This window comes from Solanum verrucosum, unplaced genomic scaffold (genome assembly GCF_900185275.1).
Source record: "Solanum verrucosum unplaced genomic scaffold, falcon-dt-bn FXZP01000838.1, whole genome shotgun sequence".
Lineage (NCBI taxonomy): Eukaryota > Viridiplantae > Streptophyta > Magnoliopsida > Solanales > Solanaceae > Solanum > Solanum verrucosum.
Window position 1 is genome coordinate 1 of NW_026020034.1, and position 60373 is coordinate 60373.

Below are 60373 nucleotides of genomic sequence, written 5' to 3' on the forward strand. Positions count from 1 at the left end.
TATTTTGTTATCTGTTTTGCAGGAAAGGTGTTCAGGCGCGGAAGTTTGAGACATGAAGGAATGCAGAAAAGGCATCACGGAGGTGATCTACGGACGTAGTCCATTCACGGTCCGTAGGTTAAACCGTAGATCCAGGCATGTATTGAGGACAATCAGGGAAGTCTGATAAGTGTGGAACACGGTGCCATTCGGTCCGTAGATTGATCTACGGACCGTACTGTTGATTAGTGATACTGCGAGGGTTCCAGTACCTGATTTTTGAAGATTCTAAGTATGGAGCTACGGAGGGATTGACGGACCGTAGGTCGATCTACGGTCCGTACTGCTGGTCCGTCGTTTGCTTCAGAGAAGCTGATTTTTGGAAGCTGAAATATTTTCTAAGTCCCGAGTGACGGAAGGGACTTACGGACCGTAGATCCATCGACGGTCCGTAAGTCGGTCTCGTGGATTGAAGACGCGTACCTGAACAAAACTTTCCTTAATTTGTTTCCTTTTTTATTTAGGATTTGTTTTCTATAAATAGGACATGTAAACCTCGTTTTTGGGGGTTAGACACTATTATTCTATTTTTGCTTTGTAGTTTGGAGATTATTTGCAACTCTAGCAATTATTGATTTCCCAAGTTCGTTTTGAAGATTTTGGCTTTGCAATTCAGTAAAATTTTGGGTTTATTATTCTCTCTACGTAAGTTCATAATTTCTTCATCTACCAATTATGAATTGTGTTCTTGCCAATATGAGTAACTAAATCCACAACTAGGGTTGTGGGAACCATGATCGATTAACAGAATATGAATAGTAAATAAGCAATTCTTGAATAGTGTGTTGCATGTATTCATAATTCTTTCGTTTAGAAGTCTTTTTACGGCGGCCAACGTTAGAACTCGCCTTGTTGCTACTTGCCGGACCAAGGAGGTAATTAACAAGAAAAGAATTATCAACATAGATTTAGTGTGATACTATCTAATAGGCTAGTGTCGATTGGTGCAAAGTAATAACTAAGCCAACCATCGATTATGATGTCTAATATGAGGTAAAGGTAAGGGTTATTAAATTGTACACACGTAGCCGGACCAAGGTGCGGGGTGAAATTTTCTAGATGCCGGACCAAGGATTTAGAGATACCTAACTTATCACTTTGCATGTAATACACTAGAAAAAGATTGCTATTACTAGGATTACTGCGTTATGAGATTGTGGGGAACACGTATACCCTAGTTATTTCTCTTATCTTGATAACAACCAAAGTTGAGTTTGATTATTGATTACTTATTAAGTTCTTACTATTTGTTTCATACAAGCACAACCCCCCTTTTATTACCTGTTTCTGGAAATAATTTGACTAATTGAATATAATTGTTAGTTAAAGTAAAGTCTAAATCATTTTCCTCGTGGGATCGATCCAACCTACAAGTTGGGTTCTTTACTTGATAACGATCGCTTATGCTTCTGTAAGGAGGTGTATTTGAGCGTATCAATAAGCAGTACTCTTCTGTAACTGAACCCTAGTATTGTAAACAATTCTTGCTAGAATTTACTAAGGAACACGGGATCTCTATCACTTGTCAATGTAGCTGGCATGCCATGAAGTTTAATAACATTGTCTAAAAGCATTGTGCTACGGACTGAGCAGTATAAGGATGTTGTAGGCTTATGAAATGGCCCTATTTGCTCAACCTATCAACCACCACCAAGATAACATTCTTAGCATTAGACTTAGGTAAGCCCTCAATGAAGTCTAAACACACATCAGTCCATACTCCATCTGGAATAGGCAAAGGCTGCAGTAAGCCTGGATAGACGGAAACATCATATTTGTGCCTTTGACAAACATCACATTTGTTGATGAAGTCCCTCACATCTTGACTTAGAGACTTCCAATAAAATAGAGATTGTATCCTCTTAATGGTAGCATCTATGCCAGAATGTCCACTTTGTGTAGTAGAATGCCACAATGAAATAATTGTCTTTCTCAAGTGGGAATTGGCTCCAACTACCAATCTACCCTTCCACCTAAGCTGAGCATTACACCAAGTAAAAGACTTGAAAGGCTGAACCTGTAGTTTAGTAATCAAAGTCTGCAAAGATGCATCAGTTAACCAAGTTCCCTTGATCTGCTCATATAGAGAATCATTAAGTGTCAATAAGGAGATAGCTAATAACTTAGCATCAGGCTTCCTAGATAAGGCATCATCAACTTTATTGTCTATACCCTTCTAATATTCAATTGAAAAGTCGAAAGCCATTAGTTTGGAAATACCAGCCACCTGAAAGTCAGTGTGGAAGTTTTGTTCCAACAAATGCTTTAAAAGCTTTTTGATCAGTCTTGACAATGAAGGGCCTTTCTATCAAATAGTGGGACCATTTAGTGACAGCAAATATAAAATCCATTAGTTCCTTATCATAGACAGACATGGCTTGGTGTCTAGGAGCCAGTGATTTGCTAATATAGGCTATAGGGTGTCCTTGCTGCATTAGCACAACACCAATTCTCTTCCCACTTGCATCAGTTTCCACCACAAAAGGTTTAGAGTAATCAGGCATAACTAATACTGGGGCAGAAATCAAGGCTTGCTTCAGTTCCTCAAATGTTGTTGTAGCATGCTCAGTCCAAGTATATCCATCTTTCTTGAGTAACTCATGTAATGGGCTTACAAATGGATCCAAATCCTTGTATAAACCTTCCGTAATATCCATCAAGTCCCAAGAACCCCCTCAACTGCTTGATATTGCCAGGAATAGGCCATAGTGCTACTGCTACAATCTTTTTGGGGTCTGTAGACACCCCCTCACCACTAATGAAGTGGCCTAGATATTCCACTTGAGGCACTCCAAAAGAACATTTAGACATTTTTGCATATAGTTGGAATCGCTGCATTAGTTCAAAGACTGCCCTCACATGTTCAATATGATCGACCATACTTTTACTGTAAATAAGTATGTTAGCAAAAAAAACTAAAACAGTTTTTCTCAATAGTGGCTTAAAAACTGAATTCATAAGACTTTGGAAGGATGCTGGAGCATTCATTAAGCCAAAAGGCATTACCAAAAATTCATAGTGTCCTTTATGAGTCTTAAAGACAGTTTTTTGAATGTCATTTTCATACATTCTCAGTTGGTGATATCCAACTCTGAGGTCAATCTTTGAAAATACCATGGAACCTCCTAACTTGTCCAAGAGGTCCTTTATAATGGGTATGGGAAACTTGTCTTTAATGGTCAAGTTATTCAATTCCCTGTAATTTACACAAAGCCTCCAACTACCATCCTTTTTGCCAACCAACACAACTGGTGAAGCATAAGGACTAGTACTATGTTGTATGACCCTTGATCTATCATTTCCTGTACAAGTTTCTCTATAATATCCTTTTTGACCCCCGGGTACCTGTAAGGTCTTTTGTTCACTGGGTTGGCCGACTCAATCAGTGGTATGCGATGATCAAAAGATCGTCTATGAGGTGGTAGTGTAGTAGAAATCTCAAATATGTTGGCATATTGGTCAATTAACAAGGATAATGCTGGATGAACTAAGTTACCTTGGTCAGCATGAATGTTGTAGCACTGCAACCTATCCTCTGAACCAAATAATAATGACATCATGAAGAATTGAGTCTCATCAACCTCAACCTTATTTATTGATTTGGTCCTTACTGACTTCAGTTGACTACTAGCTCAACTCAAGACATGTTTTTTTACCTTGATACCTGAATTCAATGGTTCTATTCTGAAAATCAAACAAGATTCTACCCAAGGTATTCAACCATTGTACCCCCAGGACAATGTCCACATTACCCAATGATAGCAACAATAAATCAGATGTAAATGTAGTACCCTGCAAAAGCCATGTTAGATTTTTGCACACTGAACCTGTTTGCACCTTCCTCCATAAGCAACACTAATTGATTGGGCCATAATAGTGATGGACTGACATCCTAACCTCTTGGCTACTTCTTGATCAATGAAATTATGTGTGCTCCCAGTATCAATTAAAACCTGCAAGGGTTTCTTTTCATGATAGCCAGTCACTCTAATAGTCTGATAACCAATCACTCCTGTGAAAGCTTGTAAGGATATGGTCATGAATTCATCAACTTTCTCGTTGTCTTCCTGTATTTGGTCCTGCACTACCTCTTCTTGAACCAACTCCTCATCTTCTCTTTCCACTAGAAAAAATTGTTTATTGGACCTACACTTGTGACCAACCACATTTTTATCATCACAGAAAAAACAAAGGCCTTTAGCCCTTTTCTCATCCATCTCAGCAGCAGTCAGCCTCCTTCCCAACCCATTATCTGTGAATCTGTTAGGTTTAGCAACCTGTTAATCAACTGGTATCCTATATGTGGAATTTGGTGTAAATGGTTTTTGAGAGATATTAGTTGGTTTAACATGAGTAGAAGTAGGTAGAATTGGTCTTTGTACTGGTCTGACCATAGGTTTCAAACCCCATGTCTTCGCTTGTGCATCGAAAACATCCTCCTGTAATCTAGCAAGTTTATAGGTCTGTAGTAATGTTCTTGGTGACTGCATCCTGATAGATTTGTTTAGTTCTGGCTTTAGCCCACCTAAAAAACAGCTGATAGTATTCTCATTTGATAGATTCACTCATGTTAATAATCTATCAAACTCAGCTTGGTATTCCTTCACACTGCCTGTTTGAGTCAGATTCTTCAAAGCCTCCATAGAATTCTCAAACTCTTCCCAAAATCTTTCATTCAAAGCCAAGACATACTCTGTCCATGAAGGATCAACTATACAACTTCTAGACCTCATATACGACCTATGCCAAGCAATTGCCTCCCCTTTTAGGTGAATTAAAGCTACTCGTACCCTCTGGTAGAATGCAACCTCATCCATAGCAAAAAATTGGTCTACCTTATACAACCACGTTCTTAAATCTTGACCAGAAAATCTAGGGAATTCTAATCTAGAAAATCGAGTGAAGAGATTACCAGAATTGCTGTGATTTTTCTTGTGTTTGATTTCATGCTGTGTTTCAACTGAACAGGCCCTATCCGTTGAAGATTCTGCTCTTCCCAGTTCCTTTTCTTTGCCCTTAATTCCCAATCAGCCAATGTTTTTCTTGATTTCATACAATTCCTTTTCTGTTTGTGAATTCCTATCGTTCATGCTAGTCATCCCCTCTATCAGTTTCATCAACTGATCTTGGATCTGGGCTAATCGATCATCCATTTCTTCCACTGATTTATCTTGATTCTTACTTCTGGTCACCGTCATGGCAAAGATCGCTAGCTCTGATACCAATTGATACACAATGGCAGTCAATTAAGCATCAACTATGAAGAACAATTCTAGGAGCTTTGAACTCGAAGAAATGAGATACTAATTCAGAGCTTGCAACTGAGATATTAGAAAGAGAGTTTAAGAAGAAAGAGATACTAATATGATATTATTTTCTCAATTTTAATCATGTATAAATAATGTAATTTTTCGTCGATGAATTTGCTTCGCTAGCTCTATCTAGCTCCACCTGACAATTACCATAGTCAGTTGGCATCACTGCTGGTGAACATTAACAACCATCACCACTGCCATAACAATCATCAATAATTACTATACTTGGTCAACCACATTCATCGTTCATTTTCATCATTAGCTATATCCATATTATCCACCACAATTATTAACAGCGACTATCATTTATCACTAGTCCATTACTATATTATATACTCAGGGGCGAACATATGTGGGTGCTAGGGGTTTACCCAAATTTCCTTGACAAAAATTTATAATGTATATATAAGATAGATTTTCAATATTTTCTTGTATATATACTAACTTTGAACCACCTTAATCAAAGAAGAGTAATGGCCTAGTGGAACTGGCCTGTGCAACTTGGGCCGCGAAGGTTATCCCTAGTTTGCATGTTCGATTCCTATTGAATGCAAGCTGCCTAATTTTTTTTACATTTAATTCTGTGAGGCTTACACTTTAAGCGGTCGACTGTATGTGTTTAACACGTCTAATTTCCAAGGGCTAGCCCTTCTAACATATCTTATATACTTAAATTATGACTCAAATTATTTAGTGTTCACCCTTGTAATTCTTTTATAAGTGATTGAGACGTAATAGCTTTTTCATCTATAGAAATAAGAAGATTGAAAGTAATTCAAATAAGAAGTCATTAATGCTTTTTTCATGTTTTAAATTATTATATTTATTATTTTGCTATTTGAAAATAATTTTCTTTTTGTTTATGATGGAGTGATATTTCTTTTATATAATAATAATAAAGTTTGTTGATTATTTTAGAGAAAATACATAATTGTCCCATTAAAGTAAGACCTCTTTTTTAAAAAGACATTTGAACTTTGCGGAGGTCCTATTACCCCCTTATTCTTATTTAGAATGAATTTATTGTCCCATTACGTGCCTACGTGGCATGTAAAGTGTAGTTCACTCTCTAATAGCAAGTGAGCTGAGCCAAAAGTAAATAAATATTTATTTAAGTATTTATTTAATTAGAAATGTTTTTTTTCTTTTCTTTTATTTATTTTATTGTACTTTTTCAATTCTTTATTTTTTGCTATCTTCTTCACCAAACTCAAAAAAACAAACTACATCTTCTCCATCTTCTTCAACTTAGATCTGCTTGCTTTTCTTGGTTCCCTTTCCTTCTTTTATCCCTTATTTTTTCAAAAAATAATACTCCCTCCGTCCCAATTTATGTGGCACTTTTCATATTTCGAGAGTCAAACAGTTTAAGTTTGATCGGGAATTTGCGCATGAAATCTTCAATTTTTTTGAAATGAAATTTATATATTTGTAAACTATGTAAAAAGTAATATAAGTCACAACAATTGATAATTCAAAATGTCTAAAAGATCTATGAAAAATTTATGGTCAAAGTTAGATTTGTTTGAATCTCTAAATCCAAAAAGTGCCACATAAAATGGGATGGATGAAGTAATAATTGTGAACCTCCTTCGATACTATTGTTCTCTTTTAAAAAAATAAATAAAGTATTATGTAGTTCTTTAGCATGTAAAAGAAAGAAATTTCTTCATTTGAGAGTATTATAGAATTTCATTACCTTCATCATAATGGAGTTTCGCTGCATAATTGTTGTAATATTGGAAAGAAGATGGTAGGTTGGAGGTGATTATTAATTTTTAATTTGTTAGTAATTTTATTTTTTTATTTAACAATGATTTGATGATATTAATGGTGGAGATAAAATTATAATAGTGACGTGATAGAGACTAATAAAATTATAATTAGTGCGCGATTGCATTTTCTTTCTTGCAATTGAGGGTGACTAAAAAATGGGGTATTTATAACACTTTAAAATTATTTAAGACGGTACTAGAACTTCCGTAAAGTTCAAGTGTCTTTTTAAAAAATAGGTCTTACTTTAATGAGGTAATGATGTATTTTCTCATTATTTTATGAGAAAATAGACAAATACCTCCCTAACCTATTATTAGATTCTCAACTCTACACTTATACTTTGCGGGTCCTATTCCCCTCCTGAATTTTTTTAAAATGAAATTTATACCACCCTAAAACTAGCCCCTTTTTCATTAATTACAAAAAATCTTTATTTTTTTAATTCCGCTTTCTTCTTCTTCTTCTTTTCTCTTTTGTTTTTCATTCCCTTCTTCCAAATCATGTCACCCACGGAAAAAAGTTGAAGCTATTTTTATTATCATTTTTTCATCACTTTATAGCATTCTTCAGGCACCTTGATGAGCTTGATTACTCATCTCTTCTCTTTTTTGAATCTTTTTATTATGTTATTTCTTTGTCTCCATGGCATCAAATTTGTGATATTTTATTTACAGATTGTCGATGGTTAAATTCTTAGGTCTTCACCAAACAACAATAGAGATTGAAAATAAGATTCGATGATTGATGTATGTTACTGACCCAAAATCAGTGAGAAGGTAGATTAATGGTGTTGATATTTTGAACTAATTTGAGATTGATAAAAATGAAAAAAAGATGGATGATGACCCAGATCATATACCCAAAACTCATGTTTAGTTTACTTTATGAAATTCATGATCGAAAAAAATTATTTTACAGTCATAATTGTTTTAATTGATTGGATTTCTCCGATAATTTAAAAAAAATCAGTAATAGAATAATTTTTTATGATGGAAGGTGTTTAATAATTCTATTCTTTTTTTGGTTTTGTTCCAATCTTTTTTCTTCTGCTTTTTTTTTTTTGGTCTTTACTCTATAATTTATTTATTTTTAGAATAGTGAGATTAAGGAAAATCTGATTTTTCCGAAAATATGAGTAATAATTTTAATGATTATTTGATGATTTGCAGCGTTGTAGAAAATAGCGAAACAAATTATAAAGAAAATATTAAAAGATGTGGTTCAGTATAGTGATGGTGGTTCAAGGTGGAGGAAATGGTGATGGGGTGAATGTTGAATAACGAGAAAGAGAGGAGAAAAAGAAAAAGAAACAAAAAAAAACTTAAAGAGAAAAGTAAAAAAAAAAAATTAAGAAAAAGTCAAATTGAAAATATTTTTAAAATATTTTTTATCAATTCTTTTGACTTCCACGTGCCTCCAAGAGAGTGTCTCTCTGTGCCATGTCAACATCTAAGGGTGTAATTATTATGTTTTAAAATAGTCTAAGGGAGTAATAGGACTCCCGTGAAGCGTAAGTGTGTAGTTGGAAATTCGATAATAGGTTGAGGAGGCATTTGACTATTTTCTCATTATTTTATTTTAGGAAGATAAGTTGTATAGTATGATAAATAATGTATTTTAAGAGATTGTGGCCCTTTGGTTATTTGAAAGTTAATTAAGATGTTAGAGTTGATCTGCATCTCATAATAACTTTTATATCATTACATTATTTATATTTGTAAATTATATTAGAAGTTTTACTTTCTATAAGTTTAATTAATCATGTTTTTAATTGTTTTAAACTAGCTATTATTGTATTGTTATGGTTTTTGTTAAAGTATTATTTTACTACACCACCAATTAAAATTTTGAAGAATCAAAACTAATAAATTTGGACAAAAGAAAAAAAGTCAAATAAAACACTAGGCACTAATGTCTTTTGATTTTTTATTCACGGTTAGATATTTATTTTAAAATTTGATTAATTTAAGTTTGTGCTCAAAAATTATATTATGTGCATATCTTTCTATTCCTTAGTTTATTTATTGCTTTTAGAAGTGGGCTGTTAGATCATGCAAAGTAACTGACCAGATCATATTACAATTAAAGTTAATTATTCATGTTATATGAATTTTAGTTGGGCATAAACTTTAGATCAAAATCCATCATTTAAATCATTGCCGCAGTGTGAAAAATTACATGTTTAATCACTTCGAAATTAACTTCAAACACAATGAGTGTTTGATGTTAGGCTTAGCAATCTCAAACTTCGTAACTTCTATTAAAGTTTGGCTTGACAATCTCAAATTTCGGACATTTTTATTTGAACTTTAACTTGATAATCTTAAATTTTAAACAATTTTTATCTTCATTTCATGCATAACATAAACTCTTAGGACCACAATTGTGATTTAATTAGTTGATAGTATTTTTTTTTGAGTGACTTGATCGATTTTTGCACGCATACTTAATTCAGGATAATTTTAGATATATATAACTAAAGTTCAGATATATATATATATATATATGATTGAAGTTAGTTATTAGTTATTTTTAAATGAACTTCGGTTAGATGGATATGAATTTTAAACCAAAAATGATTGAAGTCCAACCATAACGAGGTTTTACTGTACAAGAAAAGAAAGAATCAAATGCATTTGATGATTAAGATATGAATTATTAAGATTCAAGCCTTAAAAAAACACGCTTAATAAATTACACCTTAATAATTAAGATTTAAACTTTTATTAACTGCAATCAAATGAGGCTTAAGACTACAAAAACTTAAAGTGTGCAACTAATAATCCATGCCAAGTTTAGAGGAGGGCAAGTGCATAAATAGCCAAATTTTGAGATCATCATTTAAGTCATAACCGCAGTGTGTGAAAATTTACATGTTTAGTCACTTAAAATCAACTTCAAACACAACGAGTGTCTGATATTAGGCTTAGCAGTCCCAAACTTCATAATTTTCTTTAAAAAATTTTGGCTTGACAATCTCAGACTTCAGAAATTTTTATTTGAACTTTGACTTGCCAATCCTAAACTTTAGACATTTTTATCTTCACTTCATCTATCAAACCTCAATTTAACAATACAAATAAACAAAACATATATTAAAGTTTTTTGTTAATCAATATCGAGTAAAGTTTTTGAAGGATGAGGCTACTAAAAAAATTGAAAGTAACTATAAATTTTGTCACTATTTCGCTCGTAGCTAACAAAAATCTATCGCTCATTCATTGTTAAATAAAATTAACGATGAATTTTACTATTTAATTAGAAATTTATTTGTCGTTAGATCCAAAAAAAAATTAGTAGTGGAGGAGAAACGGAGGACCAAGTTTGTCTTAATTATTTGTGCACAAACTTTAAACAATGGCTACTAAATAAATGACAATGTCTAAATAGGCCAAATCATAAAATTTTACATTTAGAGATTTTGTTTAGGTATTCCATATCCATAAACTATAGTTGAGAAAATAATATTATATAATGTATGAGATAATTGTACATTTGTATGTACTATAAAAATAAATGGAGGGAATAATATTATATGATGTAGGAGATAGTTGTATTAAATAAATTTGATGAAAATGCACACAAAATTAAGTGAGAATTTATTCGTATTTAATATTTATATCAGAACAATAAAAGGGTAAAATAAGGTTATAGATAACCCTCTTTAACATGTAATCATAATTACTTTAATATATATTATCATCTCATTAAGTCACTTAATTATAATAAACCTATATAATCTATTATAAACATTCGACACAAATAAGATATTTCTTTTTGTTTTTTATTCGATATCCGCTACTCATATTGGTAGGGGTGGAATCACATTAAAGGTTCCGAGTGCTCGAGCACTCATACCTGCCACCTCCCACTAATAACAAGTACCAGCTAATTATGTCCACCAAGACTAGGACAAATGAAAAGAATCCCCTAGTTATTTGTGGTTTCTTGACCTATATGTGCATGAATTAAAGGAACTCTGAGTTTTGGAATTGTTAAATAATAGCTGTACTTTCATAAGATACTAATTAACAGGTGTTTATACATTGATTGATACATTTGTCTGAGGCAAATAAATAAATCCCATGATCTGTTTTATTCCATTGCTTGTTGAATATAACTGATGAAGTGCTAATGCCTCGTTTCTTTATTGATGATGTTTAGTCTCCTTTGGAATCAGGCGTAATGAGAAGATAGCTTGCTATGTCACCGTGAGAGGAGAGAAAACTATGCAGCTCCTTGAGAGTGGATTGAAAGTCAAGGAGTATGAGTTGCTGAGAAGAAACTGTTGGGCTATTGCCCATGTTCCTGCCAAAGGCTCATGGCCTAATTCTACTTGAAAAAGGATTGAAATTATTCTCTTTATTTGGTTTCCAATTCTCTTAGGAAAAGGATTGGAATTGTAATCCTATTTGTAGTGGGGTTTGGCTTTGTATGGAAAAGCACAACTCTATAAATAGAGGATGGTCTTGAGAGAATAATTCAATTGCTCATTAGTATTGTCTTTGAAAGATATTAGGACATAAAAGAGATTTTTGAGAGAGCTTTCAACAAGAGAGAAGAGAGAGAGAAAAGGGTTCTTTTGGTGCAGTATTTTAATCTGATCAGCAACCTTCAGATCGTGTTTCCCGATTAACTAACCATTGGATCGGGCTGAAATTTGGACTGAGTGTTCCTGACATCTTGTCGGTTGATTTGAATGGTGGAGATGGATTTGGAAGTCAGGAAGATCCTGTTTTAGGTCCCGAACAACAGTTGGGTTTGGGTGGTGTTTCTTTCTATTTATCTTTTGTTGGTGTAGCTATTGTTTGTTCTCTTTTGACACTTGTTGTGTAGCCATTAGAAGAATATTTGTAACTCTCTTATTGTTATAGTGAAGCAATTCGGATCTTGTCGATCCCGTGGTGGTTACCTTCGTTTTGAAGGATTTTTCCATGTTAAACTTGGTGTTCTTTATTTTAGATTTTCGTTTTCATCTTTTCGTCACAACAAGTGGAAACTCCCCCTCCAGCCAAGGGGCCAAATGTACTTCAAGTGGAGGAACTCTTAACAGGCTTCGTGCCTGCCGCACTTCTACAAAACTCATACTTGTCTACAATCACCACTTTTGTAAGCATATCTGAAGGATTGTCATCAATGTGTATCTTCTCAACCTTAAATAATTTCTCTTCCAGGGCCATTCTAATCCAATGATATTTTCTACTAATATGCTTGGACTTAGAATGAAAGGTAGAGTGCTTGGTGAGATAGATAGCAATTTGATTATCGCAAAATAAGACAAACCTTGATTGTTCAAGATCGAGATCTTTGATAAACTCCTTCATCCAAAGCAATTCTTTGGAACCTTTAGTGATGGCAATATATTCAGCTTCTGTGGTAGATAGAGTTATGTACTTCTGAAGTCTTGATTGCCAAGAAATAGCCCCCCCTCCAAAAGTGATCAAATAACCAGAAGTGAATTTTGAGTTATCAAGATTTCCTCCCAAATCAGAGTCTGTGTAGCATACAAGTTCAGACTTGCCACTACCCAAAGCACAACTCCATATCTAAAGTACCCTTCAAATATCTTAGTATCCATTTCACTGCAGCCCAATGTTCTTTTCCAGGATTGGAAAGAAATCTGCTAATGGTACCAACAACATGTGCAATATCTGATCTAGCGCAAATCATATCATACATCAAACTACTAACTGCGGAAGAGTATGGAATACGTGACATATCATTCTTCTCTTCATTAGTAGATGGACTTTGGGTTGTACTCAACTTAAAGTGTTTAGCAAAAGGTGTACTAACCACTTTTGTCTCTGTCATGTTGAACCTCTTGAGTACTTTCTCAATATACTCCTTCTAGGATAGTTATAACTCCTTCTTGTGTCTATCTCGATGAATTTGTATGCCTAAGACCTTCTTTGCTGGCCCTAAGTCCTTTATCGCAAACGATATGCTTAACTCTTTCTTAAGGACTACAATTCTAGATTTATTTTTGCTAACGGTTAGCATATCATCCACATAAAGTAGTAAGATAATAAAATCATCATCAGAGAACTTCTGAAAAAATACACAATGATCTGAAGAAGTTTTCTTGTATCCCTGATTTTCAATGACAGATTCAAACTTCAAGTACCACTGCCTTGAAGCTTGTTTCAAGCCATACAAGCTCTTTCTCAATATGCAAACATGTTTTTCTTTTCCTTTAACTATGAAGCCTTCAGGCTGCTTCATGTAGATCTCCTCTTCTAAATCACCATGAAGAAAGACAGTCTTGACATACATTCTGCGAGGCCATTTAATTGAGGAGTCTTTGGAGGATTCTTCTGATGACGAATTCCTTGCGATTTGCAGTAGTTATCAAAGGGACCAATATACTCACCACTATTATCAGTGCGAATACATTTTAATTTCTTTCCCGTTTGTCTCTCAGATAAGGCTTGAAACTCCTTAAACACATAAAATACTAGATCTTTGGATTTTAAAGGATATACCCAAATATAGCGAGAATGATCATCAATGAAAGTTGCAAAATAAAGTGCACCACCTTTTGACTCCACTTTAAAAGGATCACACAAATCAGAGTGTACTAGCTCCAATAGCTCAGACTTTCTAGAAAGAGGATGATTGTGAAAAAAAACTTTTTTTTGTTTCCCAGCTAAGCAATGGACACATCTTTTTACCTTTGCTTGTTTCACACCAGCAAGCAAATTCTTCTTAGCCAAACAGGTGATCCCCCTCTCGCTCATATGACTAAGCCTCGTGTGCCACAATTCTGATAAAATCTCGCTTTCCACCAAATTTATAGAGTCTCCAAGAATCGATCTTTGTGTCACATATAAATTTGAATGCTTTCTTCCTCGAGCTACAATTAATGAACCTTTGGTGAGCTTCCATTGGCCATTGAACAAGTCATTATGATAGGCATCATCATCTAGTTGTCCTATAGAGATCAAATTCAAGGGAATGTCTGGAGCATGCTTGACATTCTAAAGGACTAACGTTGAACCAATATTGGTTTTCAAACAAACAGTGCCAACACCAAACACCTTAACCTCACCAGCATTACCCATCTTTAACACCTCAGAGTTAACAGAAGTATAAGATGCAAATAAGTCTTTTCTTGGTGTGACATGTGATGTAGCTCCAGAATCTGCTATCCAACTTGTATCTTGAGATACAAAATTGATGACGTCTTTATCACAAGCAAAAGAAGGTCATCTCGAACAACAACAATAACATTGTTTCCATTATTTTCTTCCTTCTTTAAGATCTTGCTTCAATTGTTTGCAAAATCTTCAAATATGTCCTTTCTTTCCACAATGATGGCATATAATATTTGGATTCCTGAATCTTGACTTGCTTCTACTTGTACCTCTACTCTTCGGATCTTTTGTCTTATATCTCCTTCGATCTTCTGTGTACAAAACATCTGAATGTGAGGATGTGCCTTGGGATTTTCTTCTAACTTCTTCATTCAACACACCACTTTTTGCATATCCCATAGTCACCTTACCACGAGGAGCAGAATTTGTTAAAGAGACACGAAAAGTTTCCCAAGAATCCGATAGAGTATTAAGAAGCCAAAGTCCTTGTATTTCATCATCAAAATTAACACCCATTCCTGATAGCTGATCAAGAACACCTTGAAAATCATTTATGTGATCAAGAATAGGACTGCCCTCCTTGTATTTAAAGGTCATCAATTGCTTTAGCAAGAACAACTTGGTATTGCCAGTTTTTGAAGTGTAAAGCATCTCCAACTTTTCCCACAATGTTCTATAGTATGTGTCTCATTCACAATATGGTTGCAAACATTATCTTCAACCCATTGTCTTATATATCCACATACTTGTTGGTGCTCGAAATCCCAATTTTCATCAGTCACAGTCTCAGGTTTATGAGCAGCAAAAACGGGAAGATGCATCTTCTTCACGAACAGTAGATCTTTCATCTTGTTTTTCCATATGTTGTAGTTTCTTCCATCTAGACATACCGTCTTGCTCATATTCCCCACCATATTGAGAACCTCGCTCTGATACCACTTGTTGTGATCGAAATAATTAGGTTTGCTTTGCTAGCTTCCACATTACACCTAATTATTTCGATCATAACAGAAACTTCAGTGAAACTGGCTGCTTTGGTTTTGGTATCCAGGAGCACATCGATCTTGGAATTAAGTAAGCAGATTTGTATGGATTTCTATGTTGTGCTAGAGTGCCCAGGATACCGTGTTGCTCGTCGTGGTAGATGCAAGTCTCGAGTTGGAATTCAACACAGGGTCACAAAAGAGGACTCAATGAAGTGGTTCCAGGTCAAATATGAAGGTGTCATCCTTAACAAATCTTCAAACATTCAGTAAGTTGGAATTCCCAGTGTTGGATCAATTTGTTTCCCCTGCAAGTGTTATGTTTTTTATCCATTTTGTAGACCAACAATTACTATTACTCTTTGAGGAGTTGAAAAGTTTTGGTGAGTTAATGTTATTTAGCATATCTGGATATGTTAGTTTGTTTTCATTTTTGGCTATGTTTTTTGAATGTTTTGCCATGCTTTCTATAATATTTTATTACGACTTCTTTACTTGCGCTAATCTTTTTAGTTGTGTTGAGAGTCTATCAGAAACAACCTCTCTACCTCTCTTTGTTTTATCATTTTGATCCAAAATCGTTTATAGAACCGAGTTTCTTTTTTAATCAAGTTGGAAATAGTTGTCCAATAATTTTGTTTGCTAATAGAAAAAAAAGCCATCTAGAAAAACATAATGAAAATAAACCAAATTTTTATATTGGAATAATTAATTTTAGCTACGTACCAATTTTGTTCTTATCATTTTATTGAGTAACTTTTACAAAAAAAAAAATTGGCAATTGGCTAAAAAATCTTGCTATTTCAATTTTCCAAGATGTGTTTTTTTTTTTTAAAAAAAACTCTCTGTGTAATGGTTGATACTAATCGTAGTTTTTTCAATAAACTTTTACTAGGTGATTTGTAGCTACTCTAGGTAAGCAAGCACTTGCGAGCTTAAAATTATAGATTTGCCACTATTTTACATATTTTACTTATGAGATTATACAGAGTTAGCATTTAGAAGATCTATCTTTATCGGTTTAATCGACAATCACATCATTAAGGATCACTATTTGTTGATTCAATTATTGATTAAGTATATTTATAAACTGATAAATCAAACTAACAACCAAAAAAAAAATTAAAAGGAAGAAAAAAAAAGTACAAGTATTCAAGCATGATATTCCACCTTTGATCTTTTATACCGATAGTATAAAAGAATATTATACACTTAAGTCACTTGAACTACTAATTAAAGTAATATAAAGGACTAATATGATTTCCATAATTTATAACTATAAATGTTGATAGAAAGTGGATTAGTAACTTCAAAATAAGATATACTATTAGGCATATTCCATCACTTTCCTTCTTCCTTGAATGCACCTCATATTTAAAGCCTTGAAAGTTCTTGAAATTGAAGAACATAGCTACCAAAAATAGTTGTAACAAAGAAGATTTAATTTCAACACAACCTAGCTTTAGCTTATTAATTTTTGGTCATGGAAGGTGTGAAGCTACAAAAAGATCCATATTTTCATAAGCAAGAAGAGTCATTTCAAAGGCATTCGATAAAATTAAAACGATACAGAGAAGATTCTATAGCAGAAAATTCAGCTGAGGGATCTTTATCTGGCGATAATGAAATAACTGAAGTTAACATGTCATTACCAAGAAAATTAAGGTAATTTGTATATGAATTCTTGATTCTTTTTTCCTCTTCTTTTAGTGAGGGAACATTTTAGACGGTTTTTTTTATGTCAAAAAACCCTTATCACGAGCTATATTCAAATGAAACGTCCATCAGAAATTAATGTTTTTTCTAGCCATTGGGGGTAATTGATGAGTGGTGATATATTGAGAAAATAATATGTTATAGTTTTTGAATTATTGTAGTAAAAAGGGAGCAAAGAAGAGAGTAATTTCAGTGCCAATTAAAGATTGTGATATATCAAGAAGTAATTATAAAGGGGATGTTTATCCTCCATCTGATTCTTGTACTTGGAGGAAGTATGGCCAAAAACCAATTAAAGGATCACCTTATCCCAGGTATATTAATAATTAATATTGTTTTTATTTATTTTTCCCAATTTAATATATTCCTTTTGCATTTCATAAAAATATAGTAATTAATATTCTCTAATAATATTATAATAATTATCACTTGGAAAAGATTTTTTTTCCTTCTAAAATTCTTGTTTTAGTTAGAAGTTCAATTTCCCTATGTGTTTTATTGAATATGGATCGTCGATGACTACTAAGAACCTGATGGAACCTTTTCCGTTTAAAACGGAGGTAAAAAGGAAGAGATGATTCGGATGTCTTTGAGCTAATTGTAAATTCAAAAATGATTTATAACGATGAGTTATTTAAATTTGAATTAATGAAGTTTACTTGTGAATATACCTATATATGATATTTCAAGTTCGTGGTACGCTTAGAAGCTAAATAGAACAACAAAAATAATTTAAATTATTTTTCTTATATTATATAATCTTTTGACATTATGGTAAAGAAAGTCATTATTCATATTTAAATTTTTGAATCCGTAGCTAACATAATTTTCTAATAATTCATCACTCTTTACACACCTCTTGAAAAATATATCTAATAGCTTTAGTAATTATAAAAATATTTATCTAAACTATCATTTATCTTTCTCTAAATAACTCAAGTAATTTACAAAATATATTTAGTTTTCTATTCGGTAATCATATTAGGATTTGGTAAAATTTGAATTCGCGCATTATAAGATAATGCTCTAATAATTTATTTATTTTACACTTACAGATTCAAACTCGAAATCTCTGATTAAAAATAAAAGAGATCACATTCATTTCACTACGACTCAATGAATTCCTTGAACTTGCTTTTGTAAGAAGAATATTATATTATAAAAGAATTAATACTTTGTCTCTTTGCTGTAATGGTTCTAGTTTATAATTAAGTGGGGGCTCATGATTCATAATAATTAAATAATAATTTAGATTAATTCTACAACATTAATGCGGATGTCCACAAAAAATGGATCCATTATTGACATAGTTCTATTATTAACCATTATTATTAAACTATCATTGCATGTCGTTTCTTTTTATAGCTAGTATGCCCACTTGTTACATTATGACACCAACCCTAAAAGTGACCAAGGTAAGTATCGTGAACGTAGTCCTATTCGTTAAAAAATAATATCGTATAAATTCGAAGAAAAAATCAAAGTTGAGAATAATTGGCGTACTATAGGGTATACCAACAATACTCCTTCCAAACCATTTTTTCTTTTGTGATCTTATCTAGGTCAAATGTATATATGTAAGTGCAAAGAAGGTAATCTAGCTAGGGCACCAAACGAAAGGGCCTCGGTGAAAAAAAGAAAGGAAAATTAATTATTAAAATTATTATTTATGTATATATAGTATATATTGAATTGTTTAAACTTTTTCATATATTTGCTGTATTTAATTTTTTTTAATGAAAATTCTAACTTCATTGGAATAAAAAATAACTTTCTAATCCACTCTTTCACATGTGTAGTATGTCTATATGGGATCAAGTTCCACTAATATTTGGTTTATTTACTAATTTGTGAAAAAAAAAAGAACAAGTCATAGTGCTTTCTTTAATTTTATTCCACTAATAAAAAGAAGGTTCCAAACAAGTTTTGAGATTGCACACTTTTGGTGATTTTGCTTTATTTGAATATCTTGCTATTGTGTTTTCATTAAGATTGTTACTAATAATAGTGATGTTTTCGATTAATTTGTACGTACTTAGAATATTTTATTAAGTTCTTATTTTTTTTATTAGTATAAATACTAGATACTCAATCATTTTACTAGTATAAGTATTAGATAATTCGGATCATCAAAATAATTTAGATATATGAGAAAAATTATCTAAATATTTTTTTATACTGATGAAGATTTAAATTTTGTCCTCTCGTGATAGATATATATTAATTCTAATTCATTATGAATTTATATACATAGATTATAAACAAGTTCACCATTAATGAAATTTAACTTGTTATAATATGTCAATTACTCTTTTTTTTTTTTTAAATCAATGCTAATCCTAAAGGGTTACAAATTAAAAGTCGCATTTCATATTTTTCAAATTAAATTACTAGAATAAGGGTTTTATCTGTCGCGTCGGTGAATAATTTATGTTATAAAACGTGATTCTTTTACTCATTTTTTATTAAGTCAATTCACTAGAAAAATACATGATAGTAAACAGATTTTCACTGAAATAGTGAAAATTTCCTAATTTTTCCTAAATGAAAACTTTACTATTTTTTCTTTTCTCATCGATTCAATTAAAATATCTGTAGAAATAATCATGGTACAATTTTTTAGTGAAAAAATAGTGATTTTTTAGTAATGTCAATTATAGTTTTTGTTTGCAACTTTAGTTCATAAAAAATATAAATTCATATACAACATTTATGAATATAATTTTGTTTCATAATTTTAATACCATTTGTGTAAAAATAAATTAAAAATAATAATTATTATTGCATGTAATCTCATGCAGGGGTTATTATCGATGTAGTAGTTCAAAAGGTTGTCCAGCAAAAAAACAAGTAGAGCGTTGCCACCATGACCCCAATGTACTCATTATCACCTACTCCTCCCACCACAACCACCCTCTTACGGCGGCCGCCACCAAACACCGCCACCTGACCACCACTTCTACCACCACAAACACCGATCAATCGGCCGTCTTCACCTACCAACCCGAAAACGACTTCATCATGGCCGAGGTCTGTGCCGGAGAGTTATTAGGTTGTTTCTCCTATGTGGGGCCCACATTGTTAGAATATTGTACTTCGCCGACGATGGTGGGGTCCACTTGGGTTGATGATGATGTGGCATTCATGTTGCCGATCGGCGAGGAGGACCAATCATTGTTCGGTGATCTCGGTGAGTTACCGGAATGTTCGATGGTTTTTCGACGTTATAATCGTAGTGTCGATAGTATATGAGAATTGAGTTCATCTATTATTAAAAAAAACAAGTCTATTTTGGATATTATTTGAAGGGCTGTACATATATACATTTCGATCCACAAAGATCAGATACAAAGTTCTTTTTTTCTATTTCTTTTTCTTCTATGACAATTTATTAAATCTTTTATGTAAAGATAATTGTAAATTAGAAAATAAAAGAAGAAGATTTTGTTTTTTAAATTTTATATTCAACTGTATTTGTGAATCGAATTCATTTTGGTAAAGTTTTTCACCTCTTAAATTAACAAATAAATCTTTGCCACAACTATATATGCTTTACATAGTGGAGAGATATTTACTTTTTTTTAAAACTAATATTAGTATAGATTAGTGCTAATATGCCTTAATAAAAAAATATCTTTCCTTTTTAAAAGTGGAACAAATCCATCGTGTTATACTCTTATTAATAAAAAACGACCTACTCAATCTGAATTTACCCAACAAAGTCCCATATTTGAGGTAAGACACTTTGTAACAAAAGCAATTCTATATCCTTCAAAGGTTGAACCAGAAACATCTGACTAAGGATTAAGAAATACTTATCACTTTATAACCATCTTTGTTGATGACCTAGCTAATAATATCACTTCATAAGGGCTTAAAGAAAAATTATTTACAATATTAAACTATAATGTATAAATAATAATAATAATAAAAATCTATATGTGAGATTATTTATAAGTGTATTGAGGCTATTGGGTTGGGCTATTTCGTAGGCCTAACATATTGAATTTTTTTTAAAAAAAAGAAGAAATGGTAAAAATTTCACGGGCCTTTCAATTTTAATCATATCATTTAAGTAAGAGATAATTAAGCAAAATGATCCTTCGATCATAAATTTTTATTCAAAATAATTTAATTATCAATTTTATAAAAAACTAGTATACGTGCCCGCGCGATGCGCGGATAATATTAAAAAAATAATAATGTTATATTTATGCTTGAATATATAGTATACACTTGTATACATGAAAAAAATCATTTAAATTAGTGTATCAACTATTAACACGTAAATCAACTTTTATATATAAATATGTATAACATAGTTTGATCCCATTAATGACAATAGATTTCATGTCGATAAAATTTTTGCTTGTTTTTAGAGTTTTTTTAGTTGCTTCACGTGTTGCTCTTCAACATTTTTCTTTGTTTTAAAATTTTATTTATTTATGCTCTTTCATTCTATAAATTAAATTCTTTCATAATTTGAATTTGTTAATAATAATTTTAGCATTTTTTTTAATATGCATAAAATAATAGTGTATATAATAGATGAAAATACGCGTAGAACTTTTTAAATGTAATATTCAATTATGATAAAATCCACTTAAGTACAACATAAGTTAATATAATACAAATTAATCTCACTTTACATATAATACAAACTAATCTAATAAAGTATATGTTTTACAATTTATAGTTATTTTTTTATAATATTACCCATTAACTCTACTTTATCAAAAGAAGTACTCGAATGGGTATCTATTGAATATCACAACTTTTAGAGAATCTTATGAAAATGTAAAACTTGACTCAAATAATTTTATTCGTAAATAATTTCCTTCTTTATTGCATTTAAAATATGATTGATACTCCTTTGTTCTAAGAAGTCCACCTATAGGTTATTAGATTTTATTGCAAGTCATCAATCAATTACAAACAATATCAAAATAACACATGAGTTAGAATCACTCTACTCTGTTAATTTGAACAAAAGTATAATTCAAGTCATTTAATATGAATTAGTTTGTTTAAAGAAGATTAGTTTGTTGTTATATTTTACCCTTGAATTTTCTTAAATACAATGCATTATTTTTCTTATAATTTATATATGTTTGAGTTGAGAGAAAAATAATAAATGAAGAAGATCAATACAAAAAAAATTGTAATTAACAATAATTAATAAAAGAGGATCAATTTGTTATTCTTATCCTTATCCTTTCTATTTTACCCTTTACCTACATTTCGTCCCTTTTATTCGTTTCATCTTCTTTTCCTTGTTTCTTTCTTTAATTCTCTTTTATTTGTTTGTTAAATTGAAAAAAAAAACTATTTTTTAATAAATGTTAGTAAGGATAAATAAATAAATTGCGAGCAGATATAGGTCAATTTCCATTTATATTACATAGAGAGATAGTATTATTATCTTCCTTTATATGTAAATTCAATGTAGTTAAATATATTTATAACATCTGAAAAGATAAATTTGTGAAATAGTAAGAGTTTATTTAGAATTCCATAATCATGAGTTTCTAGTTTTAATTAAGTTAATAATTTAAAAATATAATATCTTCAAATTTAAATACTTCTAATCTTTTAATTCAAAATTTCCATCATAGTTTCATCATTCATTTGCAAATTAAAAAAATAAGATTAAAAAATTATAAATATGAAAGATGCAGTAAACAAAGAATCATAAATTATATGTAAATACATTCAACACAGTTTGATTTTGAAACAAAACATAAGATTAAAACAATAAAAATATATTATATGTTTGACATAGTTATTGGATATAGTCTTAAAAGTGTTTCTCCTTCTTCAACTACATATATTCATCACAGAAATGGCTTGATCCTAACTTCATCAACTAATCATCTTCAACATCTAGAACTTCCAAAATAAAGTACAATTATTGATAATGTATACCACATAAAACAGAAGAATAAGAGAGGAAATATGATAAAAAAAAATTACCTTTTCATGAATGGTAAGCATTATTATTGCCTTGAATTTTCTTTATTGAAATGCATTTTTTCCCCTGGAAAAACTAAAGAAAAGACTGTCCTATTTAAATTTATTAAATTAATACGGTTGAGTTTTTTTTGGGGTAGGAAGTTAAGAAGTCAAGTGGGTGAGGAATTTTAGGGATAATTATTTGTAGTTGAAGTTTCTTTTTATTTTTTTAAAAACAAAATATGTTTTAAAAAAAGAATAAATAATTAGATAGCGTTAAAAATTGTGTAGCAATAGATGTGTATTGGACAGTTTTGATATAATAATTTTTTATATTTTTCTGTTTATATAATAATATTTTCATTACTATTATTTATATTGCTTAAATATGCTTTAAAATTATTTAAACGTTAAGTTTCAAAATGTTTTTTTTTTTAAAAATGTTTTATATTGTTATTATTTTTAAAACTGAATTTAAACATTAAGTTCCAAAACTACTTTTTTAAAAGCTGTTTTATATTGTTATTTGTTTTCAAAATTGAATTTAAACGTTATGTTTCAAAACTGCTTTTCTTCTAAAACTGTTTTATATTGTTGCTTGTTTTTAAAATTGAATTTATTATTTAAATTAACTAAGTATATCATTTTTAAAACTAAAAATTCAAGAATAATTGTGGTACTGACATGTGGCGTTTTTTCCTCTCTTATTATATATAGATAGATAGATAATCATTCAACAATACTTGTCAATGGTAAGTGAAGTGCAGTTTGTGGTTTTTTATTTGTCTTTCTTCTTTTAAGCTATTAATGACTTCTTCTTCTTCTTCAAAAGAGATTTGAAAGAAAAAGGTCTATAATGTTTACTTTATTATATAAACAACATATATGCATTGTGTACTTTAGTACATCAATAATGTATATATATATGTTACCCATTGCACTGCTATTTTGTTTACATATTTATACAAAAATAGCAGAATAGAGGATGATGTAACACTGTACGTAGTTGATAAAATCTTAGCAAGCGATAGAGATTTCTTTTTCCCCACACTGAAGATAACTTTTTAAGAAATGAAAAAAATTGTTAGCCCTTCTCCTAGAAGTTCTGTTGCGCAAAGTTATTCAACCAACTCTAAGAACTACTAGATTTTAATGCAAGTCGATAGGTCCTTCAATCATCGAGCACACTATTCACTTCCAAGACTACTAATGATGATTAGTACGACAGAGAGATTGATACTATGAATGAACCTTTTTATGAACCCTTCGGGGTGGCCCAGTGGTTTGGGCTTGGGACTTCTATGTTGGAGGTCTCAAGTTCGAGACCCCTTGCCAGCGAAAGCAAGGGGTTTGCTTCTGGGCCGAGCTCGTTGCACTGGGCTTGCCTAGTGCGGGTTACCTCTCCTATGTGGTTTGCGAGCTATTGCATAGGAGCGGGGGTTTAACCCTGTGCGCACCCAATGTTGTTGTGTCGTGTCAAAAATAATAAAAAATTGCATGAGATGTGATTTTGTGTGAATGATAAGCCTGCTTGTTTTGGCTTAAAAGAGTTTGCATTGATTACAAGGCTGAATTGCTCAACATACTCCGGTGATGCAAAAATGAAAAAAATGCTTCAGAAAGGTGAGAAATTCTACTATAAAGTGACCAGGAATAAGAATATCAGTGGTTCAAAGTTGTTGAGTTTGATTAAGGGTACCATATTGAATAAGGAACAGAAGTTGAAGTGCTCTTTAGTTTGGTTCGTCCACTCAATGTTGCTTGCCCACGATCGATCTAAGATTGTGGATTCAAACCACATTAAGATGGCAGATGATTTAGATTTTTTCAAGAGTTATCCGTGGGGCAAAAAGTGTTTTGATTTAACACTGAAGTATTCGAAGAACAAAATTAATTTGAAGAAACAAAGTGAAGTGTACAAGGAAAGAGGGAATGCATCGTATCCTTTGTATGACTTCCCCTGGGCATTTCTGATAATTTTTATCAATTATGGACTTGATTGATATGAAACTCTTATATATTTATATAGTATTTCACAGTCTCTGTTTATTTATTTGTTATTTTATTAATTTCAGGTTTGGATATATGAGGTTTTTCCTCATCTTGGTAATTATGCAAAGAAGTCCTTGAATTTTCCTCTGCCAATTCCCCGTTTACTTAGATGGCACACGGCAAAGAGCGATAATATTGTTGAAGGTGATCCATTTAAGTACAAAGGGAGAAGTACAAAGGTATAAACTTATTTATTATTATCTAGCAATACTTGTAAATTAGTGAAGGTCTTGTACTATTTATGTTTTTTCTTTGTAGGTTGTGCATCCATACATCATACCTACTATTCGTGAGACCAAACAAAATTATATGACAACATTAAAGCCATATACGGACGAAGTGAAGGACACAATCATTGATGCCTTAAATGCCAGTTTGAAAGGTGTCACTGTTCTCACTTCTGCAGTAGGTAATGTGGAGGATGAGTATTCAAATGATCACAATCCTAATCAACCTTGTGAGACTTCTGTACCAAGTACTTCTAAAGATGAAAGTCTGTGTGAGCGTGTCCTCAAGCAATCAAAGCTGGAAATTGTTGCTTGTGTACGAGAGGGAGAAATTGAGAAGAAATGAAAAGAAAAAGAAAAAGAAAAAGAAAAAGAAAGGTAGATAAATTTATATATTAATTATGTAAAATAATGTATTTGTATTAATGCTTAGCCACTGATCTTGCAGTAGATGATGACAACTTTTCATCACCAACAGTTGATGACAACATCCTTCCTTTAGCTGTAGTCGATGATGATCTTGCTGCAGGTGATGCATACTTTGCTGAAGAAGTTGATGAAGAGATGAAGGAAGAGGAGATGAAAGAAGAAGAGAAACAACAAGATGAGGAGAAGATGACAGAAAAAGAAGAAGAGAACAATGAAGAAAAAGAAGAGGAGAAACTAGAAGAAAAGAAAGAAGAAGAAAGTGAAGAAGAGAATCTGAAAGAGAAGAAAAATGAAGAAAATGAAGCAAGTGGAGAAGAAGAGAAAAAACAACAAGAGGAGAAGATAACAGAGAATGAAGAAGAGGAAAAGTTGGAAGAAGGAGGCTTGACCACTTATGTGGAAAAAGTGGAAAAAGAAATAGACATGATGGGCATTGTGGTGGAGCTTAATGGTGAGGTTGGTGATGAGGAGTAAGGGCAATTGTGGTTTTTGTGATGGTTATTCCCTGGTGTTTTAAGACAATTTTTAAAGTTGGTCGTTTTTTATGACAATTGGTTTTAGTGATAGTTGGGTTTTCCCTGGTTTGAAGACAATTGGTTTTTTGATATGGTTTTTTAAGACAATAGGTTTTTGATAAGTTGATTTTTAAGAATATGGTTAAAGTGGTTTGTTGTTTTGCTGTTTTTGACGACAAAAATGTACATTGGACAGTACATATTTTATTATGAAGGGTTTGTAGATTTCTTATTAATCTATGTCTTAATAAACTTACAAGTCTAATACTATAAATTGTTATCACTGTTGATCTATAACATTATCTATAAAAAATAAAAGATATAACAGTGCAATAAATAGAGAGAAATACTTTTTTTATTCAGCACTACATTCCTGTTACACACTTGTTACACATTTCCAAAAAGCAAACACCAAAAATAAACCTCACAATATAGGTTTTAGGCGTTTTTTCTTTTTCTTCTGCCAAAATTAACCTTTCTTTTAGTTGATCTCTATCTATTTCAACATCTTTTAGCAACACTTTCAAGTGATTCTTCTGCTCTTCGACCTCTTTTAAGAAAGTCATTAGCAGATCTCTATTTTCTTCGAATTCCCGTAGCTTTGTCAATAATTCAAATTTGGCAACGCCTTGAAAATTTGATGGGCTACTCGTTGATGATTCATTTTCAAGCCACCTAAAAAATGAGCATATGCCAACTGCACAATTAAAGAATTGTCGACTTGGATTTATATCGGTGTGTGACGTCTTCAACGTAGCTGGATTACCACAATGACAATTGTAAGACTTTTTTGCTTTGGATTTGAGATGTTTGAGACATTGTAAAAATGGAGGTTTTTGAGTTGTTTATGAGGAATTTCCTTCCTTTTGTACTAAAAAATAAGCAGATGTTACCGTTGAAAAAGTGGAATTTGAACTTTTGTTACCGTTGTAAAATCTGTATATGTAAATATGTACTGGTTGTCAAAATATATAGACCTCTCAAACAATCGATGCATATCTATGTGTGTGGTGTGTGTATGATCATTGAGATTTACACTCTGACATTAGTAAGGTATATTCGGGTTTATGTCTATGTTAAAGCATTGTCGATACTGCAGGTACTAGAATATGACACTTATATATAGACCAAAACTAGTAGGATTTAAAAAAGACAACAATTAATTAATAATAAATAATATTTTTGAAATTTATCCAATTAAATAAGTTTAAAAAAGTCATATGATCATTTAAGAGTCCACATAAATTGGGTGTGGTGATTAGAGATGTATGATGAAGAGTTGTAGTTATACAATCAATATCCTTACATCATACTTATTGTAATGACCCGGAAAGTCATATTTGAAGTTTTTATAAAATTACCATTTTACCCCTCCCGATAGTTGCCGCAAGTCATTCATGATCAGTCGGTGAAGTTGATTTTAAGAATTTTGAATTATTCGATAAATATGATTATTTAATTGATGAATATTTATTAAATAATTGATTTATTTAGTTATTGGGTAATGGGTCAAGTCCATAATTCATTTAGTGACCCATGTAAAATAAATTAAACCTAAACTGTGAGAGAGAACCGTACAGTTGGTGCGGCATCAAGTCACAAAGTAAAAAGAGGACTTGAGCAGTGAATCCTCTTCCTTCAGGTAAGAAATCTAACTAAGCTTTTATGATGATTTATATATATATATATATATATATATATATATATATATGTGTGTGTGTGTGTGTGTGTGTTTGCAAGTGAAAGAGTTAAAAACCAAATAGTCCAATTGGTTAACAAACTTTTTCCACTAATAATCATGTATGTGGCGTTAATTCTGATGGGAGGAAAATAATTGAATATTTAAATTATGTATTCCATTGGAATTTGGTCTTTAAAGGATAAGTTGGAGTGGGAAATATTTTGACATATTGATAGCCAATAATAAGCTAATAATTGGTAAGTTTTAGATAGCAGTAAATTGTGTTAAACTATAGTGAGGCTCTACGGGTGTAACGAGTTGGTTTTTAAGTTTCTCCAATATTGGTGTTTCAAATTAATGTATAAGTATTGTTTTATGGGTTATTGCCGACAAGAATTGGGACTATATCATAGGGCAATTATGACCATTGATTAGGGGATGTGATATTATTGAATAGATGCACTAATGATATTCTTTCTAAAAGTATTCCACGAGCACACATTAGTTACTGTTTAAGTATTGATTTCGTAACTTGGTTTTGATTTTGAAAATTTTGTAATTATCACATTATAGTTCAAGTTTGATATATTGAGGATATGAAAAGTTGATAGGTAATGATTGCTACACTATGTGTGGTTAGCAATTAGGAATTTGAATTGGAGATACAGTGAGGACGTATGTATTCTTAGGTTCGGAGGTGGTGTTCTTTCTGTGGATGATTGGTAATTTGGCTTAATCTCTTATTATTATCACATTATGAGTTAAGTTTTGACATATTAAAATAGATAATTAAATATTAGATCTATCGTATCATATAAATACCATTCGAATTATGATATTGGAAAAGAGTTGAAACTTAACCCTAAGCTTAAAACTTAGGAACTTGATTGTAGATTTGGGTGATCGTATGGGTCTAGGCTAAACCTATAGTAATATGGATGTTGTTAGTTTCGAAATCTTATTGTGACTATGTACTTGAATAAATTGCATTGATTTGGAAGCTCAACGAAAAAGGAAGGCTCAAGTCCTGGAGTGAATTCTTGATTGATTGAGGTAAGTGGATTTCTAAACCCTTGTTAAGCGTATGAAATTTGTGTATTTCCTTATGGTATATGTTTGGGAGTAATGTGATCAATTGTTTGTGTGATGTGTTGAGAATTGTTTGAAAGACTTGTTGAATCATTGCTGAAGTTGTATCATGATTTTGTTGTTGTGATTTGTGCAATGTTATGAAAATGGTCATCTCCTCATTATTTGTGTGAACATGTCATTTGCATTGTTTTGAGACATGGCTGTGACAAGTGTTATGTGCATTAAGAAAGAATAAGAAATTAAGGAGGATGTACCATTTCGAGGGACGTATCGCGTGCCGCGATTGATACTATATTTCAAGGGATGTGTCGCGCGCCGCGACGGATATTATATTTTCGAGGGACGTATCGCGCGCCACGATGGATGCATGGACAGATATGTCCCCCATGGGTCCCGCACTGAGAGACAGCGGGTGTGTATCATTAAGTCAGACATGCATCATTATACTTGACATTGCATTTCACTGCATTGCACTTTTTTATTATTGATGAACTTGATCTTGTGAGTGCCTTTTTGTGAAACTTGTTATTGATGAATATTAAGTTGTTATTGAGAAGATATGATTTGTTAGAGTGCTGTTGTTGAGCTTTATGCTTTGTAAACTGTGAATTGTTAGGTTGGGCTGATTTTATGCAGGTTGTAGTTATGGAGGTTAGGATGGGGTGTAAGGAGTACCTGTATTCTGTACTCTTAGCTTGTGTTTAGAGATTTGCTTGTTGAGTACCGTGTGGTTTGGTACTCACCCCTTGCTTCTACAATCTTTTGTAGGTTACGAGCCCGGATCTTCGTGATACCTTCCATTCTCTTCGTTTTCGAGGTTTTCTGTGGAGATCTGAGAGGTAGCTGTTTGTCATCTCAGCAAACCTTCTTACTCTTGTTTATGATTTTGTTTTTACTTGAAAGACAACGTCATTTGAGACTTGCGTATTTTATTTCAATTCTAGTATTTACATTAGAGGCTTGTGCCCGTGACAACCAGGTTTTGGGAATTGAATTAAGTTGACTTGTTTTCGTAATAGTAATTGTTATTGAACTTTGCTTTATTTCCGCACTTTATAGAAATGATTGGGTTTTAGGCTGACTTGTCTTGGTGGGATACAACGAGTGCCATCACATCCATTTTTGGGTCGTGACACTTATGCTTTCTCAAACATTGTTATAAGAATGTTGATTGTATAACTGATGTCTTTAATGTTGATTGTTATTATTCTTTAATCATCATTGAAAATTTTGCTATATTTATGTTAAGATAATTATATCTGATGTCTTTAAATCCTAAATCCACCTATAAACATCTATGGTCATTAGCTACTATATATCACCAAACTACTCATTTTCACCACTTTCATAGCCTATTAGTAATATTTCAATATAATATTATTCTTTGATTATTATTAAAATTTTTATCAATATTTATATTAAGATAATTATATCGCCAACGTATTTAAATTTTGAATCCACATATATAAGTCTATGGTCATTAACTACTATCACCAAACTACCAATCATTTTTCACCACTTCCATAGCACAATCAACATAATCAACCACGTTTATAACAATGGTTAATTTTTTTTAATTACTTTTTTTTTATGGTCAATATAGATGATCCTAAAGAAATTTAAAACAATAAATTAATTGACCAATCAATCTGCCATTGTCTTTTTGTGAACAGGAAGACAAATAAGTAATTTGGCTCCATTAGACAATTGCATTTCCCAATAATTAATATCAGATAATATTATTTTAACTGGAAAAAAACAAAAAGAGTAGATTAATGATTGAATATGGTATGTCCCAAATGATAAATTTCATTTGGCTTTTTGTAATTATTGTCATCCTACTCTGAAATTTAGGATCTTAAATTATTAGGTGTCTATATTTATATTAGAATTTTAATATTTATTTAGTTTGAGTAGGTATTAATCATTAAGATATTAAATAAAGTCTAATTAAACATCATTAAGTTAGATTTTATGTGGATAATATTTTTGCTTTAGGGGCAGGAATATTACATTAGCTCAAATATATATGAGTTCTAAGATAAACTTAAAATAAAAAAAGTGAAAAGTGGGTTTAGTTAGACTTGAACTCAAGTTTTTGGGTGATTCCTCTGGCTTGTATCAACGGCACAAGGACACTCATATGCTTCTCATGGGTAAACTGTTGGGGTTATTTGGTGTGAGAGATAAGAATAAATAGTCCTGTGATAAAAAAAATTGATGTCTTGTTTGGTTGTCATGTTTGGGATAACTTATCCCACCATTTATACCATATTGATGGAATAAGTTATCCCATATACATGGTGGGATAAGTTATCCCAGGATAATTAATTCTGGGATACTTGTTCCCAACCAAACGGCCCCTTAGTTATATCCTAATTTTTGTCAGTTTCTCAAGATAGATATATGCATATATACCTATAATTTTTTATGAAGATGACAGGTGCACGTGCACCCCCACTTATAGGTGTGGATCCACCTCTGTGTGTCAATTACCACCAACACATCGTCAACCATCACATATTTTTTGGGTTAATACCTCAGATAGTCACTCAACTATCCACTTTTACCTCAGAAAGTCACTCAACTTTTAATTTTCACTAAAAAGTCACCATGTGAGTGACTTTCTGAGGAAAGACTGGATAGTTGAGTGACCATCTGAGGTATTAACCCCATATTTTTTTTATCCACCACCATTAATACCGTCAATTACTACCATCAACTAACTTTACCTTCATAACCACTACAATCTATCAACTATAACTATTACTTCAGTTAGTATAACATCAATCACCTCCACCATTATAACCATCACAACCATCATTACTAGCCACTAATAGCAATTATTATCGCCACCACTGCTACAAATCAACTATTATTATTAGCGAATATAAATATTATTATTTTTATTCAATAATGACTTTAATTACTAAATTTATATTTTTAGTATTTAATTACTTTAAAAAAAAATTGTATATCTATTTATGTTTACAAATATATAATTATGCATATATATATTAAAAAATAAATCGTCTTAATTATTTAACGTTCAATCTAAAAATAATTTCTTAATCACTTAAAAATATATTTAGTTTCAATACATTTTAATCTTTTACTAAATAAGTAATACTTGTATATAAGTTAAGCCTTTCGATAGTCTCAATGCCCCTAACTTATCTCATTTGATGGGATAGATACATGCATTGTCACATGAATTTAGATTTTTGTTCATATAGAATTTGTTAAAAATAAAATATACTTTATTAACTTGGATTTTTCTACAGGCCACTAAATTGTCAAAAAAACACTTTGTTGAAACTATATTACCGGCAAGTTCCTAACTTTGATAGAGACCTGAATTTCGTGATACATGTACTACATGCACATTGATTTGTGCAATATATACTCTGTCTGATCACTTTTATTTGTCACTTATTTTTAAAGTAGATTTTTATTTTTAATTATCATTTTTGACATAACAAAAAAAAAGACAATTATTTTTTTCATGTTTTAGCCTTACCATTAAATACTTATTTTCCAAATCATTTTTGAAGACCTAATACTAAACATAGAGATAATTTGGTAAACTATATGTATCAATAATTATTTTCTTAATAGTGTTTGGTTTATTGAATACAACTAGTTTAAAATAGTTGTTTTTAAAGAAATTAATATATAATTAACTACTCCCTCTATTTTAAAATTATTAAGTGTATTATTGAGCTTTTTTTCATGTATAGTTTAAAATAAGTGTATTGTTCAAAGTTAAAGAAGTTGTTGGATTTTAATTTTTTTTTTGCCACTTATTTATATTTTCTAGGTGATAATTTCAAGAGAGTCAATTGTTCATATTTATGATTTTACTTTGAATTATTTGTATTTTCAAGAATAATTTGAGAATAACTAAAAGGCAAAAGTGAAAAGTGGTGTTTATTTTATGTTCTAATTTTTTTTTCTTAATGGTGTGCATTGCCTCAAGAATTCACTTATACTCCATCTATCCCTAATTACTTGTCCACTTTTGAATTGACACACCTATTAAGAAAGCAATTATTGACATAGTGAATTTATCATTTACCCCTATTAATTATGAAGTGGATGGATAAAAAATTTAAGATTTTCAGAAAATTCTACCCTTTTCAAAATAATTAATTGAGGGCATAATAGGTAAAATTATTTTGTCCTTTCTTGATTTGTCAAAATGGACAAGTAATTAGGGACAACTATAAAAGAAAATATGGACAAGTAATTAGCGACAAAGGGAGTATTAATTTTTATCTTTGCCATTACAATAAATGTGGAGAGAGATTAATTTAGAACTCATCAGTTTGAGTACTTCTACTTTAATATATGTAGTTATTTAATATTTTCTTCGTTCAATAATAGTTGTTCATTATCTTATTTTGAGCTGTGCAATAATATTTGTCCACTTTATAAAATTAATGAATAATTTTACACTTAAGGTGTGTTTGGTATGAAGGAAAATGTTTTCCTGGAAAAAACAAGTAGATTTTTGACTTATTTTCTCATGTTTGGTTGGTGAGTAGAAAATATTTTTCGGAAAATTTTTTTAGTGTCTGGTTTTTGAATGAAAAATGTTTTTGAGAAATATTTTTTATTTTTACTAGAGTAGAAAATAATTTTTGAAATTGAAAATATTTTTTGAAAACAAACTTAATTTTTTTTTTTGGGTGGGTGGGGGCGGGAGTGGGGGGGGGGGGAATCAAGGGTAGGGGTGAAAAAATAAAAAAATGAAGTTGAAAATATTTTTAAAAAACAAACTTAATTTTTTTTTTGGGGGTGGGGGGCTGGTAGGAGGGTGGGGGGTCGAGGGTAAGGGTGAAAAAATGAAATTTTGAAGTTGAAAATATATTTTAACAACAAATTAAACTTAAAAAAATATATTTTGAGGTGGGGGGCTGGTAGGGGGTGGGGTTAGGGGTGAAAAAAAATGAAAATTTAAAGTTGAAAATATTTTTTTAAAATAAATTTAAAATTTTTTTGGGGGTTGGGGTGGGGGGGGGGACCTGGGGGGTCGAGGGTAGCAGTGAAAAAATGAAATTTTGAATTTTAAAATATTTTTTAAAAACAAACTTAATTTTTTTTTTGGAGGGTGGGGGGAGGGGGGGGGGGCGGTAGGGATGTGGCTGGGGGGGTCGAGGTAGGGGTGAAAAAAGAAATTTTGAAGTTGAAAATATTTTTTAAAAACAAATTTAAAATTTTTTTTAGGGGTGGGGGGCTGGTAGGGGGTGGCGGGGGTCGAGGGTAGGGGTGAAAAAATGAAATTTTAAAGTTGAAAATATTTTTTAAAAATAAACTTAAATTATTTGTTTTGGGGATGGGGGAGTGGTAGGGGGTGGGTGGAAGGGGGTGGAGGGTCGAAGGTATGGGTAAAAAAATTGAATTTTTGAAGTTGAAAATATTTTTTAAAAACAAACTTAAATTATTTTTTTTTGGGATGGGGTAGGGGTGGGTGGAGGGGGGAGGTTTGAGGGTAGGGGTGAAAAAATGAAATTTTGAAGTTGAAAATATTTTTTAAAAATAAACTTTAATTTCTTTTCGGGGGAATGGTGAGGCGGGGGGCTGGTAGGGGTGTGGGTTGGGGACTTGGTAGGGTGGGTAGTGGGGGAGGGGGTCAGAAGAAAGTTTTGGAAAATGTTTTCCTTAAGTTTTGAAGGAAGTCATTTTCCTTAAATTTGAGGAAAATGAGTTGATTTGGAAAACATTTTCCAAAACATTTAACTCAACCAAACATGAGAAAATTGGAAAACATTTTCCGGAAAATATTTTCCTTCATACCAAACACACCCTTAATTCCTAATTTACCCTTATAATTAATTATAGTCAATCCCTATTACATTTTCAAGACATTATATTTATTATATTCAATAATTTATAACCAGCCTTCCCAATAGCCTTCCCAATAATTTAACGTTTATAACAAGCCAAAAATATGCCACCCTCTCTAATAATATAATATATATAATTTCACTAGTTATCTCTTCCACGTGAAGAACGCTGGGATTAATAACCAATTAAGTGATTATTAGGCTCTAGCACTATCTAATATTTTCCTATATATAGACACATCCTACAAACATAAAATTACACATAAAAAAATCCAAATATCATAAGAAAAATATTAGAAATGGCTAATACCAAAGACTCATACCACATAATTACAATGGATACCAAAGAATCTTCAATTCCAAATCTTCCAATGAAAGAAATTCCTGGTGATTATGGTGTCCCATTCCTCGGGGCAATAAAAGATCGCTACGACTTTCATTACAATCAAGGTGCTGATGAATTTTTCAGGTCTCGTATGGAAAAACATGATTCCACTATCTTTAGAACCAATGTCCCTCCTGGTCCTTTCAATGCTCATAACTCCAAAGTTGTTGTCCTTGTGGACGCGGTTAGTTATCCCATCCTTTTTGATAACTCCCAAGTCGATAAGGAAAACTACTTTGAAGGTACTTTCATGTCCTCCCCATCTTTCAATGGTGGTTATAAGGTTTGTGGTTTTCTTGGTACAACTGATCCTAAACACACTACACTAAAAGGTCTTTTCTTGTCTACCCTAACTAGATTGCATGACAAGTTCATCCCTATCTTTACTACCTCAATCACTCAGATGTTTACAAGTCTTGAAAAAGAATTGTCTGAGAAAGGAACGTCTTACTTCAATCCCATGAGTGATAACTTGTCGTTTGAATTCCTCTTTCGATTGTTTTGTGAGGGGAAAAATCCAGTTGATACAAGTGTTGGTACTAATGGACCAAAAATTGTTGACAAATGGGTTTTTCTTCAACTAGCTCCATTGATTTCACTAGGCCTTAAATTTGTACCAAACTTTCTTGAAGATTTGGTGTTGCACACTTTCCCTCTACCTTACTTCCTTGTAAAAGGAGATCATCAGAAACTATACAATGCGTTCTATAACTCCATGAAGGATATTTTAGATGAAGCGGAGAAACTTGGAGTTAAAAGAGAAGAAGCTTGTCATAACTTTATTTTCCTTGCAGGATTCAATTCATATGGCGGTATGAAAGTGTTCTTTCCATCTTTGATCAAGTGGATCGGAACATCAGGACCTAGTTTACATACTAGGCTTGTTAAAGAAATCAGGACCGCAGTTAAAGAAGCAGGAGGGGTAACTCTTTCAGCTATCGATAAAATGCCTCTTGTTAAGTCTGTGGTTTATGAGACCTTAAGAATGGACCCTCCAGTTCCGTTCCAAACGGTTAAGGCTAGGAAAAATATAATTGTTTCTAACCACGAAGCATCGTTCTTGATCAAGAAAGATGAATTGATATTTGGATATCAACCATTGGCTACAAAGGACTCAAAAGTTTTTAAGAACGGGGAGGAGTTTAATCCAGATAGATTTGTGGGATATGGAGAGAAGTTGCTTAAGTATGTGTACTGGTCAAATGGTAAGGAGACTGATAATCCAACTGTGAACGATAAACAATGTCCTGGTAAAGATTTGATAGTGTTATTGGGAAGGTTATTGGTGGTGGAGTTTTTCAGGCGTTATGATACTTTTGAAATTGAATTTGGAAAACTCTTGCTTGGTTCAAAGGTGACTTTTAAGTCATTAACCAAAGCAACACCATGAATATAAGGGTTTGAGTATTTGTAATAAGGATGAACTATCTCACAAGATTTATAAAAATAATCTTGCTAGGGGTAGTTCAAAATACAACTTTTCATAATGAAAGAGTGTAATTTTCTATATTTTAAGTTTGTATTAAAATCTACGCGATGCGTGGACGATAAAATATTATCTTGTAATATTTGTTTGATCATATTGAATGGTTATTGTTAATTAGTACAAACTTTCTTTGATATAATGAGGTTGGTAATTCATCAATGACTAAACTAATAAGTCATTCTCGAGTGTTCTTGGTAGTCATGTTAAATTCATATTATTATTTTTTTTGTTTCAATTTATGTGAAGAGATTTGACTATGATACATACATTAAGAGGGTTTTTTGAAGCTGAAATCATCTTATAAATTTGTAAAATGAAAAGTTTAAAACTAAGTTATTACAAACTATTCAAGGAGTCAGATCTCCTCTTATATGTTTTTTGACTTTTTGATGAATGAATGCTTAAATAGAGTTCACAATTGACAGAATAGTCATTTAAATAGTACTATTTATGTTAATATTAAAAATCTATTTTTATTAATATAAGTGACATGCGCAAGACACACGTACTCTAAACTAATCATATGAACAATATATCTAAACATCATAAAATTATCTTACGAAGCTAAAAAGTAAATATATATTTCTTTCATTATAAGATAGTAAAACAATCATAAGTACTACTATTAGATATATTAAATTATCTCTAATATTTATTAAATTTTATATCTACTAAAACTTTCATCAAAATATAAATACCTAAATATTTGAAATAAACTTGCCACAAAGCTCTAATTTTAGTGGTGACAACGACTAAATAATTTTTCAGCCATATTTTTTTATTAGAAAGCATTTGTACGATTAGTAGCGACTTAGGTAAGAGTCGCTACAAAAGCAAGAGTTTTTGTGGCGATGTTTCGTGTCGCCTAAAAACTCTTTTTGTAACGACGAAATAATTAGTTGCCACAAATAACACTTTTTATTATAGTATTTTAAACTTGAGATCAAATAAAATTAGAACTTATTTCCTCGTCTTTGTAAAATAATAGATCTCTCTTGCTATGCTTTTACAACAAATAAAGTTACTTACAACTTACAAGTCTTTTTTAAAATTTAAAAGACATGGATATAATTTATCAACCAGTGGTGGAATAAAGTAATAAAAGGAGATGGTAAGGGTGATAAATTTGAAGGGTATATTTCAAATATTATGAGAAATCATTGGACCTTTCTTTTAACCAGTTTTTAGGAGAGAAGAAACCTTTTAATATTGGAACAAAGGAAGTCTATATATACTAACAATAACCATTCAATATGATCGCAAATATAATAAGATAATATTTTCTCATAACTAATTTCACTTTATTGATCAGCAAATTTCAATACAAACTTAACGAAGGAAATTACACTCTTTTATTGAAAGCTAGATTTTGAACTATCCCTAGATTATATATTATCTTGTGAGGAAGTTCTTTATTTTGAAAATACTAAATCCATTATATTCATTTCACTTCATGATGTTGCCTTGGTTATTGACTTGAAAGTCACCTTTGATCCAAGCAAGAGTTTTCCAAATTCGATTTCAAAAGTATCATAACGTAAGAAAAACTCCACCACCAATAGCCTTCCCAATAACACTATCAAATCTTTACCAGGACATTGTTTATCATTCACAGTTGGATCATCAGTCTCCTCACCATTTGACCAATACACATACCTAAGCAATTTCTCTCCATCCCCAACAAATCTATCTGGAATAAAATCCTCCGCGTTCTTAAAAACTTTAGGATCTTTTGTGGCTAGTGGTTGATACCCGAAAATTAATTCATCTTTCTTGATCAAGAACGATGAATCATGGTTAGAGATGATTATATTTTTTCTCGCCTTTGCACATTGAAATGCAACGGGAGGGTCCATTCTTAAGGTCTCATAAACCACAGACTTAACAAGAGGCATTTTTTCGATAGCTGAAAAAGTAATTACCCCTCCTGCTTCTTTAACCGCGGTCCTGATTTCTTTAACAAGTTGATTATGTAAATTTGGTCCTGATGTTCCGATCCACTTGATCAAAGATGGATAGAACACTTTCAAATCGCCATACAAATTGAATCCTGCAAGGAAAACAAAGTTATGACAAGCTTCATCTCTTTTCACTCCAAATTTCTCCGCTTCATCTAAAATATCCTTCATGGAGTTGTAGAACGCGTTGTATAGTTTCTGATGATCGCGTTTTACAAGGAAGTAAGGTAGAGGGAAAGTGTGCAAGACCAAATCTTCAAGAAAGTTTGGTATAAATTTAAGGCCTAGTGAAATCAATGGAGCTAGCTGAAAAAACACCCACTTGTCTACAATTTTTGGTCCATTAGTGCCAACACTTGTATCAATTGGATTTTTTCCCTCACAAAACAAGCGAAAGATGAAATCAAATGACAAGTTATCACTAAGGGGATTGAAGTAAGACGTTCCTTTCTCAGACAATTCTTTTTCAAGACTGGTAAACATTGGAGTGATTGAGTTTGTAAAGATGAGGATGAACTTGTCATGCAATCTAGTAAGTGTGGACAAGATAAGTCCTTTCAATACGGAGTGTTTGGAATTTGTAGTGTCAAGAAAAGCGCAAACCTTATAACCACCGTTGAAAGATGGGGAGGACATGAAAGTCCCTTCAAAGCGATTTTCCTTATCAACTTGGGAGTTGTCAAAAAGGATGCGAAAGCTAATAGCATCCACAAGGACAACAACTTTGGAGTTACGAGCATTGAAAGGACCAGGAGGGACATTGGTTCTAAAGACTGTGGATTCATATTTTTTCATACGACACCTGAAAAAGTCATCAGTACCTTGATTGTAATGAAAGTCGTAGCGATCCTTCATTGCCCCCAAGAATGGGACACCATAATCACCTGGAATTTCTTTCATAGGCAGCTTTGGAACTGAAGAGTCATTGGTAGCCATTATGAATTTTTCTTATGATATTTGGCTTTTGATGTGTGCTTGTAGGAAGGGCATAAATATAGGGTACGAAATGTTTTGGTACAATCCTATATAGTCCTTCACGTGGAAGAGATAAGTAGTGAAATTTTATCACTACTAGAAACACGGTTTTTCCATTGCAAATCAATGAAACCTTTTTCTTTGTTACAAGACATGATTTTCCTATCGAAAACGCATGATGGAAAATAAATTCTTATTGAAATACTGGAAATTTAGGACTCCACTGCTGATCCTATCTTGCTTCGCCCTAGAAGATAATACCAATGTGTTGTTTCAATGTCCAAGTTTTTTTTTTTATAAAGGTTTAGCCTTTAAAAATTCAAGTTAACAAATTTAATAAGATAATAAAATATATTTTTATTTTAAAAAAAAATTCCATATGAACAAAATATATATTCCATTTCCATAACAGGTCAAATTGGTTAGGGGCCGGCATTGAAGATATCGAAATGCCAAGTCCAAGGAGGTTTTAAAAAATAAACTAAAATTATATATATTAATTATATGAAAAAACAAAGAAGATTCAACATTTATTATATATATGTTACATGATAATACACTTATTATAGAGCTTTTCCCCCCTAACATTAGAAATGTTTTTCAATTTAGGGGCATATAAATTTGTCATTCTCAAAGATATGATGATTGACTCAAAAAGACAATATGGGACTTGTTACTTGTTAGGTAGCCAACAGTATCACTAATGAAAATAAAAATAAAAATCTATCGATAGAAACTGATCTAAAAAATAGACCTATGTCGCTAGATTTTTAATATCAATCGAGTACAGTTGATCAAAAAAATTATATAATCGACCTATGTTAGATTATATTATAAAAGTTGAAATTAAAAAAATTATCTAAAAAGGAATGTCATAATTATATTTATTTTCTCATACTATATCCTTAGTGTTAATTATCTAATTTTAAGTCTTGAATAAATGTATTTAAAATATCTTAATTTTTAAAATAAATAAATAAATGAAACCTCACTATTGCTACCAATACGACTTTTACATTATTTTTATTGTTTTTTGGACGAGGAATCACTCATTCCTTACTTTTTGGACATGCAAAGTCTTATACAATGAACTCAATTAAGGAAATATTTCAAATTTATATATAGGTAATTATACGAAGCAAGTCTTATACAATAAACTCGATCAAAAAAATATTTCAAATTTACAAGCTTTTATTTTTAAAAATGCATGTTTATTCAACTCGATCATCATTACTGATAATTTTATTATTTTATCCTTGGAAACATCATATATTCACGAGCAGAGTAGTTACAAACAGCCAAAAGAATTTTTATCATTGGGATATGCAATTATCAATCATAATGTCTTTTTCTGTTTTTGATTTGAATAATCTTATCTGATATTATTGGGATATGTAAATTGTCAATGGAGCCAAATTCCTTGTGTGTTTCCTGTAAAAAAATTTGGCAGATTTATTGATAAATTAATTTATTTTTAAAAATTTCTTTGGTACCTACATCTTTTATAGACCATTAAAAAATTATTACTATGTAATACTCATTTCGTCCCATATTAATTGATCACTTTCCATTTTACATGATGCTTAAGAAAAATAAGAAGACGATTTTACTAATTCACTCTTTAAAAAACTTCTTGGGAATTTAACAAACAAATATGAACACTTTAAAAAAAAATATTTAATTGCAAGGGTAATATAGAAAAAAAAATTAATTAATGCTTTCTTGATTTAGTAAGGTGATCACTAATTATATTTAGTATAACGACCAACTAATATGAGACGGAGAGAGTATGTTAAATTTACATGATAAAAATAATTTTTAGTGGCAATTAATTAATGATAATAGCTTAATTGCCGCTAAATATATTTTTTTAGAGACAATTAATAATGACAAGTACATTTTAGCACTCTAAATGTCGATAAAGCCTATAACAACACTTGATCTAGCAACAATCAACTAATGTTGATAAAGGCTTCAACACTCTTTGTTAATACATATGCATATTTATTATCGTTAAAAGCTATTTTTATCATAGTGTGTAGTTAAATTTTTACCGTCTTATCCAAGTATTGTGTAATCTCCTTGGATTGTAAGAGGTTTTTATCGTAAACTCTTTGAATGTTGTTGTGTACACAATGTTGAAAATGAGGGTTTGAATAATTTTCATGATTTTGACAAATAATGGCAACCTAAGAGTTTGATCTTTCGAAAAATGAATTAATTGATCCTATTTTTTTAATATAAGGTTCGAGCTTATTGATTATTGAAGTTCCTTTTCTTTGATTACTTAATTGCTTGGAATCTTCGATGGTATAATAATTGATTGTTTGAATTTTCTTTCTTTTGATGAAATGAAGTCTAACAATTTTAGGTTAAACATGATTATTGATAGAACATCTTGTATGGTGTACCAATCCAAGGTTAACACCATTCACTATTGTAGAGAAGTCAATCAAAATGATTACAGTGTAATATCTCAAAAAATTCTAAGTTAAGATCCGAATCATTTTGTAACACTTCGCAACTCTACTCTTAAAAATTTGAATCGTTTGTCGTAAGTATATGAGCTTGAACCGGGTGATGTCCTACTTGCTCATGTGTTTTAAGTTCCTTTACCAACTGTATCAAGGGTATCTAAAGTGATCTAGGGTTATAAGGGACCTCAAACACTCAGTCAAGTTCGAAACATTCCTATCGGCAAAGTTTTCCCATGAGTTCATATAAAGGTCAACTTCAAACGATCATATATTTCACCATATAATGAATTAGGTGACCTATGACCTATCAAATCAAATGTTTATGAGTCTTATTTCCAAAGCCACCAAGTTTGCCTTATTTCAAGTTCAGAGTAACAAGTTATGGTCGTTTTACTGGAACATACCCCGATTGGAAAATTCGGTGAGGTCACCTGCTCAATCAACAATTCGTTGAAATGTCCCAAAAACCTTAAGTCTCTTTCCATTTGGGTGATCTAAAGTCCCATTGGGCGACTCGCCGACTATTTCAGTGAGGAGACCTCTAGATCGCCGATTTGATTCACGGGATTCATTAAAAGTTTATTTTCTTTGACTTTTATGGTCTTCTTACGTTCCCAGAAAGATATTCTTGACCTTTCACCCACAATTAACTTCCCTAAGTCCATATTATAACCTAATATCATCATTATATATATATATATATATATATAGAACCCCATTATATATGAATTTATTTTAATGTAATAACAATAACCATTCAATATGGTCATAATATAAATACAACCCCATTAACATTTTATCATAATTAATTTGCCTAAATAATGACCACGCATCGCGTTGATATAAATACAAATTTAAAATAAGAAAATTACACTCTTTAATAAAAAGTTGGATTTTGAACTACCCCTAGCTAGATTGTTATAATATTATGAGATAGTTCTTCCTTATTACAAACATATATACTCAATCCCATATATTCATGATGTTGCCTTGGTTAATGACTTAAAAGTCACCTTTGAACCAAGCAAGAGTTTTCCAAATTCAATTTCAAAAGTATCATAACGCATGAAAAACTCCACCACCAAGTAATAACACTATCAAATCTTTACTAGGACACTGTTTATTGTTCATAGTTGGATTATCGATCTCTTTATCGTTTGACCAATATACATACTTAAGCAATTTCTCTCCATCCCCTACAAATCTATCTGGATTAAACTTCTCCGCGTTCTTAAAAACATGGCAGTCCTTCATAGCCAATGTTTGATATCCAAAAATCACTTCATCTTTATTGATCAAGAACGATGCATCGTGATTAGAAATAATTATATTTTTCTTAGTCTTAACAGTTTGGAATGGAACTGGAGGGTCCATTCTTAAGGTTTCATAAACCTCAGACTTAACAAGAGGCATTTTTTCAAGAGCTAAAATAGTTACCCCTCCTACTTCTTTAACCGCGGTCCTAATTTCCTTGATGAGCCTAGTATGTAAACTAGGTCCTGATGTTCCGATGCATTTGATCAAAGATGGATAGAACACTTTCAAACAAAGTTATGACAAGCTTCAACTCTTTTCACTCCAAGTTTCTCCGCTTCATCTAAAATATCCCACATGGAGTTGTAGAACGCGTTGTATAATTTTTGATGATCGCGTTTTACAAGAAAGTAAGGTAGAGGGAAAGTGTGCAAGACCAAATCTTTTACAGTACGCGATCATTTATTTCCCCAAAGAATGAGATGTAAGAATGATTTCTTATTTATGGCCCAAGTTTACTTGTGACCCAAGTAATACCAAAAATAATATTTAATGAATAATAAATCTCGTCCGTACATTGGTTATTTAATAGACATACCAAATTAAGTCTTAACCTTTATAAATTGGTTCTCCCTCCACCCATTAGGGTTACCACATATTCTCTACATTAATTCCATCGCTGATGGTTGTGGTAACGTAAAGCTAGGGCAAGGAGGTAGAAACCAATTTATGACTAACACTTTTGCTTCTCTCTGTGATGATGATGCACAATGGTAGTCAATTAACATCAACTACGAAGAACAATTCTAGGAGCTTTGAACTCGAAGAACTGAGATGCTAATTCAGAGCTTGCAGCTGAGATATTGAAAGAGAATCTTAGAAGAAAGAGAAATGTATTATCATTCAATGCCTTAAACTTCAATCCTTTACATTGTATATATGGATATATTCCACAACTAAAATTCAACTGCTACATTGGCTGTTATAACAAAATAGCAGAATTGTAACTAACTAATGAATCCATCCACTAACTGACTTGTAATATCTGTAGATTTGCATCAATACCCCCTAAAAAGTACAGACTTGTCCTCAAGGCTGAAAGGAAGGAAATCTATGTTGAATGTCAGACAAGTACTCCCAAGTAACTTAAGAAGAATCAATAGCAGTCCACTTCACAAGTATTTGAACCACAACCTTGTTGCCTCTTTTCACAAGCCTCCTGTTTAACACACCTTCAGGCATAAGGCAGTATGGACTGGACAAGTGAAATACAGGTGGATGATTGATGACATATGGGACCTCATGACACTTTTTCAACTGAGAGACGTGAAATGTATGATGAATTAGGACATCAGTTGGCAAAAGTAATTTATAGGCAACCACTCCAACTTAGCAGCAATAGGATATGGACCAAAATACTTAGCAGCCAACTTGTTAAAGGGTATAACAACAACTGAAACTTGCCTATAAGGTTGCAACTTAAGGTAAACCCAATCTCCTATCTCGAAACATCTGTCAGACCTATGTCAATCAGCCAAGTCTTTCATTCTTTGTTGGGTTCTCTGAATATGAAACTTCAAAAGATGAATGATTGCTTCTCTAGCAGCCAATGATCTATCTACCATGTCAGATGAAGACTTACCTGCTAAGTAAGGAAGGTGAATGGGGGGTTTCTGACCATATAAAACTTCATAAAGAGTTCATTTGATAGCAGTGTGATAAGTAGTATTATACCACCACTCAGCAAACGATAAATAACTTGACCATTCCTTAGGGCTATCAGAACAAAAACATCGCAGATAAGTTTCCAATGTCCTATTCAAAACCTCCGTTTGTCTATCTGTTTGAGGATGATAAGTGATATACCGTGAGTTTACGGTATTTCTAATACATTTCACTTACAAGTTGTGTGTGTCTAGGGCCTTTTTATATTGGTTTTTATGTGTTTTTATCATGTTTTGCACGAAAGGTGTTCAGGCGCGGAAGTTTAGAGACAGCTGAAGGAAATGTAAAAAAAGGGCATCCACAGAGGTGATCTACGGACCGTAGGTCCATTCACGGTCCGTAGGTTATAACCGTAGATCACCAGGCATGGTATTGAGGACAAATCAGGGAAATATGACTAAGTGTGGAACCACGGTGCCCATTGACGGTCCGTAGATTGATCTACGGACCGTACTGTTGATCCGTAGAATGATACTGCGAGGGTTCCAGTACCTGATTTTTGATGATTCTAAGTATGGAGCTACGGAGGGGATTGGCGGACCGTAGATCGATCTTCGGTCCGTACTGCTGGTCCGTTGTTTGCTTCAGAGAAGCTGATTTTTGGAAGCTGAAATATTTTCTAAGTCCCGATTGACGGAAGGGACTTACGGACCGTAGATCCATCGACGGTCCGTAAGTCGGTCTTGTGGATGGAAGACGCGTACCTGAACAAAACTTTCCTTAATTTGTTTCCTTTTTTATTTAGGATTTGTTTTCTATAAATAGGACATGTAAACTTCGTTTTTGGAGGTTAGACAATATTATTCTATTTTTGCTTTGTAACTTTGGAGATTAATTTGCAACTCTAGCAATTATTGATTTCCCAAGTTCGTTTTGAAGATTTTGGCTTTGCAATTCAAGTAAAATTTTTGGGTTTATTATTCTCTCTACGTAAGTTCATAATTTCTTCATCTACAATTATGAATTGTGTTCTTGCCAATATGAGTAACTAAATCCACAACTAGGGTTGTGGGAACCATGATCGATTAACATAATATGAATAGTAAATAAGCAATTCTTGAATAGTGTGTTGCATGTATTCATAATTCTTTCGTTTAGAAGTCTTTTTAACGGCGGCCAACGTTAGAACTCGCCTTGTTGCTACTTGCCGGACCAAGGAGGTAATTAACAAGAAAAGAATTATCAACATAGATTTAGTGTGATACTATCTAATAGGCTAGTGTCGATTGGTGCAAAGTAATAACTAAGCCAAACATCGATTATGATGTCTAATATGAGGTAAAGGTAAGGGTTAGTAAATTGTACACACGTAGCCGGACCAAGGTGCGGGGTGAAATTTTCTAGATGCCGGACCAATGATTTAGAGATACCTAACTTATCACTTTGCATGTAATACACTAGAAAAGAATTGCTATTACTAGGATTACTGCGTTATGAGATTGTGGGAAACACGTATACCCTAGTTATTTCTCTTATCTTGATAACAACCAAAGTTGAGTTTGATTATTGATTACTTATTAAGTTCTTACTATTTGTTTCATACAAGCACAACCCCCCTTTTATTACTTGTTTCTGGAAATAATTTGACTAATTGAATATAATTGTTAGTTAAAGTAAAGTCTAAATCATTTTCCTCATGGGATCGATCCCAACCTACAAGTTGGGTTCTTTACTTGATAACGATCGCTTATGCTTCTGTAAGGAGGTGTAATTTGAGCGTATCAAATTTTGGCGGCGCTGCCGGGGAATCTGGCTTTTAGATTTATTTTTAACTACATTATTGAACGTTAGTCAAATATTTCCTAATTTTACTTTTTTCTTTGTTTTTTACTCTCTCAGGTTCCGACTCTAGTGTATGCCAAGTACACGGAGCCAAGGCGAACCACTTACTCCGTACGATCCAGAGTTGAACAGAACTTTGCGAAGAATGAACAATCAAGGACTTCCAGTTAATCCTATCAGAGGAAATCTAGATGAAGCAGTTGAGTTACAGCAGCCAAGAGTAGTTGGTGGGGAAAACCGGGGTCTAGTTGAAAATCAATTGGGAGATGCAGTGAGAGTGCATGGTCCACCAGGCCCACAACAACATGACAACTATAGGGGCAACATCGACATAGCAGACTCCGATGGACCCATTGTCCTACCTCCTCTACCTCCAGGGCACACATTTGTGGTGACTAGTAGTTTGATGCAGATGCTTACAACAAGAGGCTTATTTTCAGGATCGCAATCGGAGGATCCACATGCTCACTTGGCCAAGCTAAGGGTGGTTTGCAAAAGTTGTGTAGGTAGACCAGACTTGGATATGAATGTCATTGGATTACGAGTGTTCCCTCTGTCACTGACAGGCGATGCTGCAGTATGGTTCACTGAATTTCCTTATAACTCAATTTTCACATGAGACCAACTAGCAGAGGTGTTTAAAGCAAAGTACTATCCAGTGTCTAAGAAGCTCAATCACAAAGATAGGGTCAACAATTTTGTGGCATTACCTGGAGAGTCTGTGAGTAGCTCGTGGGACAGATTCACTGCTTTCGTAAGAAGTGTCCCAAACCACCGTATTGACGATGAGTCACTGAAGGAATATTTCTATCGAGGACAAGATGATAACAATAAAGCAGTACTTGACACTATTGCTGGAGGTTCATATGGTGATTATACATATGCACATATTGCTGAAAAATTGGAGAGGATCTCTCGCAACAATAAACCGTGGAGCACTAGGAGGTCAGATACTGGGAGAAACACATTTGCCGTTCATAATGCAACTGTTAACTCTGCAGATGATATCCGTGAGGAGATGGCTCAGATGAGGACAAAGTTGGGGTTGGTATTGTCACGACCCGGGAGCACCCCCTAGTCGTAACCGGCGTACTCGACCTCGAAGAGGTCTAATACAAGCCTCTTAGCATTCATTCATCGCATATACACTAAAACCATAAGGAATTAAAAACTTTCTTTACCAAGAAAACATTTCATAAAAAAATAATATAGTAAGCGGAAGACTTTCTAGACTTTATACCTGATGTCTCAAAACCATCTAATACTTTAGAGTACAAAATTCGGGACTAATCCCATACACAACTTAAACAATACTAAAAAGACATAAAAGAACATATTGAGTATTGTCCTCGAATATATGAGGACTTACCAAGTCTTCATCTTCAACACTTAGAAACCTATCAAATAGCCATGACATGTCATCATCTCCAAATCCCTACACTTTATTCCAAAAAGGGAAAGAAAGGGGTGAGCACAATTAAGTACTAAGTATGGAAACCATGCAAAAACATGCTAAAAAGGACTTTTGGTTGAAAGTCATGCCTTATGCCATTTTAGTAAAACTTCATAAACATTGACATATTAGACATATTATAGAACACAACCAACATATAAGACATTAACCACATTATAGACATACTCAACATTTTCACCACGTAACTCATTTCATCATCCAAGGACCCTTATCTAAAGTTACCCTAAGACATACTTGAGTGAGACATGAAATGGCCGCCCATACAACCTCTTCATACAAGAACCATCATGCTTCAAGGTAACATACCAAGTAACTCACTTCATTAACATAAGCTATTCATTCAACAAATCATTTAGACAATAAGTCAACATTCTTCTTTAAAGTCATTTAGGACATATTCATGCATTTAAGGGACTTCACACTTTAGTCATATAGACTTAGAGAACTCACTTTAGCACCTTCAAAGGCTACTCGTGTCATGTGTAGATATCATCCCATACTACTACCTACATGGTGTAGAACCTATCAAGTAAACTAGAGTTCACATTAAGGGCATCAAGTTCTACACTTAAAGATCCAAGTGTCAAGAATGCTCATAGCACCAATTTCCAAGACATTCAATAACAAGACTCGCCCAATATATACATCATGTCGTCACACCAAGCAAGAGCAAGTATCAAGAAGGGTCGACGCCCTGTATCAAGAAGGGTCAAAGCCCAATAATCAAGAGAACCAAGAACCATATTAAAAATGTCTTTTTAGTTCGTACTTAAAATGGACAACTTTCATTCATAAGATGGACTAAAAATCCAGAGTCAAGATGGCAAGTGATCCGAATCAAGAGGCATGCCAAGCGTGACAAAGTCACAGCCACAAGAAGGACAAGGTCCCAACAAGAGTGCTAGGTGATCAAACAATCTGTACAAGTGGGCGAGTTACACAAGCATATTTAATGCCTTAAGGGATACCAACATGACCATGCCAAGTGACAAAAGTAACCAAGGTATCAAGATAACCCTTCAAATATACAAGAAAATAACAAGAGTACAAGTACAAGTTTATACACAAACCTCGGGCTTTAGCATAGAAACAGTCTGACAAAACATCAAGAGTTCAAATCGTAGCCCGACTAACGTATCAAGGTTCTCAGCTTGTACACGAGTATATATAACCTTAAAAATATAATTACATAACTTATTTAACTTCTATTAGCTCAGTAATGTCGACGTAAAACAGGATCATCATCGCAAGTAAGTCTAGTATGTACAAATACAAATGTGCTCCCAAAACAGTGAATCTGTCCAGCCTGGTACCCCAAGTTGCAAGTTAGATTTTGAACAAGAAAACGGTAAAATTAGACTTTATAACCTTCATTAAAGATGTAACTACATCTCTTAAGGTTGCAAACAAACAAGAATCACCACAAAATACATTTTGTACAAAAAGATATATTCAAAACACTACAGCTGAACATGCAGGATTTCAATTTCCAAAATCTGGGCAGAACTTTCCCTGTGTTGCGTCCCATATTTCGTATCCATAACAGTTAAATTCGCATTTTACATAAACATAAGAGTTGTAGGTATACAAGTTAGCTTTTCCAAATCATATTTGTTCATTGCAAACTAAGTTCTAGATCGAGAGATATGCATAAAATACCAAACACTACCCACTCGAAAACAGATTTTGTCATTTACCAAAAAGAAGTGTGTGTCTCGAATTCCAGCCAAAAGAACCAAGTTTTCTCTTGTGATTTTGAAGAATAATCTATTTAGATAAGTTTCTAATGTTCTAAGGCTTAAGGAAAACGAAATTACTAAAGGAGGGGTGAAAATATATAGTCAAACAAGTGATGTTTATCCCTTGGGCAGCTGTCCTTCAAAGGTGCTGCCCAAAAATTTGTGTGCTGCCCAAAATGCATACATATACACCTATATATATCCCTCATCTCATTTTAAAGTTATACGTAATTCCAATTAGAATATTACCTAAACACCTCATCACAATCCTTTGCATCACATTCACATATATGATATCATGTCAACACTTCAATTCCTTATATAATGCCTTCAAGGCCATAATCATAATACACTCCATAAATAGACACCTCCACCATAAGTGGATCACACATCAATCTATCAAAATTCTATATCAATTCTACATTAACAAAGAAGTTAGGCCAACTTACCCTTTTCCAAAGCCACAATCATCATTCCCCAACTCTCCAATAATTCACAATAGATAAGGATAGATAATAATAGAAATCAACTATTCAACTCAATTTAAGCATAATTCTATCATCATTCAATCATAAACAATAACCCCACTTCATAAGCCAACTTTAGGAAATTTGCAAAGACATCGGTTCATGGAATTTCCTTTCTTAAAACCATCAATAATAACATAAATCATCATTAAAAACATTTAATGCAAGAACCCATGCTAGAATCGAAATTAGGATTTTGAGTTTTTGAACAACTTTTGAAATCTTTTGGATTGACTCTTTGATTGAAGAAGGAATCAAAGATGAAGAGTCCCCATACCTTAATCTTCAAGAACCAATGAAATTGGAGAAGAAATCAGTAGCCACCATCCACCCTAGCTCCATCTTTCACCTTGAGTTACCATGGGGTTCTAGAGAGAACCTTTTTGAAAGAGGAAGGGTTTCTTTTTTTTCTTCTAATTGGAGTAATTTAAATGGATGAATTTTGGTCAAAAAAGTTTTATAATTGCTAGGAAAGGCAAAGAATAATAGGGACTAAACTTAGGAAAAGAATTAAGGACCCACAAAGTTAAACTTAAAAGTGTTCACTAAACCCGTCTAAACTCGTCCTTTTGGACAGTGCTTCACTATTTCTGCCATAACCTTTTACTCCAAAGTCGGAATCGGGCAAACTCGGTGGCGTTGGAAAGAGGACTGGGAGACCTTTAATTGGATAGGTAATGGTTCACCTAATTCGTTTTGAGCTTAAATATATGACTATTTAAATTTGACCCTTACAACTCACTAGCTCAAACGAATAGTTTCCGGACGTCACGGTCATTCCTTGACGTTTGACCTCAAATCTCTTTAAACTAAACTTCAAAAGCCATTTCTCATCATTTCATCAAGTTCTCAAATCCAAACTCACATGTGAGGCTCTAGTTTCACTAGTGCGTTTTTAGGGTCGTTACAGGTATTGAAGCATGTGAGTGGAGGAGCAGAAAAGGTAAATGCTGTAAACTACTTAATTAGAACTCCACCACCAGTTGAGGAGTGGTACTATGAAGAGGACACTTATGCGGTAAATGATCAGACGGGGGGTTTCCGACCAAATGTCCAAGGATCCAACACGGAAAATTGGCGCCAAGGTCAAGGGAACCAAGGTCGGAACTATGGAAATTACAACCGAGATGGGAACTTCAATCGCGACAACAACTACAACAGGAACAACTATGGCAACAGAAACGATCGGGTTGGACCCTATGTTCCCCTCAAAATCGGGAACCTGGTGCTAGGAAAGCTGGAGGTAATATGACGCGTATCAAAGATATGCTGCAGAAGATGATAAGAAGGTTTGATGCGACTGATGAGAGATGAGAAACGACTTATCTGGTATTGGTCAAAAGGTTGATGCCCATGCAGTGTCAATAAAGCATCTAGAGCAGCAGATGACACAGTTGTCTACTACAGTGAACCTGCGTCAACCTGACACTCTTCCTAGCAACACCATCCAGAATCTAAAGAATGATGGACATTGTATGGCAATTACTACTCGAGGAGGTAAGTAAACCATAGATCAACCTATGCCGTCTGTGGTGAAAGTTGAGATTAGAAAAGAAGATGATGTGATAGAGGGTAGACCAGATTCTGAGAAAGCAACAGAGCAAGAGGTGGAGATATCTCAGAAAGTGGTTCCCATACCTAGACCTCCACCACCTTTTCCACAGAGGTTAGTGAAGAAGACTGAAGATGGTAAATATCGCAGGTTTATCACCATGTTGAAGCAGCTTTCTATCAATGTTCCTTTGATAGAAGCCTTGGAGCAAATGCCTGGGTATGCAAAGTTTATGAAATATATGGTGACAAAGAAAAGGTCTGTGAGTTTTGAAGATGATGATAGATTGCAACATTGTAGTGCTATTGCAATAAGATCTCTGGTGTAGAAAAATGAAGACCCTGGTGCTTTCACGATTCCATGTACTATAGGGTTGTTACACTTTGCTAAGGCATTGTGTGATCATAGTGCTAGCATCAACCTCATGTCTTTGTCTATTTACAAGAAGTTGGGTCTGGGGGATCCAAAGCCCACTGCAATGCGGTTACTAATGGCTGATCGGACTGTGAAGAGGCCCATAGGTGTGCTCCATGATGTGCTAGTGAAAGTAGAGTCTTTTATCTTTCCGGCGGATTTTGTGATTCTTGACTGTGAGGTTGATTTTGAGGTTCCCATCATCCTTGGGAGATCATTTCTTGCCACAGGGCATGCGTTGGTTGATATGGAAAAGGGATAGATGAAGTTCAGACTGAACAATGAAGAAGCAACTTTCAATATTTGTAGATCCATGAAGCAGAATGGTGAGCTACAAACTGTATCTGCTATAACTTACAGAGTGGAGAGTGGGTCAGAATTGCAAATTGAAGAGCGATTAGGTGTTGAGGCACTAGCAGCAGTCATGATGAATTTTGGTAGTGATGGTATTGAAGAGTATGATGAGTTGGTAGCCGCACTTGATAAGTGTGAATACCGGTCCAAACCAAAGAAGTATGAGCTAGACATGAAGAATTGCGAGTCCCCACCCACAAGACCATCTATTGTGGAGGCACCGAAATTGGAGCTTAAAGTTCTACCACCGCACTTGAGGTATGTATATTTAGGCGAAGAGAATACTTTGCCGGTCATCATTACAGCAGATTTGAATGCAAGGCAAGTAGAGTGCTTGGTGACTGTATTAAAGAGGTTCAAGCAAGCGATAAGGTGGACTATTGCAGATATTATTGGGAACCCCCCCGGTATCTATTCTCACAAAATCCAACTCATGCCAGATCATAAGCCCAGTATTGAGCACCAGAGAAGATTAAATCCACATATGCAAGAGGTGGTCAAAAAGGAGATCATTAAGTGGCTGGATGCGGGAGTTATTTATCCCATCTCAGATAGTAATTGGGTATGTCATGTGCAGTGTGTACCTAAAAAAGGTGGTATGACTGTGGTTCCAAATGAAAGAAATGAGCTTATTCCAATGAGGCCTGTCACTGGATGGAGAGTTTGCATGGATTACCGGAAGTTGAATGCGTGGACAGAGAAAAACCACTTTCCTATGTCATTCATGGACCAGATGTTAGATAGACTTGCAGGCAAGGGTTGGTATTGTTTTCTTGATGGGTATTCGGGCTACAATCAAATTTCTATAGCTCCTGAAGACCAAGAGAAGACCACCTTCACTTGCCCATATGGGACTTTTGCTTTCAAACGGATGCCATTCGGATTGTGCAATGCTCCAGCGACCTTCCAGAGATGTATGATGTCGATATTTTCTGATATGGTAGAGGACACTATTGAAGTGTTCATGGATGATTTTTCAGTTGTAGGTGATTCGTTTGATCATTGTCTAGAACATCTGGCCGAGGTGCTCAAACGATGTGAAGACTGCAACTTGGTGCTGAATTGGGAGAAATGTCATTTCATGGTAAAAGAAGGTATAGTGTTGGGTCATCGAATTTCAGAGAAAGGTATTGAGGTTGATAGAGCTAAAGTTGAGGTAATAGAAAAGCTTCCACCACCCATCTCTGTAAAAGGTGTTGGAAGTTTTCTTGGGCATGCAGGTTTATATAGGAGATTCATCAAAGATTTCTCAAAAATTACACATCCCTTGTGCAAATTGCTCGAGAAGGAGAGTAAGTTCTATTTTGATGATGCTTGTCTTAGAGCATTTAGAGAGTTGAAGGAAAAGTTGTTACAACACCTATCATTATTTCACCGGATTGGGGACAACTGTTTGAGGTAATGTGCGATGCGAGTGGAGTGGCGCTTGGTGTAGTATTGGGTCAAAGGCGTGAGAAAATTCTTCACCCTATCTACTATGCTAGCAAAGCTCTAAATGTGGCCCATAAAAATTATACTGTGACCGAACAAGAACTTCTTGCGGTGGTTTTTGCATTCGAAAAATTTCGTTCATACTTGCTTGGTACTAAGGTCATCGTGCATACTAACCATTCTACATTGAGGTATTTGATGGCCAAAAAGGATGCAAAACCACGATTTATTAGATGGGTATTGTTGCTGCAAATGTTTGATTTTGTGGTAAAAGATAGAAAGGGAACCGAAAATCAAGTTGCCGACCACTTGTTCAGATTAGAGGAGGAGGCCATGCTAAAACTTGGAGATAGGGCTGCAATTAATGATGCTTTTCCAGATGAACATGTATTGACTGCTTCTAATGATTTGATTCCTTGGTTCGCAGACTTTGCTAATTATTTGGCAAGAGATATTGTGCCACCCAATTTGTCTTTTCACCAAAGGAAAAAGTTTATGCATGATGTGAAGAATTTGTGGTTGGTGATCGTGTGCTACTATTCAACTCTAGGTTGCTCCTATTTCCAGGCAAACTCAAGTCCAAGTGGACCGGGCCATTTTTGCTCACAAAAGTGCTCTCGCATGGAGCGGTTGAGCTTGAAAATAAGGATGGAACAAGGTTTGTGGTGAACAGGCAAATGATCAAGATCTATCTGGGAAATGCTGAAACTATGCAAGAAGTGATTGAGGCCTGCAATCTTGATGAATTCTGAGTAATCAAGACACATGCGTCGTGCCACGACGTTAAATCAAGCGCTGCTTGAGAGGCAACCCAAGATGTACAATCTGGCCAAGGATAGGATTCTGTTTTCCATTTAGTAGTTTAGCTTTCTTTGATTACTTGTGTCTTTGTATCAATGTAGGTAGGTGCTTTAGTGTTTTAGTTCTTAGTGTTGGCTAGAATTAATATAGGGTCCGTGTCTATAAAATGTCCAGAAAATGTAAAAAAATAATAGCCTATTGGTTTCTACATGTGCAGGTACACCACACAATGAATCTGCAGAAAATGGTCTGGTGCAGAGGGCTACGGATCCCATCGACGGCCCGTCAATTGATCCACGGACCGTCAATGGTATCCGTAGATCCCAGGTAAGTCCCTAAATTTTTCCAAGTATAATAGTGATCTACGGTCCCTATCTACGGACCGTAGATCAACTCACGGACCGTAGACGGGGTCTTGTGAGTCCAAACCCTAAAGTTGTCTGACCCGACCCGGACCCCCATTACTTAAAAGCCCCCATGTTTCAAACCATTTCCATTCCCTCCATTACTCCCAAACCGTTTCACCCACTCTTTAAACTCCCCAAATCACTCCATAACTACCACATAATATCCTCCCTTCCATACCAAAATCAACCCATCCCATAATCTAACAAAAAGGGTCCGGTGTTTGGTCAGTAACGAAAAGGTGACTCCTTGGTCTTGCTAAGCATAGTATCATCACGCAATCACTCCACTCATTGTTGCTTGTAAGGTAATAGACTTTTCCTTCACTTTGAATTTCGATTCATAGATTGAATATAGAGAGTCGGGAGTTGGGTCTTGACCTTGGGTAATTGTTAGATGAAATTGCATGATAAACTTGAATATTATAATGCCCTTGGAACGATAGATAATGATTGTATAGCATTAGTGTATGTGATCGTAAATACTATATGCTAGTTTCGACTTAGGGTTCCACATCTAGTCTAAATTGTTGGGTATAATAATCGGTCGAAATCTTAAGAATGACGAACTAGCATAATTTAAATTTGTAAATGCATGATGAGTTTGTGTTAATGTTGAAATCAAAGGCCAAAAATGTATGCTACCTGGCACTGATGGCTTCCACGATACCCCGTCTACGGACCGTAGATGGGGTTCGTAATTGGATGGACCTGAAAATTTTCACCAAGTGTAAAACCACGGAGGTGGACTACGGTCCGTAGTCCATCTACGGACCGTTCTGCACTTCTGTGGTTTCCATCTGCGACCTATATGTCAGGCCCCCTGATCCACGGAAGAGGTCCACGGACCATAGATCAGTCTACGGACCGTAGGTCTCCTCCGTGGATGACCACTGTAGCATTTGTCAAAATTTTTTGTGGACTTAGTTTGGGTCGTTACCAATTCTAAAAGTTTCTTTTGCTGCATATGGTTAGTTTTGGCACTAATATCGTTCCCGCAGGTACGATGGCACCCAAGAAGATGGTCACTTACTCAAAACGGGGCAAGTCCAAATCTGTTGCCCCTAGTTTCCGGTTGATTGATGAGGACACCGACAACGACTCTGACCCAGCATATGTGCCTCTCAACCCTAGGGCTTCTCGCGCTGCACCCAGAAGCACCCCCCGAAAGGTGCTCCCCGACGTAGTCACTGTCTCCCAGTCTGATGAGGAGCACACACTGATCGGGTCACCAACTGGGGCTGCTTCCAGTTCAGAGGGACCTATGTCCGGGTCCGAGTCTACCCATGCCTCAGGCTCCCAGTCTGCCCACTCTTCACAATCAGAGTCTGTCCATGCTACAGGGTCCAATGCCAAATCATCCACATGGTCTAGAGAGAATGACTAAGCAGCCTCGTCTGATGAGGCAACTAGCTCAGAGTCCATACCTGCACAAAGGAATGATAACCCCACTCCTGTAGCCGGCGAGCTGAATAGGTGGTGTGTAGAAGGTCAATGACAAATCTATCGGGATGCTAAGATGGTCAATGACAAACAAAAGATGGCCCGACTAATTACAGATGAACGCAGAGTCCTCACGGGGAGCTTGCATATGTTCCAGATATTCACCGGCTGTTCAAACTTCACAAGTGTGACTGGATGGCTCGAGACCCAGGGACATATAGCGAGGAGATTGTCCGGGAGTTCTATGCTTCCTATGCTGCCACTCTCCGCGGTTCCATTTCCAAGCGGTCAAAGCCACTAGCTCAGCTCCGCTCACGTCCACCTTGGTTCGAGGGTGTCCGGTGGACATATCGCCCGCCACCATTAACCGTTTTCTCTATGGTCCTACCACGGGCCACTCTTGGTCTCCTAACACTTCAGAGTTTGATTACCGCTGGGACATTGTGCGGAGTGGCGCTTTTCAGAGGAATGCTGAGCAGCGAGAGGCTGTTATACTATGGCTGGCTAGGTACATTTCTGCAGATGGCGAGCGGGCGGAATGGGTCGCTGCTCCACGGTTGGGCATCCGGAAGGCCACGTTAATTTTGTGGCCAAGTTCTTCTGGCTGCTGGTGCGTAACAGAGTGTCACCTACAAAAGCTGACAATCAAGTCACTTGGGACAGAGCGGTGATGGTTGCAACATTGGTAGCAGGAGTAGAGATCGACTTTGCCCGCATGCTGCTGGCAGAGATTCACGAGATAGCTTTCAGGACCTCCACTACTTACCCCTTCCCATGTCTGATTTTTCATTTGTGCAGGGACTCTGGCGTGCCGATCTGGCATTGTGACAGGTTAATCCACCCTACAGGAGCATTGGACATCGGCATTATTCGGGATGACGCAAATGTGGCAGCACCTCATAGAGAGCCTCAGGTTGAGGTACCTCATTTGGGTGCCGATCTTGCAGACACAGTGGGGCAGGCACAGGGTGATGACCTAATCATCCCCGATCACACCGACACTGTTTCGGGCTCCTCATCTCAGGCAGCTAGTATGGCTCCTAGCTCTTCCCGGTCCACACCGCAGTTAGGAGCTACTGTGGTCCCTTTGGCCAGAGTCCAGAAGTTAGAAGATCAGATGGCCACCCTGCTGCATCACATCCAGCCGTGGATGCAAAAGTCCATTGCCGAGTCAGAGGCTAGAATGGAGCGCAGGATGGAGGGGATGATGGACCGTAAGGTCCTGGCTGTTAATAAGCGACTTGACACCTTTGAGTTGCGAGTCCTCGAGCGATCAGCTCCGGCCACAGACTTATCTGTTTTGCAGGCTGACATAGCCAGCCTCCGGACTGACGTTGATGCCATTCTTGTTGCACCTTCAGTTGAGCCTCAGGCTCCCCTACTGCGCTGGCTGATATACAGTGCTAGATGCTCTATTAGTGACATCGCCGAGGAGGGCCTGCACCGACACATGCCAAGGGCAAGCGGCACCGCTCTCATCGCACGGAGGAAGAGAAAGCTCAGAAAAGACAGCGTCGGCAGGAGAAGGAGGCTAGGAGGGCTTCGATTGCAGACGAAGAGTTGCGCAACAGAGGGTGCGTGAGAGAGCTGCAGGGCATCGAGCTCTGCCCCAGTTGCAGAGGTTCAACCTATTTTGAGGGGCTTGTGAGCACCACTGATGGTGCGGAGAGGTTGATAGAGAGCACTACTGAGGGTGTTAGGATTGCTGAGGTGGCACTACTGAGGGTGCCCCCAGTGATGTTCCAGAGGGCTCCGGGAAATCGGACCCCCTGCTTGTTGATGATTCGGCGGCGCTTTGCGCCACATGTTTGATTCACCCAAATCCATTCTCTTTTACTGTCTATGTATGCATTGTGGACAATTGCATTTATTTTTGTTGGGGGGTGGGGTAAATGGATTGTGAGTGATAGAGTGAAGTCTGAGTAACCCAACTCATGAATCCTCTCTTGGGGTTTTCTTGCATGTGTTCTTTTCCCCCAAGAGACTGTTTAATTTTTGTTGAACCGGCATGTCTTAGGATTGTATGTGTAGAAGCATGATACAGAATGAAGCATGATGGCTTATAAAAAAGGATACCCGTCAGATTCTGGGTTGTATGCTAGAAGTAGGCTACGATTAGTTGATTGTGTTGGCTCTGAGTATGACATAGTAACAATCGACTTGATGACATGACTAGACCTGAAACTTGAACTGGGTAATCTGATAATCTGATAATGAAACTATGTGCCAAAGAGTGGGTGAGAATCATTGACTGTTCAAACGGTTTTTGTGCAAAACTAGAACTTGCCCGGTTAGTCCTGCTAAGACAATTCAATCTAGAGGATAGGAAGTGATCATAGGCCATTGTTCTGAAAAATCCACAAATTGCCTAGAAGGATTCAACCAAATGAAATAACTGTCCCCTTTGATCCAACTTTGAGCCTAAAAATAAACCATTCTTTCTAAAACCCCGAACTCACTTTCCCATAATCTACTATGTTGGCCCCGGTCCCTCCTTGGACATATGCACTTTGACTTAGGCCAAAGCCTAAGTTGAGGGTGGCTAATGTAAAAAGTAACTTCAATCTTGGCCTGACCTGACATCGGGTATTGTGCACCTCAACTAACGGAAAATCCATAAGTTGAGGGTGGCTATGAAAGAGGAAACTGAAAGAAAAATGGGTATGAAAAGAGTGGAAAAAAAAAGAAAAAAGAAGAAGGGGAAAACGTGAGGAAAGGATGTGACTTGTTAAAAGCGAAAGGAATAATAAAATAAAAGGAAAATGAGCTACAAGTCTAAAGTCACATCCGTGGTTGAAGAAAATCAAGGGAAAGAAGGTAAAGTAATAATATGACAAAAATAGGGCAAAAAGAGGTTAAAAGCCTAGTGTAATGACAAGGAGGGCAGAAAGTCACTAAGCAGTACCCAAATGTAGCCACACCTGACCCTGAGCCTACGTTACAAGCCAATAAAGTCCTATAGTGATCCTAGAGTCTAGTTTGGAGAGTCTAAGCAGTGAAAATAAGGGCAAGCTTATGGCAGTAAGCACTAACTGTATTTGAAATTACTTCTGAGCATGAGTGTTGAATAAATCCTTGTACCATGAATGAAAATTAAATTTTTGCAAAAGAGGATTTTGTTTGAAGTAAGGGCACTAGTTACATCGTGGAAAGTTGGTACCTGGGTGACAGTGAGAAGGTGTCTGTTGTGTGTCACTTGGTTGGTCTGGTGTCATGATGTGATCCACATGAGTTGGCTTGTCGAGTCTAAGAGAACGAATGTGCACCCGAACAATGAGGAGGTAGAGAGCCATGTGATTGCTTGAGTTTAGAAATGCTTGCTTCTATACAAGTGTCGTTTAAAGTTGTAGTGCGTCGCTTGAGGACAAACAACGAATTTAAGTTGAGGGTGTTGATATACCGTGAGTTTATGGTATTTCTAATACATTTCACTTACAAGTTGTGTGTGTCTAGGCCTTTTTATATTGGTTTT

General features: G+C 34.2%; 3 protein-coding genes and 2 pseudogenes across 3 annotated transcripts; 3 read left to right on the forward strand and 2 right to left on the reverse strand.

Annotated features, from left to right (window-relative positions):
• The first annotated feature begins 8362 nt into the window (after positions 1–8362).
• LOC125821617 (60S ribosomal protein L11-1-like) lies at positions 8363–15653 on the forward strand (annotated as a pseudogene).
• Positions 15654–16690: 1037 nt separating this feature from the next.
• Positions 16691–20175, forward strand: LOC125821621 (probable WRKY transcription factor 65). The gene is made up of 3 exons (XM_049501036.1): positions 16691–16872; positions 17085–17237; positions 19725–20175. Exons 1-3 carry the CDS (start codon positions 16691–16693, stop codon positions 20173–20175), a joined length of 786 nt encoding a protein of 261 aa, XP_049356993.1.
• Positions 20176–35002: 14827 nt separating this feature from the next.
• On the forward strand, positions 35003–36495 carry LOC125821618 (allene oxide synthase 3-like). Its single transcript, XM_049501034.1, has one exon. It carries the CDS (start codon positions 35020–35022, stop codon positions 36493–36495), a length of 1476 nt encoding a protein of 491 aa, XP_049356991.1. The 5' UTR covers positions 35003–35019.
• Positions 36496–38042: 1547 nt separating this feature from the next.
• On the reverse strand, positions 38043–39485 carry LOC125821620 (allene oxide synthase 3-like). Its single transcript, XM_049501035.1, has one exon. The coding sequence runs from the start codon at positions 39483–39485 to the stop codon at positions 38043–38045; it is 1443 nt and encodes a 480-aa protein (XP_049356992.1).
• Positions 39486–42978: 3493 nt separating this feature from the next.
• On the reverse strand, positions 42979–43543 carry LOC125821619 (allene oxide synthase 3-like; annotated as a pseudogene).
• Between the last annotated feature and the right edge of the window lie 16830 nt (positions 43544–60373).

Excerpts from the sequence above, each read along its gene's own strand:
- LOC125821621 (XM_049501036.1), top strand. The coding sequence starts at position 16,691 with ATGGAAGGTGTGAAGCTACAAAAAGATCCATATTTTCATAAGCAAGAA. Across the intron at positions 16,873-17,084 it reads TCATTACCAAGAAAATTAAG|TAAAAAGGGAGCAAAGAAGA; the intron begins GTAATTTGTATA and ends GAATTATTGTAG. Across the intron at positions 17,238-19,724 it reads AAAGGATCACCTTATCCCAG|GGGTTATTATCGATGTAGTA; the intron begins GTATATTAATAA and ends AATCTCATGCAG.
- LOC125821618 (XM_049501034.1), top strand. The coding sequence starts at position 35,020 with ATGGCTAATACCAAAGACTCATACCACATAATTACAATGGATACCAAA.
- LOC125821620 (XM_049501035.1), bottom strand. The coding sequence starts at position 39,485 with ATGGCTACCAATGACTCTTCAGTTCCAAAGCTGCCTATGAAAGAAATT.